This window comes from Pezoporus flaviventris, unplaced genomic scaffold (assembly GCF_033815535.1).
Source record: "Pezoporus flaviventris isolate CSIRO_AGI_PZ_B2104156 unplaced genomic scaffold, CSIRO_AGI_Pfla_v1 ptg000013l, whole genome shotgun sequence".
NCBI classification, from domain to species: Eukaryota; Metazoa; Chordata; class Aves; order Psittaciformes; family Psittacidae; genus Pezoporus; species Pezoporus flaviventris.
The window spans coordinates 273470-344840 of NW_026892561.1; the positions used below are offsets into that span (position 1 = coordinate 273470).

The 71371-nt window shown below is 44.4% G+C and overlaps 4 long non-coding RNA genes across 5 annotated transcripts in view; 3 read left to right on the forward strand and 1 right to left on the reverse strand.

Annotated features, from left to right (window-relative positions):
• The window catches only part of LOC133268151 (uncharacterized), a 4342-nt gene extending 2240 nt beyond the window's left edge, over window positions 1–2102 (forward strand). The window contains exons 2-3 of the long non-coding RNA XR_009742952.1: window positions 1–52; window positions 86–2102. The exon at window positions 1–52 is cut by the window's left edge and continues 343 nt beyond it. This is a non-coding gene — a long non-coding RNA (uncharacterized LOC133268151). The remainder of the gene's footprint in view (window positions 53–85) is intronic.
• Window positions 2103–8340: 6238 nt separating this feature from the next.
• Window positions 8341–16401, reverse strand: LOC133268152 (uncharacterized). Of its 2 annotated transcripts, XR_009742954.1 has the most exons (4): window positions 16260–16401; window positions 14082–14297; window positions 12327–12453; window positions 8341–8505 (listed from the first exon to the last, which is right to left on the reverse strand). It is a non-coding gene; the product is annotated as an uncharacterized LOC133268152 (long non-coding RNA). The 2 variants fall into 2 exon arrangements; XR_009742953.1 differs by lacking the exon at window positions 8341–8505 and having other exon boundaries at window positions 11494–12453.
• A 26872-nt stretch (window positions 16402–43273) lies between these two features.
• On the forward strand, window positions 43274–47730 carry LOC133268153 (uncharacterized). The gene is made up of 3 exons (XR_009742955.1): window positions 43274–44260; window positions 47123–47419; window positions 47548–47730. It is a non-coding gene; the product is annotated as an uncharacterized LOC133268153 (long non-coding RNA).
• Window positions 47731–54780: 7050 nt separating this feature from the next.
• Window positions 54781–57409, forward strand: LOC133268154 (uncharacterized). Its single transcript, XR_009742956.1, has 3 exons — window positions 54781–54884; window positions 56213–56404; window positions 57219–57409. It is a non-coding gene; the product is annotated as an uncharacterized LOC133268154 (long non-coding RNA).
• The last annotated feature ends 13962 nt before the right edge of the window (window positions 57410–71371 follow it).

Here is a 71371-nt window from a genome sequence, read left to right on the forward strand (position 1 = left end):
TTCTCCATAGCTGCTGCCCCTGTCCCATCTGGAGCTAACACAACACACCCAGGTAACACTAGGACAAACTAAAAGCATCACCCAGGTAACACTAGAGCAAGCTAAAAGCATCACCCTGCAGCATCCCAACCCTGCTGGGGAATAACCTAGAGGAAAATCTTTGCTTCTTGAGCTCAACCCTAGAAAGCGCTTCTTGCTATGCATCTCCCTCCACCATCCCTCTCTGTAATGACACATTTTAGCTCACTTTTATATTGGTTCGCTAAGCCACTGTGCTGTCTTCTTCCTTTTATAATTAAGCAACTTGAGAAATCCTTTGAGGTCAATAAATTCTGAGGAGGCTTACATAAAACAGAATATAAAGTGGAGAGCCCTGCCATCAGAAGCCAGTAAAAGTCAGCCTCTTTGCACGACACCTCTGCAAATGGCATTATGTCATTGCCTAATATTAGTAAGAAACAGTAAAATTATGGTTTTTGTTCAGAGCTATAAAAAGTAATGAGTCTCACATAATTTACTGAAGGGAAGGGGAGAGGAGAGAGGGGAGGAAGGTGGCTGTAAAAGTGAACTTCCATTTTTTTGGGCATCCTGAGTGCATTAGGAAATCTAGCTTGTAACACCCAAATAGACTTTAATGTGCTCTGTCCCGTGGACCTGATTTATTTTGTTGTGCTTTGCTTGCCAGGAACACACACACACAAAATCTTTCAGGAGTCAGGTGGTCTTGTTTCGGTAAATACAACAGAATAATCAGAAGCTGGAAAATATTATGGGGTGGGTGAGGATGGTGTTATTTGTCTTGGGTCATGGTATGTGGTGAGAGCGGCTGGGATGCTGCAGATCCCAGCTCAGTGAAGCCCATGGTATTATTCTCCATCTTTACAAACAGGGTGACATATTTCTGCAGCTAAATATTTACTCTCTCATCGCAGGAATGTAAGTGCCCAAGCAACAGATCTGTGGAGTCATTCATTTTGGAAGAGGAAGGAAGCGACCCTCTAAGGGAGGCTTTGTGCTGCCGACCTGAATACATAGGTTGTGTGGGAGTTAAATACGAGCTGTGAGGGCTGGGGATGCAGCAGACCACTTCCCTGCTGTGAGCCAACACGTTCATGAGCAATAATCTATAATAAGGACCGGGCTTTACATGGAGAGCCAAGCACTGTAGGAGATGGCTGCTTGGCTTTTCATCCTGCTTGGTCCTAGCGAAGGTGGAAGCACATGGAAACAGGGTGGGAAACAACCCCTGCAGACTGCACTCTGTCAATGCCAATACTAAATCTCAGACTGGGGCAAGGAGGGGGGAAATATTTTAGCAGTGATATTGTGCAACTAAAGGATAGGAAGGCTTTTTTTTTTTCACACACCATAACTGTTCACTAATGCATGCATGAACTAACTGTCCTTTCTGTCAAGCTCCTTCATTAGTATTCTTTTTCTTTCTGTACTGGAGTTAGGCTGAAAGAGAGATTATACCGAAAGTTGGCTGGCTATCAGTTGGTCCAATTTTATGCGTTTTAAAATGTGTACTTTTTATAGGGCTAAAAATTGGTCCAGAGCCTCTATGTAAGCAGCAGCTACAGGGGCTGGTGGCTGTTAGTTCTCTCTTTGAATCCCCAATTGATTCTCGTCTTGGGATATTCATCCCAAATACGTGCAAGTCCCTTGAACACCACTGAGCTTTTCTGGAGCTCATCAGTGCTGATGAGTGGGGAACAGCCCAAGAGCCATCAGCGACAGCTAACGTCAAGATGCGAAATAATCAATATTAATGCATGGAAGTGCATATCCAAAAAGCCAACAGATACAGTGACAGCCCTAGAAGGTGCTTCAGCATGGTGAGTTATAAGTGGTTCTGGGTTGGGAAAGATGAAGTTATCAATGTGCTAAGCAACGTCTTGCCCATTTCTGTTCCTCCATGCTCTAGTGACACGAAGCTCCTGTTCTCCTTGGGATACTGCAGTCCTACTTGACCTGTATATGTCTGAAGTGTATTTTCTTTATATATGTATTTTCAAGAGATCACTATTATTTTCTAACTTGCATTCCTGGCACCTCATAATTTTTCTTACATTTCTCTGTGTGGCAAATAAAATTGGTCAGTAAAGGGTGACTTGCTTAGGGCCATCAGAGCTGCTCTTGCCTTTTTCTCTTTCCTCTCTTAAATTTTATCTAAGTGAGAACTTCTGTGGTCACCCCAAATAGCAAGGTATGTGGCCATATAGCAGGTGTGTGTGAGACAAGCACCTCTGGTAATAGCAGCCCTGCAGGGAAGGACTTGCGGGTATTGGTCAATGAGAAACTGAACATAAACCAGCAGTGTGCACTCGCAGCCCAAAAAACAGCCGTGTCCTGTGCTGCATCCCCAGCAGTATGAGCAGCAGGTTGAGGGAGATGATCCTGCCCCTCTATTCTTCTCTGGTGAGACCCCAGATAGAGCACTGAGTGCTGTTCTGGTGTCCTCAACATAAGAAGGGCATGGAGCTGTTGGAGCACGTCCAGAGGAGGCCACGAGGATGAGCAGGGGACTGGAGCACCTCCCGTATGAAGACAGGCTGAGGAAGTTGGGGCTGTTCAGCCTGGAGAAGAGAAGGCTGCGTGGAGACCTCAGAGCAGCCTTCCAGTATCTGAAGGGGGCCTATAGGGATGCTGGGGAGGGACTCTTCATCATGGACTGCAGTGACAGGACAACGGGTAATGGGTTCAAGCTTAAAGAGGGGAAGTTCAGGTTAGATATAAGAAAGAAGTTCTTTACTGTGAGGGTGCTGAGGCGCTGGCACAGGTTGCCCAAAGAATCTGTGGCTGCCTCATCCCTGGCAGTTTTTAAGGCCAGGCTGAACAGGGCTTGAAGCAACCTGGTCTAGCAGAAGGTGTCCCTGCCCGTGGCAGGGGTTGGAACAGGATGCTCTTAAGGTCCCTTCTAACCCAAACCATTCTATGATTCTATAATGTCACCAAGGGCCCTGCATGGGCCACAGCATATGTATGGTGCATGGCTTTATAGCCCACACGCCGCCGATCCCAGGCTTTCTGGAGCGAGCGGGTGCCGCACAGTTGCTCTCCACATGTGCCGCAGGTTTGGCACGTCTCCGACGCGTTGGACCTGCTCGTACGTGCTGCTCTGAACGCACCCGCTGCAGACAGCTGGGGAGCCCCCGCCAGCCAGATGGTCGAAAAGCTCCCTGCACCTGAATCCTTAAAAAGCATTTGTTCTCCCCAAAAAAAATCGTTTGCTCTCCAAAAAGGGTTTAGCAGAGACGTGGGCAGCTCTAGCTCTGTAAGGGGGGCTGGTGCGTTGGAACTGCATCGTGTCCCTTTGCCTGTCCCTTACAAATGTTACCGTGTCACCTGGGGTGTGAAGCTGCTGCTTGTGGTGTCTAGACTTGTGATTACTGAAAATTAATTAAACTGAAGGAAATTAGGCTGGAAGGGGAGTAGGCTCCTGGGAGGGGAAAATGGAAGAGAAAATTGGAGACTGGTGTTAACCCCTTCCAGCTACTGACATAGGAAGGGCTCTTAAATGCTCTCAAGGCCACTCGGATACACATAGATAGTGAGCCGGTGTGATTTCAGGAGCTTTGCCCCTTTCACACTCAGACCCCATGCAGGCAGTGTCCGTGGCCCAGGTGTGATGAGCACATTAGAAATGGGCAGCCCATTCTCCTTCCACTCACGTCATGTAAATAGGTCGCTTTATTGCTAGCCAGACCTGAAATAACTTGCAGATCAGCAGTAGGTTTGAAACGAGCTGGTCTGATTGTGGATAAGGTCAGGGAAATGGAGGTGCTCAGATGTAATCTGATAATAAATCAGTGCTTTATGTGATCAGGACAGGAGGCTGGATGGGCAGCAAAGGGAGGTGGTTGTTGTTGGACGGGTCTCCTCTTGTTTTTCCATAGCCTCTTACCTGTTCTTCTGTCTCTTAAAATCTCTCTTATATAGCTTTTCAGCATGGTATCTGAGCGCTTTGTGCCTTCCCCTTGGCATACAGCCACCGTCTGGCTAGCGAGCAAGTACAAACTGTAACACCTGGGTGTCAGCTATGAACATTAGGGTGTGCTACAATGGACCCATCTGTAGTACTTGGCACATGCCGGGGATTTTTATGTGTGGTTGGCTGAAAAGCAGGATCAGAGAGAGAGAGAGGAGGGAGAGCAGGGGAAGAGGGCTCCGCTGGGCACGCAGAGAACATCATTTTGGCAAAGGTGCCAGTAGGTTTCCATGGGCTTGTCTGCTTCTTTGCTCAGCTCATGCATTCAATAAAAATATCCAGGTTGTTTCTAAGAAAAGCAGGAGTAGATTTCCCCAAAGAGCATGCTTAGAAACCTCATTCTTTGTCTCTGGAGAACAAATCTAACACTGTAACTAGGTTTAATAAGAATACCTTTAATAGTAATAGATATAATAAAAACCTGATTTAATAATAACTAGTTTTATTGTTCTTCCACCTGATCCAGGTCCTGTTGACTGACCCCCTGAGCACCACAGGGTTTCTAGCTGGATTTGGAAGGGGGAGCGCTCTGCTTTTCAGGCTGTGGCAGCTTTGACAGTGTTGTGGCCTGGAATAAATTTCAGCCAGGAGCATATGGGCGAGGGCTGCCTTTGGTATTTCCACACTGGTATCTTGAGCCTAAATAGTCGCGATAGTTTCCAGTTTTATTCCATAGATGGAAAAAAAAAGTGTCCCCATCTGAAAATGTCTATATATCTATGAGAAACCCCAGCAAAGCTAGGGAGTGAGTGTAGAGCAGTAAATAGTGCTGTGGCTTATTGCATCAGACTCACCTAAGTGGAAACCCACAGTGCACTGAAAGGAGACGAAACGTTTCCTATCCCCCTCCCCCCCACCTCCTTTATGTGGCACTGATGTGTTTTAAAATGCATGGGCAAAGTTTGTAGTTTATTTCCTCCAAAGGGGCCAAGTCCTGCTGGCATTCTTATGAACAAGCTCATTAGAATAAAATCCATTATGCGCATAACTAATGACACAAATTTACAAATCTGTTGACAATTATGACCGTATCCCTCATCGCATTTGCTTGTAGCTCGTTGAACTGACCAGGTGAAGGAGTTCCCATCCAGAAGTTTTACAGCTCGCGAGCTCCGAGCGCAGCCATGTGAGATTATTTCCCAACAGGATTACAAAGCTGTCATTAGGCAGGGCAGCTCGGGAGGACCGGGGCACGAGACCGTAAACTGTCCTCGGGAGACCTGAAGTCATTTTGAAGGCAGCGCAAGATATTCCTGGCTGCAGAAACCATTTTATTTCACCTTATTTATTTATCTTAGCTGGGGTTGGAAACACACGCGCATGCACACAAACGAGGGCTGTTCCAAGCGGCGCCTGGCGTCCTCTGGAAATGAATAGAAATCAAATGGAGACGCCGGTGTCCTCCGAATGTTAAATATTCCCAAGTTCTTGCCAGGCGAGTGTAATTTATTGAATGTAGGTTTTGTGAAATAGTGCTTCTGTCAGGGGGGAGATTGGCACCAGAGAAATGAAGGTGGCTAATTCTCAGGGGGTCCTCCCTGGCAAAAACCCTCTATTGAGTCCTCATGCTACTTGTGCTCATAACTGCCGAAAAACCAGGAGTGCCATCTGCAAACTGTGATTCATAAACACTCTGTCAGTCTGCCATCTACCCTGACATCATAAAATAACAAGAAGCAGCATTGTAATAAAGAGAGGAGGTTTGCAGTCGACCAATTAAACGCATCTAATTTATTTCTGTTACAGCTGAGGCTTTATTTATTAGTAAACAGCTGCATTTGTTACACTTTTTCTCCCCCCCCCCCCCCCTTTTTTTTTTTCTCTCTTTACTAGGAGCGTGCCAACTGGCACTTTTGATAATCCATTAATCCTAAATAATCATCTGGGTACTTCATGGTTGGTAGGAATAAAAATAGGGGGGGGGGAAGGGTTATTAAAACTTATAATGTAACCTTGCAAGGAAGCTGGAGAGCGCTTCTCCACCATGGGTTTTGCATGAGTTATGGTGAGCTTAAGTTTGCAGGCCAAGTCCTACGCTCAATTTACACCTGCGAGTAACCAGCGTGACAGCCAGCTGAAAGGGCTATAAATCCCGGAGCAGGATCTGGCCCTGTGGATATTTGGTTTTAGGACAGCCTATCTGTGGTACAAGAGGAGCGTTTTGCGTGTTTGGTTTTAACTTGCCTCCTCCTTCCCCAGCGCTTACTTGATTCTCAGCAAAGCTAAAAATCTGCTAATTGGTTGTCAAAGTCTAATTAGCTGATATTAGGGGGAAAAAAAAAAGAGATAAGTTTGCCTTTTATAATTGGAGCTGACCACCCCCCCCCTTCCCTTCTCCTCCCCTTGCACCCCCTGGTGTGTGTTAATTGAGCTCCAGGACTTTTCAGTGTATTTTAATGCTCTCTCCTTTTCAGTGCCCTGGAAAGCTTTGCAGTTAATGAGACAATAATATGTACAATCAAGTAAAAATGTAGTGAAAAAGCCTAGGCAAAGCCGTATGGAATGGGGACGGTTTGAAGGTGTGCAGATGTGTGGAGGGAGGGAGCTGTTCACCAGTTTCCCTAAAGCAGCCTCATATGGTTAATAATGTCCTGTAACTTTTAATTTACCTTCCTGGGCATTTCCTTCCCCTTAAAAAGTGGAATGCTTGTTTGCTTGAGGATGTATTTTAGCTATTAAGGGAAGAAGGCTGCGCTTTGTGCAGGAGTCAAATGAATGCGATGAGGATTCTCGAGAGGCCAAACTAGCCAAAACATTGGTCTCCGCTGTATTTTATTCTCTCTGCATGTGTGTACACACATATAAGTACGAAATTCCACCTGTATCCAGAAACCAACCCCACCTTGAAGTCTATATGAGCTCTCACATTCATCCTCTCCTGTATCATTCTTCCTATGGGACCTCAGTGCCTCTCAGGAGTGAATTACACACCATGGAGAACCTCTGCCCCTTACTCCTTGTTTTGATACCTCATTTTTCAACCCTCTTTATTGGTACACATTAGAGAAAACAATGTTTAAAAGCAGTGATCACAGGTGGGTGCTCTATATATGGGTGCTCTTTTTCAATATGTATAACGTTGAATTTACTTACTCAGTCATGTTTTCCTCTTTCTCCTCCTCCCATCTTCCTCCTCCACACCTGCTTTCAATCAGTCCCCTCTGCCCCGCCTGTCATCCTCTCCTCTCTGCTGCTTTTACCACAAGCCCACTAACGTTATATTTCAAGCCAAACTTTCAAGCCCACGACGTTTAAGCAAGTGAATCAAAAAGCCCGAGTGGCTTTGCCAGGCAAGGAGCCGGCTTGGCCCCAGGGAGCACGCGGGGGATGCTGGCGTCCGCTCGAGATGCTGAGGTGCAGCCAGTCACAGGGTTTCACCCATCCTAGCAATTGGAGTCTGTTTTTTTTCCTCTAAATCTCAAAGTATGATTTGGTTTTGTGTTTGTTTGTGGGTTTTTTTTTGTTTGTTTCTTTTTCTCTAAAATCTAAAAAAAAAAAAAAGATACTATATTAAGGCCAAATGTTGCTGCTAGATGAACAACTTCAGATGTACATGTCTTCTTCTTGTACGTCTCATCTGCTTAGCGGTGTGTACTCTGACCACAATGGGTATCAGGCTGAAAGAAACAAGTAAAGCAGTGAGCCAGGCTACCTAGAAGACCAGATGTGTATTTATTTATTCTCTTGATTGTTGGTATAAAACTGGAGACTTTTTAAGTAAGTTATTTTAAACAATACCTGCTTCACGGTAAGCAGACTGTGCTGGTTGGTGGCTGACATCCCGACTCCACAATGTATTCTAGTCAGTATGGGCTGGAAAGTTTCATCCTTAGGCTCATAATTAGGGACATAAGGAATCTGATTTGCCCCCGCCACAGTGTTAAGCAATGGGTGCTGGTAACTTTCTGCTCAGGAGGGTCATCTCCATATCATGGGTCTTGAGGCAATTTCATGCCACTGCATCTCTCTGGAGCAGATATGATGGGTTTAGCAAAGGTTGGGCTCTGGTTCTTGAAAGGCTCTTGGTGTTTTAAAGCTTGTTAGACTCCTGTTTTCAGATGTCACTAATGGGACAATGCAGCAGGGTGGCAGACAGTAACAGAAAGCTTTTCCAAGAGGGACAACCTAGGTGACCATCACTATCCCCTGCTGAGCATCTAAAAAATGGGACTATAAAAAGTCTTACAAGCCACTATGAGAAACTGCGCTCTTTTTTCCGCATGGGCAAAAATTGCATTTGTCTGTTTTGCTGTTGCTTCTTTGTTTTATTTTATTTGTTTGGATTTCTTGTAAAAAAAAAAATGAGTCAGCATGAGAGCACTGCATCTATTTAATCAGCTTGGGCTTGACTGTGGACTTCTGTAACCCTTGAGCAAAACATAGAGCAGGTTGATGTCCTGCAACACTGGCTGCTGCCTGCAGTGCCTTCCCATGCTCTGCGTTTCTAGGTCCTCTCTCCCCTGCACTCCTCCTTGATCTCAGATCACTTTTGGAAAGCATCTGAAAAGCAGTCCCTGTTCAGTGAGACCTCACACAAACCCAGTCTTCTTCAAAGATGCAACCAAAAAGTAAGACGCACCCAGTTTCTTCTCCAGCACAGCACACATTGTTTGTCTGATGCCAAGTGTTCCAAGCCAGGTGAGTTGTGATAATGTTCATTGTGCTGGGAAAGGGGCTGGTTGTTTTCTCTTTTGATGATTTTTCTCCAACACAACTAAAATTTTTGCTATAACTGATTGTATTTATATTTTTAATGACTGCAATTCCTTAGACTAATTTCCTCAGATAACAGTTATTGAATGCATCAAGTCTCACTGACAGTTTCTGTTTGCAGTGAAGAAATGGTGTTAAAACAGTTAATAGCAAAGGTGAGCCATCAAATGGGGTGGAAAGCTTGCAAATTGGTGCAGATTTTGTTGTGGGAATAAATTTTAAAAACCCCAAGCCCTGACAACCATTATTCTCAGATGTTGCTGGCAACCTTCTCCATTTAATAGGAGCCTGTTGTTTCTGAAAGTCAGTTGGCAACATAATAATGCGGCAAGAAAGAGAAAACAAGCTCCTGTGGAGTACAGGCTAGAAATGCCACTATTGTATATTGTCATCAGCAGGTTGACTGACAACAACAGAAGCTGATTGATATTACTCTCTTGCTTTTGCAACATCCTCAGATAAAATCTGGTGTCTGCTTCTGCCTTTGGCAGGTCAACTTTCGTGCTGCCACCCTGACTCAGATATGTTTTTAAGAACAAGGAGGGTTATAATAGAAAAGGATGGAGTGGGTATGACTAAATCTAATCGCTACTCCTCTTCAGAGAAGAGCAATTGTTCAATTTTAGAGCAGCCTCAATTTTCTGGGGCTACTCCTCTGTAAATGTGAAAACTGCCCTGGCCCTTGGGTGATACGGTGGAGCTCTTCATAAATAAATCTGATGGAGCCAGAAACTCTGTTGCTGAGGTTACAGCATCACTATCAGCTTAAAACACAACGTTTGCGCTTAATGTTTAGTTCATTAACGCGTTCTGTCCATTGGCTCGTTTGGATCTATTAACATAATTGTTCTTTCTAAACAACTGGGTCATTCTCTCTCCCCAAACAGAAAATCAAAGCTGGCTTCGGTATTTTGGACGAATCATGCAGCCAGATAAATACACATGCTCCTCTATAAACTCACCCTGGCTCAGATTAGACAAAAACGTTGTGAATCCACTTAGTGTCAGCCTTGAAGTGAAACTCATTGTGGCGCATATTGGAAAACAAAAGAGATAGATACCTCTGCAGCTTTTCCTGTTGTAAATATCCTGTCTCCATCTGAAACCTAAAGCAAAACCATTTTCCCAAGCTATTTTGATAAATCCATCTCCTGCCTCTCAACTGAAGGGCTGACTTTTATCCTGTTCTCTCCTTCTGTTCTGGGATGTTATAAGGAATATTCCCCTTTTTAATTTCCCTCCTGTTTGTTTCCACTTTTACTCATTTCATTTTTTTTTTTTTTTAGGTGACATTGTTCTACTCGCCAAACCTGTAACTTTAACAGAGGGTGACAGGGTGACCTTGACGACAGATGTTCCTGTGGCAACAGATGGCACTAGCAAACCCGAGAAGCTGCTGTATGCCGTCTCCCTGCCACCTGTGCATGGTCAGATTGAGCACATCAATTATCCCGGCGTGCCCATTTCCAGTTAAAGCCAGTTGGATGTGGTGGCCCAGAAGGTCTCCGACGTCCACAACAATAGCCACGGGGCTGGTAAGGAGTCGGTCAGGTGAGAAGACTTCCCCCTTGTACCCCAGTGTGCTGAAAAGCCCTCAGTCAGCAAAGGGTTAAGTTTGGTTCTCTTTCTCCCTGTACCAGTCACTGTAATATTTAACGACTGATATGGTTGTGAAGACACTGCCGCAAAGGCTATGATGGTGTAATTTTATCATTATGGCAATTACATACTTTATTAAGTGTAGTAGTGAAGTTGTAAGGCGACAGGAGTCTTGCAGGCTTAATATTGGGGTGTACCCAGGTAGGCTTCCATGATCAGTTGACAAGTGAAATCAAATGATTTCAGTACAATAAAGAGTTTACCACTTCTTTTGAGGATTCCAGAAGTGGAAAAAGGGAAAAACAAATATTCCCCATCTGCAGCTGTTGTTGCTTTCTGGGCAGTTCATTCTCCTGAAGAAGGGGAAAAAATCATAATCGTAACATTGTCTGAAATGATCAGGAGAACTTAATCCAGATGGTGGTGTCATTTCTAAGAAAAAGCATATGTTGGCCATTATGATACTTAAATATAATGGTTTTACATTCCTCTAGTGGGCACAAAAGGCTCACAACATAGTTGGCGGGGTTTTTTAATCTTCTGAATGGTGGCAGTGGTGGTGGAGTGGTGGGAGATTTTATCTTCCAAATGGTGTTTTTCCCAGAAGATATGGAAAATTCAATTGAGGAGAGCCTGCTGTAAAAGCCATGCTCCTGCAGAATGTAAATTTGTGCCTTCCTCTAACCAGTAACAGTGGAGAGGTTTAATTTACTGCCCCCTTTGGATTATCGTCATTTTTCATATATTCTTCTGGCTTTTCCCTTTTTTTCTTTTTTCTTTGCTTTAACATGTTTTTCTTTCCGATTCGCTTTAAAAGTTATTTACGCTCCCTTTGCAGCAAAGTGGGCACTATAACTAATTTTATTCTTACCATGATTAACTATGAATAATTTCCAAAGAAATGAGTCAAATTAACAAGGGGAAGAAGGAATCAATAAATCAAGAAAGCAGCCTATTTCTAAGTGGGGTTAAAACCACCATTAAATAAATCACAGACTCTAAATGATGACCTGCTTGGATATGGGGAAGGGGGAAATGTCCATTTAAACTATGCTGAAAGTTAAAAGGAAAGTGTGGGACAGCACCAGTGCTCCCTTTGTGCTGTACAAGGAGAGGGGCACATAAGAGGGAAGGAGATTTGGGGAAGGACCCTGGGACAAGGCAGAGAGGAAGGATGCGATTTTCCTGGTTGCTACAGGCCAGCTGCGGGGAAACAGCTAAGCAGGGGTCAGAAAAGCTCTGGCTTTTGGACATGGAGGCATAAATGTTGTTTAATTGCACCTTCTGCCTCCATCCCTGCTGCGCAGGAGCTCAGGAATGCAGGGGCTGACCTGACCCCTCTAGAAATACCTGAAATGTTTTCACTCTGCCTTGAGAGTTCATTTTTTTTCATTGGCTTTCATAGTCACAATTTTAGGCTCACCATGCTTGTTCACTGGTTTACATTCTATCCTTTTAATCTTGCATTAAGGGTCATATTTTGCCTGATGGCACGCTGAGTGCGGTAATGTTACCTAGGGCTAGATTTTCATCTCTCTTGCTCATTGAGACTTATAAATCTAATTTTTACACAAGGAATTCCATCACTTTTGCAGGAGAGTGCCTCATCCATCTTCATGCCAGAACGTAAAGACATCTTTAAACTGCAGGAAAATTAGGCAGACTTTCCTTCCCAAGTTTTCTATGGGAAAGAAGGGGTCAAAATGCTTGTTCCTTAGGTAAAAGAGGGGGGAAAAAAGGGAGGGAGAAGCAATTCTACTTGTAACCTCCCAGTTTGCAATTCTTTTTATGATCTTTCCTCCTCCCTGAACACATATATGAAATGGCACCAGCTCCCTGCTCCCTGGAAAGGGGTACCTATTACCTTGCCTTATGGGCCAAAGGTTGTCAGCTGGTTTAAATCAGTGTATCTCCATTTGCCGAAATGATGCCGTAGCCATTTAAACTGTGGCTTATAAAGTTAGTTCATAAAGTTGCTGAGAGGGTCTCTTTTCTAATGTATTTTGTAGTCGTGGGAGCTCACCTCTCTTTTTGTGGGACCAAGGAGTATTCCATGGACTCAAGGTGATGTGGTGTTTAGGGTTTGTCCTTCCTCTCTTTTGTCCACCTGGCTGCCGTAGGCAGGATTTGGTGCTGGTCTTTTGGCAAAGCTATGCAGGAGATTAGAGAGCCACAAAGCACAACAGTCACTGCCTGCCCACAACACCGCTAAATGTTGGAAAGAGTATTTCAGGGAATGAAAGTGACATGATGAAGCCTCATGCCTTCATCCTTCCTGCTGAGCTGGCGCTGATCTAGGGGAAGAACATGAGCATCTTCACCCTGCTGTCCTCCGTGGTGGCCTCAGCAGGTGAATCATGCTTATCTAGTGCTTCTGCGCTCCTGTTTAGTCTTGATCTTGTTCTTTAATAATAAATGCTGGTGAACAGTGAAGTGCTTATGGAGCAACCAAGAATGAAGTCTGCTTTTTCCTAAGTGCTGTATAAACACCGCCTGGGCTGGTGGACTTGTGTGGGGAGGACTGGACCCCCATGATGACCCTGGAACTCGTCTCAGTTTCCTACCTTCTTGTGAGGGACAGAGAGATCAGAACATTAAGGATGGGCAGGGAGCAGAGGAGTAGCAGTGGGGCTAATGTGGGGAAAGCTGGAGGTCCAAGGAAGGGATTGCAAAGGGAGGAACTGGAGTGGATGGGCCAGTTGTCCCTGCAGGTGCCATCTCTGCCTCCCTCCTCTTCACATTTCCTTCCAAAGAAAGTATTTGTGGGCTGGTATGGGACTGCCAAACCCAATGACATCAGTGGCCAAGTTGTCTCTGAGGAACGTGCAACCTTAGCCTCTCTCAAATATGAGGGAGATGCCAGTGGAAGGGAAGGTGTAGGAGGATGCTGAAGGAAACGTCAGCCTCCACCATGGGGATGTGAAGTGGGTCCAGCAGCCCTGCTGGGGCTGAGGGAGAGAGATGGGGGACTTGTGTTTCAGACATGAAAGAGTTAAAACACAGGGATTAAAAAAAAAAAAAAGAAGAAATCCTTAAAAAAACCCAACCCTCACGCACACACTCTCACACACTCTCACAAAACCCTGCACCCTAAATTAATTTCTGCTGGTAATCTATATCGGGTTAAATAACGCCTCATTATTCTGCAACACAGCTGAGGCTTCTCAAAATGTTTATCTTGTTTTGTAACTGGTACCTTCTGGCATATTCCAGTGCCAACTCTCCTAGCTCTTGCTATATTTCATTCTCACTATTTTTGGAATGGAGCTGCTGGTTCCAGGTGATTTAATAAATTGCTTTTTTTTTGTGTTCCTTTTAACTTACCCATCTGCTCAACACATGCGTAACTTGCAATCTGTCGGCAGTTTGCAGAAAGACAAACTGTCAGAGCTGCATGCATTTGACAACTTTGTTCCCAATTAGATTAGTGGTAATTTTAACAGATTTCAGGGCAATCGAAAAAAGGGATGACATGTTATTAAAGCATCAATTTTGACAGACCCAAGCACATACAATTTCAGTGTAAATTATTTTAAATGCTTTAATTAAAGCTATGAAAGATTTACCCTTTTAAGCGGTAAGTGATTGCAAGACAAATATAAAGGGAAAGTGGATAACAGAGTTTCCTAAATGGTTTATGCTGCGCATGGCAGTCCACAAGTCACCACCACCATAATCTATGACTGTAATGTTGGAGGCATAGTTAATTATTCATAGCCTCATCTCTGGAGCAGACGTGATTAAGAACATGAGGAGCATTCAGAGATCTAAGCAGTACCTATGAAAACTGGAGTTCAAGCCCCTCTTGGTTCAGATGCTGTTGGAAAACACTTAAGGTTATCTTACATGGGGGATATTTTTATGAATACCCTTTCATTTTTACCCCAGTTCTGCTCTGGTTTAGATGGCTGCAGCCCAGTGGTCAGGGTGATTGCAGATTCAGAGCAATTGGGGATTTTCTATACTTGAAGACACTTTACAGGCTGTGCAAGTCCTGTAAAAAAAAATAAAGAAAAAGAAAAAAAATACATTTATTATTTAAATAGAATACAGCACTCTAAATTCGCCACTCCAGGAGCACTCTAACACATGTGTAGTCCATTTAACCATTTAAAGGATGTTGTGAATTATGGCCCCCTTCCAGCAACCTTCGTTCAGGGCAAGGCTGACCCTGGCTTCGTGGCGAGAGGGCTGGGGCTTGGCTCCTCTTACCCACCTCTTGGGTCCCAGCTGGAGGACCATAGGCCTCCCTGCAGTCACACCTTCATCCTACAATGCAAATGTTGGTCTGAGTTGGGAGCAGAAACCTTCCAGGACATTGCTCCAAGGGCTTTGTTTATTTTCTGCGTGGCTGGCTGTGCAGTGCAGAGCTGTTTCATTTTCAGGTTGTTAAATGTGCATATTGCTTTAGTGTATAAACTACTGGTCCCACAACCTGCGTTGAAAGTTTATTTCCTTTTTAATTCAGGGATTGCAAGGCTTCCTGATGCTATTTAGAGTAAAAAGCAACAAGCACACTGTTCCCACCCTCCCCTGTTGCTTAAAACCAAGCTTGCATGCATCTGTTTTAGTTTTTTTAACTTGTTTCCTTCAAGGACGGGTATGGCTTGGTACTATTTTCTGAAAAGCTTAAAGGTTTTTCTTTGGGAGGTTGCTAACCCAAAGAGTTGTAGTGCCGAAATGCAATGGAAGTGAAAGAAGCTGCTCCAGCAAGCACGGCAGGAAGCTTGTCAGAGCCCATGGTCTCTCTCCCTTTCTAGCTGCTTGACTGCTAGAATATGCAGTGATTTGTAACTGGCACAATGCGTCCATCAAGTAAGATGAAACCCTGATGGAAGTGTCTCACCATCTTCGGGACTGGTTTTGATCTGCATGCAAATAATGTTCTCTGTTTTGCAGGTCTGAGAACCAGACTTTAAAGGGTTTCACAGCTGGGACAGCTCCTAAATCATCTCATATCCCTTCTTCTACTGTTCTTCTTGTCTGGCGTGCACCGGCGAGGCTTCATTTAATCAATCAACCTACTCAAGTGTGCACTGGTTTAAGATCCACCTTATTGCATGTCGGTCAATAAGCACTGGCCTCTTGGGATGTCTGCCTTTGCCATGAAAAATCACCTTCCTTCTTAAAAAGTGAAGGAGACCATGCATCAGAGATGAGGGTTTAAGAGCAAGATTCTCCTTGTGAGCCCTCAGATTGATGATGTTAGAAGGCCAACAAGCACGGTTGTTGCATTTACCCAGCATGATGGGTAACGGGCAAGCAGATGAAAATGAGCAACTGTAAGAGATAATTTCAATGCTGATATCAGGCCACTCATGCTCACATATATCAAAATGCCTGCATGGTGGACAACAGCACAGGGAATCCTTCCCAGAAGTCCTTCACCAGGTAGCCCTGCACAGCCTTTCAAAACACCTTTTGTGTATATATTCTCCTCACCTTGGTATAGCCCTTTTGTATGTGAAAGAGACTGTTGTATGTCAGGAACAATTTAATAGGATGAAAATACCCCACTGGCACAAGGGAGGTGATCAGAAATTTGGAAACTTTTATTTTATTGGTATGAAATCAATTGTGGTTTTCTTGTCAACAGACCAAGAAAGGAGCCAGTGGGACCTGTAACGCAGGTGTGTCACTGACTGTCTACCCTGGTCTTCTGATGGCACCACCAAAGAGTATTGAATGACAAGAATGTAATGTAGAGGATAAGATTTAGCATGAAAAAGGTTGGAGAAAGCAATCTCTTGAATGTTATGGTCTTTTCCTTGCTCATTAGCGCTTCCCCTTCTGAAGGAGCTCTAATTGTTTGGTCCAAAACACGATGACTGCATAGAAGAATACTAGAAGAATACGTAGCAGATACTAGAGGTCTTATCTTCATGACAGATTAGAGTCATGATAGGGGCTCAAAAACTTGAAATCTGGAAAACCTTTCAATTTTTAGTAAACTTACTTAAAGATTGTAGGTCCGTTAGAGTTTCTGAGATCAAATCACTAGTGAAGGTAGTTCCTGTAAATTAAAGAGAGACCTAAAATTGCATACTTAATCAAGTCACATCCAATGCAGAGCAAAAAACCCTGCTTGCATACATATTGAGCTTCGCTGCCTAATCTATTTTATAATGTTTTGCAATTAACAGGCCAGTGTTCATCAGCTGATAAATAATTAACAGCTGTTGTTGTTTCTAGGGCATGACGTAAAGGGCTTACATAGGACAAGAACTAGCTTGATTTGCTTGCCAAAACTCTGACCAAACATACATTTGCAGCTCACAAAAACAAATTTCTCTGAGGACTTGCACTTCTTGGTATCTCTAAGGGAGTCCTCTCTGTGAGCCTGCCAAACTTATTAGAAATGAAATATTCACCTGCTCTTTTTGTCAGCCACATATTGGAAATCTGAGAGAAAGGCTTCACTTCTTACCGGCGTTATTCAGACAAATCAAGAAGTTGAGTGTAACCACAAAGGGTTTTCTTATGATTTACCTACAGCTCAGTAGTGTCTATAGCTTTTCTGATGTTGCACACAGAATTGTTTGATCTTTGCTCCAAAACTTCAGATCTGGGAGGAAAGAGATTTTATCTGGTGAGATGTAGCCGCCCCTAATGATTTTAAACAAATGTGGTGGTCTAATTGTTCTTCATCTGAAATAACTAAAAATTGACTTGCTGTAAACTGGTTACAAATAGGAGATGCAGAAAACATCATTTGGGAACACCCTTTGGCTGCATCTTGCTGGATGTCTCAGCAGCTTGCAACTCTTTTATCTGCTTACTTGCATCAAGTTTCAAGTGGGGGTTTGCACGGGCCATGAATGCCAACACGAGGAATACCTCCAACCAAATTTACACTGGAGGAGAGCTCAGTGGCTTACTCCAGAGCTTTGCTGATTTATATATTTTATAGCACATATGCATCAAGCAATTACAAGCACTCGTGGCTAAGGGAGGGAGATGACTCCTGTTTACAGCATGCACAATTATCTATGATTAAGCAAGTCCATACCATGCTCATGCAGAAGTGAAGTCCGCCACATAGGCAAGCTTTACTTGTGTTGTAAAGGCTTCTACTGCCCCAAAGAAGCATGTTTCTTGACCATGGTTTTTATCCAATAGTTTCATACAGTTTGTCAGATAGTTTCAGGCACATACCATGCTTCAGGAGCATCAGAAAGAAAAAGGTCAAAAACTTGAACATGTCTCCAAATTAAAATTATGAAGCTATGGTAGACAGTTGAGGATAGATGTAACGTATTCGTGTCAGTGAACGTCACTGAAGAGATTTTCTGTAACATTTTGTACTATCTGGAGTTTCGTAAGTGCTGCAGGCTTCATGCCCAGGTATATTGTTTGCTGTAGTACAGCCAAGTGACCAAGGTGTGAAAAACTAAAGCCAGGTCAGTATCTGCCAGGATGGGATGCAGTCTCCCAGCCAACTGGGTATGGTTGGAAGTGCTAATTGCTGCTATGAGAGAGCTGAATGTACTTGTGGATTCTTCTCCTGTTTTCTTTTTTTTCTTTAATAGGAGTTTAATCATGAATGTGTGGTTTAACCAAAACCTCTTCCAAATTCTGTCCTCTGCATACTGACAACTGTCTCACTTGGGTTCGACTTCACTTACCTCTTGTGTGTATCTCAGGTTATCTTGACTCAGCATTGGTATTTCTTCCTGGTATTGGCATGATTGTGAGTGGTAGAAAATAGACATGTTTGTTTTCTGTGCCTTGCCAGCACTGAAAATGCTTACCCTCACTTGTGTATAAATATTGAAAGAGCTGGAAATACGTCTTGGCAGACTTGATGCCCCAAGGTAAAGATGCAGGCTTAAACTTTGCTCACATGTTGCTTCTTGCAGGTGAGTTGGCAGTGCCTGGTGTATGTGGTGTTCTATAAAAACAGGGACCTGGAAAGATGAGAGTGGATCGTCATCATGTCATCATCTCCATTGGTGGGATGGGACCTTGGGCAGTTGGCAGCAGAGCTGTTTCAGCTCTGGGTCTCGTGTGAGTCCTGTTTGTGCATAGGTCACTGTGAAACAGTGTTCAGCTTCCCAGTTAGAGCAGTCTAGCTATGCTGATCAGGCATCAGAGGTTCATGGTGGATGTTAGTTTAGTCATGTGTGGAGAGGGGACTTCTTTAAAGGTGGTTGTTTGAAAGAGCAAAGAAACACTCCTTTGCTGTATGACATTGGGACTTTTTGGTTCAAGAGAAGAATTTGTGACTCTTCCTCCAAACCATGGTGCTAAAATCAGGATCGTTGGTGGCTCCTGTTGACTGATTGTCTCTTATAACACTCTGGAGTGGCCACTGCAGTAATGTGATCATAACCTGTGCTACCAGTGGTTGCAGCATCCTCAAAATTAACAGGAAGTCTGAACATGTGATTAAGGGTTGCTTAGATCAGAAATTGTTGAAGACCTTTAGATAGAGGAGGCCTGTGTATGAACACAAAACACAAGGGTTTATTTATAATTTCCTTTTGGTAACAACCTGGCTGTTATTCTTTCTTTCCCTTTATCTTTCAGACTTCAGTGAAATCAGATTTTGCATCATCCTGCAAGAGCAGAGCTCTTTCTTTTAGAAAGGACAGATTTTAAAGCCAAGGTAACTCACTTCACCCCAGCAGGATGCATATCAGCCTACTGGCAATGGGGACCCACCACTGTCTCCTCATATTTGCAAGCCTCCTGGTACCTATGCAAGCCCTCCATCTCACCCATGGAAGGAAACCTGTGCCTTTAAATGCCCTCCCCATGGTGAGTGCACACTTTTCTGCTTATTCTGAACTGACAGGTTTAGCATGTCGCCTGCCTGGTCACTGGAGAGAGGCACCTCTGGCAAAAGTTCAGAAGTCAGTGTTTTGGAAAGATTGGTTTGACCAGCTCTCAAGTGAGAGCAAATCCCAGACCAAAGGCAGTCAAATCTTCAACGACATTTAACCACTGTGGTGCTGTAGCTTGCTGACATCCTTTTAACCTGGAGAGGAGTGTTCATTGCTTCAACCTTCAAGTTTTATTTATTGTTTCTTTCCTGCTCTGCTGGCAGGGGGATGCTGGGGTGAAGGCAGGTTGTTTCGACTTTATCCTAATTCATTAATTAGCTTGCGTATCGTTCTGGCCCAGGACTACAGGACAGACTAGCAGTTTTGGATTTTGCCTTGGTATCTAGACTTCCGTAATATATAGTGCTGCAGTAAGGACATATATTCCCTTATTGCCTCTTCAAGGCTTGTTATTGAAGGGATCTTAAGATTTATTGCATCTTGCTTTGTAAAACTGCCAGTTCACAACCTTTTTCTCATCCTTCGGTATTTACACTGAAGGGTAAAATGTCTTAAAACCAAAGAAACAAAAAAAGAGCGTACAAACAGTTAACAGTAAGTGGTGCCCAAATTACATATTTCTTAAACTCGTGGCCTACTTTACTAATCAGTTGTCATAAGATGTCAGATGGGGATCCATCACTGAAGAACTGCAGAATGCAGCCAGTGAAGCAACTAATTAGTTGGACAGTGGCATGGAGGTGTGTGTCCCCAAGGAGCTGAAATGATCAGAGCAGGTGAAAAAAGTTTGGACAGATCAGTATCTCTGCAGTAAAAAAAACAACACTTGTCTGAATCACAGGGATGCTGAGGGTGAGGGCACCACAGGTCCTCCATCAGGGGCCATGCATGGCAAGGGACTGCAGTACCACTGTTCCCAGGAAGAAAGGCAAGTCAGCTGAATGCTTGAAGGAACATGACCTGAGATGTGCAGGAATTAGAATAGTTGAGCAGTTTCTGGGTTTCATTTGGGAGAGCTATAGCTGGCTGGCTTGCTCTCTGATGACTTCTTACTCACTCTCAAAGCCTTTGCTCCCCAGCCACTAAAAGAGTCAGTGTTGGTTATTCCCTATAGGGGAATAACCTACCATCACAGGTAGGTGATGGTCATGGAGCTAGCAGAGTGAAGGCTCCATTGTCTCCTAATGTAGCTGGGTCCAAAAGACCCTCAGAACTCTGGAACAAATGTAAAAGCTTCTGTTGAGCTAAAATATGTAAAAGACTGAAGCTTACGAACTTTGATAGGTGGCCCATATACTCTTGTAGCACAATTGTAGCACAATTTAAGTTGTTTTAAGTGTGTTGCATGACTTTTTTCTCTCTTTTCCTTCATTCCACCCCTATACAGGTGCACCCCTGCTGCACTCATGGACTTTTGTTTCCCTATACAAACTCCATAGATGCAGCAGCAAAACAAATCCTCTCCAAAACTCCTCTGAAGAGAAAGCCCCCTCACCCTGCAGGACTAGAGAGGGTCAGCATGGGATGCCAGAAACCCCTTCATATTGGCAAGTCATTTGCTTTCACAGCAAAAATAAGGATCTCATCCTCAGCCTTTTCTCTTTTGGTAGATGCAAAACTCCAATCTAGGTGTTTGACTTGGGATCTTTAGTACAGCAAGTCCTCAGTAGAAAAACCTTCCTTTCAGCACTTTGATTTTCAGATTGTTACTGCACAAGATAATAACTGTTGTATTAAGTATTACTAAGTAATATCAAGCCGTATTGTTGTAGAAATTAAGGATATCTATGTCACAGGAAGTATCAGAAGATGTGTTTCCAGACCTGCAGGTCACTTTTGGACCCTTATTCTTGCAGTTGCTTAGTTCAACGCAGTGCACAAATGGGACTATTCAACATGCATCTTGGGTCAGCACTTACTGGCTCTACCCAAGGAAGGGGCTGCTGTGGGGCTGCTGGTCCTCCTGTGACTGCATGGCCAAGGCTGGCAGATGGACTTGGAAGACGCCTTGGACGGGTAGCATAAACCACATGCCCTGGCAGAAATGCACTCACCAAACCCACATAAATGCTGTCTAAAGGTGTAAAACTGAAAGGGCACCAGTTCAATTCATCCTGTTGAATTCAGGCGAAGTACTTGCTCAAGGGACAGATTCTCAGTTCCAAAAATATTGCTTCGACCTCTGAGCTGCCAAATTCCTTCCTCCATTACCTCCCATCTTTCTTTTCAGTATAGCAGCTACTCTGAGTCATTGTTTATCTAATTTAATTAACATTTGCCAGTGCCTGCAACCTAAAACACTGTCTTAAAACATTTGCTTGAAAAGCCTCCTTGTCCCAGAGCTGTCATTTTTTAGCATGATGGATAATGGATAGAAATAATTATCCTGAACAAGGTTAGACAGCTTAAATGATTCGAGTTTCAAGTAATTAGTAAGCTTAGCTAAACATCTTATTTTTCAAGACACAAATAATAATAAAAACACAGCAATGACCATAATGGATTGTAAAATCTGTACTCTGCTAAAACATAATGTAGTCTCTCACAGGTACCTGTGTCCACAACACCTTCACCCAGGGAGGTTTAAATCAGTGCAGCATCTGATACATAGAATCATAGGATCATAGAATAGTTAGGGTTGGAAAGGACCTTAAGATCATCCAGTTTCAACCCCCCCTGTCATGGGCAGGACACCTCACACCCAAGGCTCTCTCCAACCTGGTCTTGAACACTGCCAGGGATGGAGCATTCACAACTTCCTTGGGCAACCCATTCCAGTGCCTCACCACCCTCACAGGAAAGAATTTCCTCCTTATATCCAATCTAAACTTCCCCTGTTTAAGTTTTAACCCGTCACCACCCCCTCCGCTGAAAGGACTTTAGGTAACTTTGAATGCAAGGTAAGATGCTTCCAGGGCTGTGAGTGCTGGTGTCCCGTTCAGCTCATCCAAGTGGGAAGGCAATGGATTCACAGCTCCATAGGAAGCCAGTGTTGCAGCTGTGACCCCTGTAACAGCCCTGGAAAAGGCCAGGAAAAATCAGAAGGCAGAGACATGGTGCAAATGGAGTGAGCTATTTCAGGTTTACAAAGGTATAACAGAGTCTGGAATTGTTCTCACTGCTTCTGCATTATTTCCCCAGTCCATAATTTTCAGGAAAATGTAAGTTTTGAATTAATCATTGACCTTTAGCTTTGAAGAAAAACAGAACTTTAGCATGAAATTGCTAAAAAATGAGAGTAACAATTTGTAATTGCTTAATTTCACTCCTAGAAACCCAGGTGCAGGCAGGCCTCTGTGGTGCTTTGCACTGCGCAGAAGTGGGCTCTCCTCCAGGGAGCCTCAATCCGAGGCAGACAAAGAGAATACAGAGGAAAAACAGGGTAAGTCACGTGTAATGGGACATGGGAGGTGCCCCCTCCGTGCCCTGTGCATTGCACTGTGACACCTCCCAGATAATAAACCTCCACCACCCACCGAAATGCTCAGATCTATGATGTTCCCTTGGTGCAGAGCAGAGGGTCACATCCTTGTGCCCATTGGCCACAGTGAGAACTCTTGAGAGCTGCCCAGGCATCCTGCACAGACCCAGCCCCAGGAACAGAATCTAGGTTATAGGCTCCTGTAATCTAAATTGTTAAATGCATCGACACGATGGAGATTTCCACTGATGGTAGATCACTTTGGTGAATTCTTGTTCACCAACTTGAATACTGCATGGAATCACAGAATGGTTTGGGTTGGAAGGGACCTTAAAGATCATTTAGTTCCAACCCCTTGTCATGACCAAGCATGACCTTCCACTAGACCAGCCCCATCCAACTGGGGTCTTCAGGCACATTAAATAAAAATCTTTATCAATAAAAAGAGGCCATTTTCACTTCTGAAAGCAATTGACTTTTTTCTTTATAAAGGTAGAGAATTTGCAGACCCACTCAGTAAAATCCAAAAGTTTCACTTTGACCCTTACTTTTTTGCATTTTAAAATCTATTTTTTAAAGATCTCTGCATTGGTGTAGAACGATTTAAAATTCCTCTGGCAAAGTGCAGGTTTATTGCTCCAGAGCTAGCATAAAGCTGAATGGGTGGCTGTATTTCAAGCAAGGAGCTGTAGGACGGTAGAGCTTGCAAATGGCAACAGAGCCCAGAAATTGAACTCTAGCCTTTCTATTCAATGTGCTTTTTATTATTAAGTCACAGAATAAGTAAAATGTTACGGGGACACTTTCAATCTCCACTTGTTTATACAGCATCTGATGAATATGTGATGGAGAAAGAAAATGAAAAATGTGGGGATGCTGAAAACAAGGAAAAGATTGGATGCTGAAGAATCAAGTATGGTAAATTACAGTTAAATCTGTAATTCTAACCTGAAATAGAAGAACATGGCTTTGGTGCATTCACATAGTTGTGGGGTATCTTTGGGATAGATGCCCTCTGCTTGGTGACTCAGAGGATGGGACATCTACTTCACTGTGGCATGACAGAAGGCAGTAGTAGCCAAAAGCAGCCTCAGCTGTAGCAAAACCTGGGTTTTTTAATAGCTGAAGATCCCTTTTGTCTTGATTTTTATTTCCAGACTTGAAATAAAATGCTCCAGAACTGAACTGCAGCAAAGTTTATATCACACTCGTGAAAATGTTGTCACAGGTGGAAAAGACAGGTGAGAATGTGGAGCCACCATTCACACCAGCCATCAAGGTAGGATATGAAAGAGGTTTGGGTGGAGGATACCTGCAGGCTGTCATTAGCATCTCTTAGTGACATGAAGCCTAAATGTCTTGCTGATGCATCTAATTTCGACTAAAGAGTCTTGCTTTGCTTTTAAGGGCGAAGAAGTTTCAGCTACAGCTGGTTAAGGTTCACCTGCAGGACTACGGTTTACTGCATTCCCTGTTCTTTCCACTGTAAGACAGTGCAGGTGACCCACCACCAGCATTTACCCATAGTTTACCATAAGGATCCAGACTTGCTGAGTGTTTTGGGAAAATATTGGTATCTGGAGAGGTTTTAGCATTTCCCAGCATGGAGAAAGCAGGAAGAGACAGGGAAACATGGCCACTTTTCCAGGCAAGGACAAGGGACAACCACCACTGGAACCAAAGAGGCTGTAATTGTAAGAAGCAGCCTGCAAACTTGGAGTCCTTAGTTGTGGTTTTATAACCCGGTATAGAAGATACACTGCAAATATTGCTCCTATTCCAATGCCTTTAAGTCTGGTCCAACTGGAGCAATAGACTGATTTCTGTTTCTCACCAGTGCGAAACCAGTTCCCAAGGCACCACCACTGACCCTGGTGCTCCTGTACTCACCTGCTCCTTAGTCCTGGCCTCATGACTCTTCTTCTTGCCATGGTTATTGCCCTAGTGGGAAGAGGTGTGAATCCCCATACCAAATGTGCTTGGAAAGAGTACAAAGGGCTGACCCTCCTGCTGTAGCTTCTAGCCTTGTTTTAAATGTGGTTTAAATTTCACAAATCCATTTCAACTACTTTTCACCCTTCTCCTAGCCTGAGAAAATAACACAGTGGTAAATATGATTTCCTGATGGTGTTTTTAACATGCGACAGCAGAACCAGCATGAACACTAGGGAGCTTTTGCCTGTGTTTTCTGTGCCTCAAATGAAAGGCAGATACCCATCATTTCTAGTGTTGTAAATAACCACAATGTGTGTTTTCTCTAGATAAGAGATGGGTGGGTCAGATGGAGGATATCACCAAGACAGGCTGTCCCATGAAAAAAAAAAGATAACTCCATAGAGGCAGCTCTTTATCTACTATGAAAGTAAGTTAGATGAAGAGGCATTTGGATGGGGCACAAAAGCTGCTAGTAGCCAGTTGGGCAGTGGCTTGAGGCACAACGATGAAAAAATGACGTGGGGAGTTATTCATGCTGAAGACCATGGTGTAAAGGTACAAGTGCCATGGATGAAATCCTGCTGCTTAAAAGGTGATACCAAAGATATTATTGTCAAAGGACTCTTGCTCCAGCTGTTGTGGTACCTGGGATAGTTGCATCTCTGCAGTCAGATGGTGTCTGGAGAGGAGCAGCAATAGGAAAACCACATCCAAGGGATGAGGAAAGCAAGGTGTACACAAGACCCATGGCTGGCAGAGGTACTCAGCCACAAACCCATGGAGCAAGAGCAGAGCCAGCTCTGCCTTCTTGCCAAAACCAGAAATCAAGGGAAAGGAACCATAACACACGATAGGTATCTGCTCCTCTGCTCCTTGGGTTTTCCTTTCAGTAGCACAGTTGGGGTTTTGATGCAATTTGTTTCTCATGCTTCTGGATGTGCAATACGAGGCAGAGCACTCATTATGGGGGAGCCACAACCGATAGATGAATAGCACGGTTGGGTGCCAATGTTAGTGTTGGCCCTGTGTAACCATCATGTTGGTAACCTGCATTAATTGCTCATGGCAAAACCAGTGGGCTGGTTTTCCTTAGCGACTACTTTGTAATTACAGCATGAGTCCAACAAAAGCAGTAGTAAAGTATAATTATATAGTTACTTTCTTTACAGTTACCAGGTCATTCTTGGAAAGAGATATATATAATTAATGCGTTGCTGCTGTGTGCTGGGTGGTTGGCAGGAGCCAGGCTTTGGAGCACGAAGTATCTGCAGCTTCTTCCATTGCTGGTGTTATAGGAGGCGTAACAGCCTCTGCTCACCCTTCTGGGTTGGGAGGAAGTGTTGCTTTGCCCCCTGCCTTTTGGTCATGGTCCTCTGGCCAGTTCTTTGCACCCTGTCACCTCCTCCCATCTGATGGTTTCTTTGTTTCTCTCCTGCCCCGTGTCTGTGTGGCTGGGGCAACTCCGGTTGTCCTGCAGGGATTTTAGCCAAACACCAAAGCAGAAAGTTCTCTTAATGCATTAGGAAGCACTGGGGAAGACATATGAGTCCAATGAACTGCTGCTAATGCAGCTGTATTTTTTAAAGACGAAATGCAAAACGGGTGCAGTGGATCTTCTTGGGTCATGTGCCGACTCATGCAGAAGCATTGTGCATGATGTGTAAAGCAGATATGTTGATTTTTTAATAGAAAGAAAAGAAAATTTCTGTGCAAAATCGAATTTTCCACATGAAAATGGAATCACGGAATCACAGAACAGTTAGGGTTGGAAAGGACCTTAAGATCATCCAGTTTCAACCCCTCTGTCATGGGCAGGGACACCTCCTACCCAAGGCTCTGTCCAACCTGGCCTTGAACACCGCCAGGGATGGAGCATTCACAACTTCCATGGGCAGCACATTGCAGTGCCTCACCACCCTTACAGTAAAGAACGTCCTCCTTATATACAATCTAAACTTCCCCTATTTAAGTTTTAACCCATTACCCCTTGTCCTCAGGTTTGCTATCAGAAAAACAGATGGGGGCAATTAAAACACATTGCTGAGTTGATTTGGGGTCATACTGATGTCCTGAAGTCCAACAGCTGGATGCCCTGATTTGAGAACACCACGGTGTCCCATTGTATGTCCCATTAAACATAAAGAGTTGTGACTTGATTTTTCTTCTGTTAAAACCCCCAGTATTTCATCATTTGGCTGAAAACAAACTCCAGTTAATGTTCTTTGTCTATTCAATAGGAAATCAGTGAATAAGAATGAGAGTGTGAAAAATGCTCGTTAATTATTTGGGATTTGGTTGATAATAACATAGATCTTTGCCCCCAAATCTGAAATTCAAGCAACCAGCCAACTTATGCAATATATTCCGGTGGAAAATGTTTGGGAATTCACAAGCAGTCTGTGTGGTGAGTTTAGATACAGGGCTTCACTTGAGTACCTGCTTAGGTTCTGTTGATGCTGTAAGACCTAAATCCCACCCTCAAATAGCAGTGCTTTCTCAGATGAGGGTTCAAGTGGGAAAAGTGCCTCTCTGTTGGGTCTGTTTCAAGCCTTTCTCACCACTTGTCTTGCAGTGGGCTGGACGTCAAGGAGGGAGGGAGTTGCTTCCCCAGACATCTCCTGTTCCCTGCAACTGGATCCAGTCTTGTTTGTGAGTTGGGTGCAGCCCTCGTGGTTCAGGAGGTGGTTCCTGTTAACCTAAACAAGGCTAATTTCGCGTTATTAGAGTTTTGGCTCTCAAAACCTTGGTTCCCCGCTTCTGCTCTCTGCTCATGCCCTGGCAAGTGGGTTTATGGCTGCTTAATCTGAGCTTACTCCTTGTGCAAACCTGGAGTATTGCTGAATCCTGCAGGACTGCTCCACTCTTTGACCATCATATGTTGGCAGGACACTTGCCACTGTCTCTCTGCGGTGTTTTAAGTGATTTTCAGAGGACAGTTGACTTTTGCTAAATGTAAAATGTATTTCTATGGGAACTGTGAGGCTAGAGGAATGATTTGAAAAAGTTTAATACCTAATGGCAGCCAAGATAATGACAACAGACAGATGTACAATGGTGCGTGGGATATCCCCATCATCCTAAATAGTTAAGCTGCAGTTGCAGCCAAGTGGAATGGAGGATATATTCAGTATGCACTGCTCAGTCTGCATGCCCTGTGCACCCCTTGCATGGTGCTTAGCAGCCTGTCATGTTCCCTCGGACCATAGCTACTCATGGCCACTGGTGCTGGGAAGCAACCTGGACAAACAGGAGCCTCTGAATTGAATTGGGATGTGATAAAAACACAGGGAGGAGTAAAGCCTGTGCAGCTCACTTGGTGCAAACTGCAGCGTGCCCTTGTCTGGGTGCAGAGGTCGGTGGTGGTGCAGCGTTTCCACAGCAGTGCCTGCATGGAGGCTATTTCCGACTCCCATAAAAATTTTTATGTCTCTGTGATCAGGATTCGGTGATGCAAATTTGCTGTGTCAAGGGAAGATGCTGCTGTAAATGAATTAGTACAAGAAGAACTTCTTATTTAAGAAGTGCTGACTCTGCAGTCTCCCCTGTGCCCTCGCTTTTAAAATTGAAGTCTGGTTTTGCTGCTTGCTATGATCTATATTTAGATACTTGTAAAAGAAGTTTTGCAGTCACATGGCTGCATTCTCATACGGCTTCCCGAAGATGGTTTTTCACATTACAGAGATTTATGTGGCTGCGTTTACATATTGCAGGTGTTTCCATAAAAGCTTGGGGCAGCCACATTAAGCAGGATGGCCCAAAAGAGAACCAAGCTTATGCTGAGCACGCCTGAAAACACTATCCTGGGGCAAAAGAGTGAAGTCACTGCAGAAAAAAGGGAGTCGCAGACAAGTAAGATTAATGGAGGTAGGATTTTCAGGAACACCTCCTCCAAGCAGAGGATCGAGTTGTACAAGGGAACAGCATCTTTTTGGGGATCTATTTCACGCAATGATCCCAGTAAGCTGCTGAACCCCTGGTAGAATAAGTCAAAATGTCAGAGAGTGCTGCAGTGCTGAGCTCATGCTATGTAAATGATAGTGTGATGAATTATGTGCTCTACACGCTACACATAGATCCTGTCCCAACCAGCCCTGGAAGAGGAGATAGTATTCTTGCCGGTGTGTCCTCTGCTCCAGGAACCTTGCCAGGAGGACACACCATAATTCATGCTTTGCTGATGCTTTATAAAAGTTGCAGCCTGTACTTTGACTGCTGACCCCAGCATCCATGTCACCCACTGGCCCCTCCAAGCCCAGCATCTGAGCGCATCCCCCCGTGCCTGTTCTGGGAAAGCTTAATTGTGTCAGCTAGCCCTTCGGGTAGCAAAGGCAGGCAACCCTGCCTTGCCTGGGCTCACCACATCACCAGTCTAAAGCTCAGGGCTCTTCCTGTTTTCAGGCTACACCCAGAGCACCTTAACCCCAGCTTCGCCCTTCTGTCTGGAGAAACCTGCAGCTTGACACAGAAAACGAGGTGGTTTTCCATAGGGCTTCTTGTCTGAAGAACCCCTCCAATCTCTGCTGCTAACAGCTACTGATTATCAGCACTAATTTAACCTGGTTCAAGACTCACCATACAGAGCTGCATCTTCCCAGGAGGTAGTGCCTGGGAAACAAGGGGTTTCCTAGGGGAAGGAGCAGGCTGACAGTATGGGATGTTGGGAGAATTTCACAGTGAACTAAAATACTTCTGAAAGAAACATTGAAGGGGGATGGCAGAAGTTTGGGGCAGAATAGTGAGAAAGAGTTTGGCTGTGTGGAAAGGGAGTTTTCTTCCACTCTCCATCCCTTCTCTTGACGCGCTGTGAGCTTGGCTCGAGGTGGACGCCAGTGCAAACCCCATCCTCTGGCCGGGCAAGGCAAGGTACAGTGCGGGCTGAGGAGGGCACCCGGGTGGGTAAGCAGGGCTGGGAGCAGTGGTTGTGCTCAGCACACCCAGAGGTGCCAGCCCGCCTTTTGGGGAGGCTTCTGCCTTTTCGGAGGCTTGGGGAACTAAAACTCTCCAGGCGAGGCTGGGTGCTGGCCCAAATGTGGGTCAAGAGTGACACCCTGTGGACAAGTTGCTCTTTTTCCTAACTCCTCCAGGATTTCTCTCCTGCTGCTCTTTACGGGTTTTTTTAATCTGGCTTTACTTCCCCCCGAGGCTTTGCTTGCACATCCCTCTCCAAGCCCCCAGCTTTGCGCTGCAAACCCCATGGTGAGCGGGGACCAGCGTTTCTCAACCCCTTGAAAGTAAAAGCCTGAGGAGACAGGTCCCAAATCCCAGCCCACTCCCCGGTTTTGTTCCCTTTTGCCTTTTCCTCCCTTGTTGCACTTGGTTCCTTCATGCAGCTCCGTGCGGCTGCTCACCCCTAGCTCAGCAGCTGGAGCCGGGTGCGCTGCCGGGGCTCATAAATCTACTGACTGCTTACAAAACTTGGCAGCTAGGACCCCAGACTGTTAAACAGGGACAGAAACTGCATGGGCTTCCCTGCAGCAACTCCCAGTCCCTCCCTATCCTCTGCAGCCCCCTAAGGGTGAGGATTCCTGCCCACACATGAGAACTCCTCAAAACCCCCAAGAGTATTACAAGGATTGCTTCTGTTCTGGTCCCTATGATGGGCCCTTCTCCATCTTGCACTGTGGTGTCCTGATGCTCTTGGTGCTGTCCCCAGGATGGGATGATTGACACCAGCTGGGTACAGGTCTATTTTAAGCAACAAATAATTCAGTTTTATATTGGTGAGAAATTCCTCATCACTCATTTAATTACGTGGGTCTAAAAGAAACCATAACATTTTGGCACATCTGAGTTCTGGGAGTGGGAAAGAAGGGGGTGTCCAAATCCTTCCAAGGGTTTATGTCCTTTCTTGCCCTTGGCAGTTTAACCCTGCCAAGTGTGTACAGACCTATATATATATATATATATATATGCATATACGTATATCCAAAAGCAGAGAGTGGATGGAGATTCCTTAATACTCACAAAGGAAGCAAATATCAAGCCAATTGATCTTTCCAATGGCATTTATATGCTGCCATTAACTCTACTTTAGCTGGTATAGCTTAGTGCTTCCAGAAAACGTAACGTTAACTGCACCAACTACCATATGTTTTTGCTGAGAGGAGCTGCAAATTTTGCCTAGACAGCCTGTGCAAATCTGCCTTTTCCACTGCATGCAAAATCTTGAGGAGGAAAAGGTGTCCTACAGCAAAAAAGTCAATTTTTTAATGCCTTTATGCCATTCCCAGCAATCTAGGCCTGAGAATATATCCTTATCAGATGGAAAATAAGAGATCAGGTCTCTTAGAAGATGAATGTGTATTTTTCCAACTGTACTCGTGATGTTCCATGTGTTGTATTCTAGCCCTTAGAACTAGGAGGCTGTACCTGAGCAGGCATCAGAATTGCTCAGAAGGCATCAGAAAAAAAGAAGTAGAAAAACAAATTCCCTCTTTTGCTTTAAAACCCAAGGCCACATCTCGGTGGGAAAGATTTAATCCTAAGTCCCACCTCCTTAGTTCAGGTTAGGCCCCTCTGACTGCAGCATGCCATCTTCTCATGTCCCTTTCAGCCTTGTTACATGGTGGGATGATATAGCTGTCTGCCATGGAGCAGGTTACATACTTCACCCCAGAGGTGGTGCAATTCAGAGGAAATTCATTGCTCCTGATCTTCACCATTGCATTGGACGGTTGCACAGCACCAAGTCCCCCTGGCACACCAGAGGCTCAGGGGGAGCTGTGCAGCAGCCCAGCTACAACAGCCATTGGCAGAGTGAGAAACAAGATCAGGCCATAATGGTCCATTTTGGAGCTTCAATTTGGTTGACTTGAGGTAAATAAAATAATTGTGCTGCCTAGTTTTCAAAGGATCATTTACTTCCTTGGAAAGCAGAGTATGCTTTTGGAAAATGCACAGGCATCCTTCAGGATGAAGGACTCTGTGTGCAGTAATCAAGTTTTTACCTTTTAATTAACAAAGCTTCATGAAGAATTTCAATTCAGAATTACAAAACAAAGAAACTGTACAAGCCCCAGATGAGATCTAAACAGTTTCCAAAAGACATTAAAAAGAAGAAAAATACCCGGCCACATGTATTTTCTTATGTCTCTTAGGTCCATTTATTCCAGACATCTGACATGCAATTCAAATTTCCAATAGTTTTAGGTAACCCTGTCCAATTTAGAAACCACAGCCTTCAGCTAAGCCTACCTACCTCCCAAATCAGTCCAGAAAAACAGAGCACTTGCTGATACTCTGCATTCCCACATTTACAGAGCTTTGTTATGTGTGTGCCATATATACTTGAATTGAGTTTTCTGGCTACGTGCAATCCATTTAGGTACATTTTATAGACCTGTAGTCGGTGGTCACAATCAGATAAATTATAGTTCCTAATGGAGACCCTGTTTGTGCTTTCAAAGAGTAAAACCGCTATAAAATTGATCTCCTCTTTTGAGATGCCTTTGACAGTGGTTGTTGTGTGGCAGTTTGGATGAGACGGAAGCAAAGAGCTCCCTGTGGATGAAGAACTAATGAGCTTTGTTTCTGGCTCTGAGTGCTTGGCTGATTTTTTAGCTTTTCTGTGCCTGAGTGTTTGTATCTCAGAAGTGGAGATTAAACAGGGCCTTCATGATGGGTAAAGCCAAACCGTGGATGAAATCCTGAGTTCAGATATGGGCAAATTATGTCCTATTCTTTCATAATTCCCTGCAGAAACCTCCTTGGGGACGATTTAATGATGTTAGGGAGGACTCAGGTAAGGCATGGGATGCATTAGGTGATGGCTCCCACACCACCCTTCTCACCTTACCCCACAAACCCAGGGTGTAAGGTGAGACCCCAGTGCCCTTGCACAGTGCCACTCCTGCAGAGGTTGGCATTGAACTTCTTCTCTTCCAGGGCCCCAAGGGATGGTGTTACTTCCAAGAGAGCTTGGCTGAAGAAAAATCACAGAGCAGATTCTCTGCCGCTAAACTGTAAAGTAAGAAAAGACTTCAGCAGCAAATCCAAATTCGGCTGGTAAGTGGCCATCACTTTATCCTGTAATCTCTTATTCATCTCATCTATTTTTATCTTTCCTGTTCTCTTTCCAGTGGGAGTGCTCGTACACGGTCACAAACTCTGCTACTGGGGAAAAAAATAGGATTTGTATCAAATTTATTGGTGTTAATTTCTTTAAAATCTACCATGAATCAGAGAGGGCAGCTAGTGGTGGTGAAATGGCTGATCACCTGCAGTGTAAATGCAGCCTCTGACATGGGTGATCAGGGAAGAGGACAAGAGCAGAGCTGGTCGTTGGTAGGGTTTAGGGACTGGGAACATGGAAAGCAAAGGGGAGAGCTGAAAAAGTCATGTGAATCATTTTGCTATCTCTTACCATTATCCTGAGCATCTCCCCCATTCTCCTTCATGCAGAGGTGACCTGAGCAGAACCCTTCCTTAAAAATAAAAACAAATAAAAGAGAGAATAGAATTAATCAAGCCATTCTCAGCTGATGCTTGGTTTGGAGTGGTATTTATGTCCTTCAAAATCAGTTGTGCCAATTGCCACAGCCCCATTGGCTTAGGAGGACTTGTCCTGATTTTAAGGACAGTGTCTGTAGAATGCTCTGCATTTTGAGCAAAAACCAGGCAGCCAGATTATGGATCCCCCAGTGGGAACACAACAACAGACTTTCTTCAGCCTCTTTTTCTATGTATATGAGGGCTGAGAAGCAAAGAGGGAAATGCTGAGTCTGCTAAAAACTGCTCAGATTCTTGTGGGTGCTTTGGAGGAGCTGGTATACAATTATGAGGCCATTCTCTCTGCTGGCAAATTAACAGCTTAGAAAAATTACAACGTGGGGTGGTGGGGGGGGAAGAGAAAAAAAGACATGGAAATTCTGTTAATGAAACAGAACAATGGAAATCAAAGCTAAAGATGGAAGGAACTGAGTGGGCCCCATCCAGTTCATTGCCTGCTAGGCTGGATTGCTGCCTATAGTAATTTATGCCATAGCCTTGGAAGTGAAAACAGATTTCATTTACTACTGAACAGTACTACTCTGTGTAGACAGAGTTCATGGCCTCACAGCATTTCTGAGAAGGTATTGTGGGATTATTGCTCCCAGTTTGCAGATGGGCACATTAATGCTGCTTGGATTCTTAAATTTAGGCTCTGGCGACAGGGAATCTGAATTAGGAGTCAAGTGTCTGGGGGCTGTCCCTTGCCTCCTGCTGTCACATTGCCTGGACACCATAGGAAGTGTTGAAACTGTGGAGGTCCCAGTTAAGATTGGTGTTCATGTGTGCAAGGCTCTGCTTGATCATCTCTTGCCCCAGGGATTTATCCCTCAAGGGTTTGATGGCAGAATTGCGCATAAGATGCTCCTCCAACAGGCAAAAATCAACTTTCAGCTTTAACTACTCCTTAAGGGAGAAAAGTAATTTGAAACTTACTTTTGGTTTGTTTTTCATAGTCTGGCTAGTACCAAGGAGAGCCCAAAGCCACCGCCTGCCCTACCAACTAGCATCAAGACAGCGAGTCCCTGCTTGCTCACATCGCCAACGCTGCCACAGGCACAACCTTCCTCTGAGAGCTTTGGCTGTGAAAAATGCACATGTTCTATTGCAAAATGGCAGAAAGCAGGTAAAATTAACATTTGGAGAAAAGTTCTTATGGAAAAAAGTATACATTTCCCGAGAGCCAAATGAAAGAAAAAAAACCCTAACCAACCCTCAAACCCAGGCTTGCAGAGACTGCTGTAATTTATGATATACCATATGAATCTAACTATAGAACTTCATTTAAAAGTTTTATAAAGACTGTAAATCTACAGCAAACTGTTCTAGGGACAATCTGCTGGCAGAAACCCCCACTCTACAGGCTGACCTATGGGAGAACCAGTTTGTTAAGGGCTTCATCCAAAGCCCACTGAAGACAATGGAAATACTCTCACTGACGTCAGTGGCCTTTAGATCAAAAAGCCCCCAAAGCCCAGCATGGAAAAACTAGTGGTAAGAAGAAGCAAACTGCTCTAATCAATAGATGCTGCTGTAGTAAGGTCTTTAACAATAGCTTAATGGGCCACGATGAGCTCCTTTGGACACTTTTATTTTGTATTGTATGTATCTTATAATCTTTCTCCTGAAACTTTTAATGGAATTTATCTCACTGGAGAGTTTGGGAGAACATCTGCTGCAAATGATGGTTAAAGACATAAGCTGTTGTGGGTGGGGTGAGCCTCAGGAGGTTCACAGTTTGGGTTTGGCTTCTGCTTCAGATTCTTATCTGAACTATACAGATCTCCTGTGGCTGCAAAAATTGGACTGGAAATCACAAGAGTATGAGACTTCTTGTGATATTTCCAGCACTTTTCTTCTGGTTTTGACTGAACACCAGATGTGGAAAAAAATATTTAACAAAACTGGATGCAGTTTTTTTCATGTCTGGTTCTAAAAAGAGATGAAGGTTCAGGAATCTAATTTTATCCTTTCCAAGTTTCACTTCTTGGTAAGATTCAGTTGTAGTTTAGAGAAACAACAAAAAAAAAAAAAAAGGCAATTTAAACCCAAAATGTAGCTATTGCAAACAGTCCCCAAAGAATCGTTCAAGTAGATGAAACTCTAAACATTACATTGACCAGGAACAAAATTAAAACCTTATGCCTTTGGCAAGCAGAGTGCAAAGAATGAACAGGGTGAATGGTGACCATTAGGAAACATCCACTAATATTCTTTCCCGTCAAAGATTATATTTTGCTTTCCATGCAAGCATATTTGCATTTTTAACCCTTTCCTGCCCTCTTCTACCAAACAAACAAGCTTTTAGGCTTTGCCTAGCATCAGTATTTTTAAGGCTACTTGAGCAATTGTGCTTGCCGTGTGGAAGTCTTGAATTTTACACCCAACCACAGTGTTTCCTATTCATCTAATAGAGTTTGCAGCCTGCTTACACAAGCCTACATTATCTTTTGGGTGTAACACCAGTATTGGGATGCTGAGTCACTGAACAATGGCAAGTTCTTCTAATCCATAAATTCTGTATAGTCTTTGAGGATAACTCACAGCTAGAACAGAGAGTCCCTTATTCCTCTAATTGTATCACCTACCCAGGCTTGCTTTTAAACTGGTGGTCTTTCATCAGAGAGGAAACAAAAGGGTCTTTTGAAGCCACATACTGAAGATAGGTTTAGGAGACCTCTTAAGTCACAGGAAGATTTCAAAACACATGTAGGCATCTTTACAGGATGGAAAGTGTCCTGAAGTGAAGTGAATGATGTATCCCAAAGGATTTGGATCACAAATGTTGGGAACAAAGCCAAGCAACAGAAAATCAAACAAATCAAATGAGGAAAAAGTTTAAAAGTGGCTGGGCTGGCGCTGCCCTCACTACCTTGAATTATTTTATCACTTGTGATTGCCTCTGAGATTTTTGGTTTCAGTCTGGGACAGCAAGTTTGTCCCTGTGGGGTATATAAATGCCAGGCTGAATGGAAACCGAGCTGGCATATCTTTGAAACTCCTCATGTGGTGTGTAGTCTCACATACAAATCAAACACAGCTGATGAAAGGCAGAATATTATCTCATCCAGAAGCTGCAGAGCAGTGAACCATAGCTCCAGCACCCAAGGAGACTGCTTAGAACTTACCATGTCTTGTCATTTCACTGAATTCTTGGCAATATTGGGATGTTTTCTTCAAAGATCCAGAGCCAAGCCTCCTGCGAACCTCCACTGTCATTTAACAGACAGCAAATAAACCAATTAATAATGGTGAGAAGCAGCTCCCACGTGTGAACACTGAAGCTGGAAAAGGATGGAGAAGAAAAATCCCAGGGTTTGTTTTTAATCCTATTAATTTTGGAAGAAGGAGGGGCTCTGGTGAGCTTTGAAAGATTTTATAGATGTGACTTTGGGCCCGGGGAATGAGTGGTTTGTGAAGTGAGACACGCCAAGACTCTGTCAGTGCCTCTGCTCCTACCAGACATGGGGCTCCTGGGCCTGGAGGGCGCAGGCAGGTTTTGTGCTAGGGGATGCAGCTTCCGTGGGAGCTGGTCTCTGTGTGTGCATAGGGAAGTGAAATCACCCCAGTTCTTCCCAAAGGTCTAGGAAATGCCCACTGGGATGGACCTTCCAAGAAAAATAGTAGGTTTTGAAATGCAACTCGGGAGAGCACTAAAATGAGCTGCAGAAAAAGGTAAGGAGAGGCGGAAAGAGCCCTCCCACTGCTCTCCCCATGCTTTGCTTGCAGGGCTGTACCTTCAGCCCATGTGGAAACAGTTACCTCCAAATAACACATCCTGCGGGACTATTTCTAGTCCTTTCACAGAAGCCTTATTAAAAAATAGAGACTTTATTAACCTGAGATTCAGGGACTTGAATTCAGGATAGGGGCTGTAAACTCTCAGCCTAGGGTTCAGTTTTACAAGGATGATTTGAGGGTTGGAAGAGGAAATCTTGTGGAGAAAGGCTTAAGGAGCTCAAGTTGGTGAACTTAACAGAAAAGCAGACCATGCATGCAGTGACCTGACTCTGTGCAGTAAATGCCTTTGGAGGAAACAGTACCGTGTACAGAAGGGCTTTATAGTCTAATGGGGGAAAACAATGAGATGCAGTGGCTAGAAATTCAAGACAGACAAAGTAGAGAGCTTGGAAAGGGAGAGAGGCTGACTGCTGGGGCAGACTGTTGAAGAGAGCAAGGGATTTGTCATCGTTTTGCATATTGAAATCAGAACTGGAGGCCAGCCCAGATGACTTTGGTGAACATATAGTAGTAAGCTCAATTAGCGAGTGAATGTGTGAAATTATTTTCTTGGGGATTTATATTGAGCGTTAAACTAGATGATCTGAATTGTCCCTCAGCCTCAAAAATGGAGGAAAGATGCCAGGAAAGGAGCTAGATACCCAAATTCCACCAAATTGCAATTGCTGGGGCCTCAGGGCCCCTTTGGAAATGCTGTAAGGAAATGCTGAAAGGAGAAGTGCTGTATTCTGGGCGCTGGGCTTATGCAGGGACAGACAGAATGATGCATGCCATCACATGCCGCTAGTACAAATCCATTTGTAGCTGGTTTTCCTTCTTGGCCCCTCCCCAGCATGCTTTTCTTTTTTATATTTATTTGTTTGAAACTAAAAATATATCCTCAGAGGTATTAGTCACTCTGCCCACATATTAATAAATTGCATAATGATGCCACCAAGCATCCAAAAACCTTTCAAACTGTTATATATTATTTCTTTCAATAATATTCTAAAAGGCCAGTGAGGCTTAATGGAGCCACATGGTATTGCATTTAATCCAAAAATCTGGAACTGTCTAAAAACTCATCTATAAATTAAGATACTATACAATATAGGTTTTTTTCATTTAACTCGGTTCTCCCCATTTGGGGAGGCTGGAACTCCACAGGGCTGTGGCTTTTGCAAGGGTTTTTTATCTACCAGATCTTAGATTTGTAACGTTGCTCTCACTTTTAATTGCTATGGGCTGTTCTCTGTAATAAATCGGCCCGTCCTTTGCCAGCCAAAGGAAAGTTTTATGGAACCACAGTTTAACTGGGCAAAGTTTAAAAATGATGCAAGTTCCAAGAGGTTTCCTGGGACTTTTCCGTACGGTTGCTCCCACATGGCTCCTTTTGCATTGCTGCTGAGAATCACGCTGCCATGCAATGGGGATGGGGAGTTTAGCTGAGCGTTGAGCACTGGTTTGCAGCTTTCTTAACTCTCCTTGGACTCGGCTGGGCATCTGGTGTTTTCACACAGGATTTTTTATCTCAGGAGCTATTGGGTGAAGAAACAGAAATACAAATACAAACACTTCCCAGGCTGGAAAAACATAAGGGCTCTAGATCTGGGGTTTGAGCGTAAGGCTTGCTTTTATAAGTGTCACCTCTGAACAGGTCCACCTCTGCTGTACGGTGTCTGTAGGTTTTGATATACTCTGGCAAGTCATGCCAGAAGTCACAGACTATAAGATATAAAGGTTCAATTTCACCTTTTCTTTCTCCTTTCTTTTTATCCCAAGTTCTCTTCAAGCATTCAGAAGCTCTGGCTATTACTGCACCAGCATGGAACAAGGCTGTGGAAGAGGAACTGTGTAGGTCAGGACTATAATTCATGTATCTTCTTTTTCAACTCTTATACTTTGTCAACCCAGTGACCCAAAAATGCTCAGCCATTTGCTGGTTTTAGAGCTGGAGGGCTTCAAAAGATGGAGGGAGAATAGTGTTTGTCCTTGGGTATAGTCTGCTCTGCAGTTTGACATCCTGCAGCAGAAGAAAGCCAGGTGTGGAAACAAACTGAGTGCGATGATTTCTTGTGGGGTCAGTGGAGTAGACGTAACAGAGGTGCTGAAATCTGGGGCATACCTTTCGTTTGAGAGAATGTGTGCAAGAATTAAACACGTTCTGGGAAGTAAGAGGCCTGTGCATTACAAGTGAACAGCTTTGGATCATATGAGCCCAGGTTTTGTTTGAGCACGTGAATAAAACCTCTTTCAGGCTTAAATACTTCTGTTCATCATTTCTGTTGGTTTTTTTTTTTCAGTTGGCTTTGAATTTCCCTTGGCTTCATCAGGACTGACCTTGGACGGAAGTATTCTCAAAGCTATAATCTGGTTTTGACAAACCTTTGTTAGAGGCAGGCTTTTTGCTCTCCCCATGTCCACAGAACTGGTCCAGCTTTGGAAAGCTGTGTGATAGATGCTTATTATATTTACTTTATATTTACTTTATATTTTCCTTCACTCCCTTCGCAATGCCCTGCTCGCCAGAAGAGGAATCTGCAGCTTTCTCATCACTCAAAGGAGTATGGACAAAGCTACTTGGCTTCTGTGTCCTAATGCCTCTCCAAACCGGGCTCTGCATCACTGCTGCTGCACAGATATCAATCTGTAGTTGTAATAAGCATCTCTAGGTGCTTTATTTAACACCAGATGTTTTAGACTGAGAGTTTTCCCCCCACCTAGAAATATCTGGGTGATATAACAAGACTCTTGGTCTTCTTACAAACAGCAGGATGGAGGGAAGCTTAGTTCACAGCAGGATGTATCGCACAGGAGGGGGGAAGATTATCCATGACACCATGAAACTTCACAAGAAGCAGCTGTGAAGATTAAAATGGAAATGAGCCTGGGCCCTCGTGGCCACTACAGCCCATCTCTTCTGCCCAGGGGGCACTAAACTGTATTGCACCTTCCTACCCCCTCTGTCCTCTCCTGGGTCCTTTGAGACCCTCAGTGAAAGTCCAAGTTTGCTCCTGTGATGCTGGTTCAGAACTTGTAAAATGCTCTTGTAGGGGGCAAGTGAAAATCTACTCACCTTTGAGCAGGAGGACAAGGTAATTTTCTTTCAGTCCAATAATTCCCCTGTTCTTTATTGGTGGTGTTATAGACCGGATTCTCTAAGGTGCTGGGACTTTGTCTGTATTGCATCCTTCTTCCCATCCGGTTCCAACAATAAAACCCTCACGTTTTTTGATCTCTGGCTTTCATGCTTGCTAACACACTCTGGAATATTTAAGAAGGGTGCAAGGAATGGGTTAGTCACACTTGTTAATATTTATCCCATTGCAGAAGGAGCAGGGCTGACCTCAGAGCTTGGGCTTTGGAGAATAGTTATGAGAACGATTCCACTCAGCTGAAATGAAATCTGCATGCAAAGCTCGTTTGGTGCCTGGAAAGAGCTAGAAGGAAATAAAGGTCTTTAAATTATATATTTCCGCAGAGAACGTTTTGTCCTGTTTACAGAACCTCACCAGAATAGAGGGGGTTTTGTTTTATTCATATGTTTTCCATAAGGATAAATATCCATGCAGTTTAAACATTTTCATTAGATTCAGACAAGAAGGAGGATGTGGGGGCTATGTTTTTCTTTAATTGTCGATCTCTCCCCTTTATTTAACGGTTACTTTGTGAAGAGCTCTTCGGAAAGATAAAGTCAGGTAAATCAGAGAGACAGGGAAAGTGATTCTCTTTATTTATTCTTAGAGCAATTTTGAGTAATGTAGGCTACATTAAAAAAGTATACAAGCAAGATATTTTGGCTGGGAAGCATGTGTAATGTATGAACAGCAGGAAAAAAAAAACAGAAGAAGCTTTCCTTTCTAAATAGAAAATCTTTGAAAGTAACAGGGGGAAACTGATGGGAAGGGCTGAAGTCCATATATTCCCACCTCCTCCGCCTTGTGCTCTCTTAAAGGTGAGCTGCAAAATGCAAAAGAGAAATGTGTTAAATTCAGATGACTCGCTCGGGTGTCAGGAAGTGGCTCGAACAACCACACGAAGTTAACTAACACATCTCCAGTTTTTTTGTTCGTTTCCCCCTTCCCCTGCTTTTCCCGTGAAATCTAGGGGTGGTTTGCTGCTGTGGTTTCTGCCTCCAGGCAGGAGCGCAGCCACTTGTCCACCAGAACAACATCCTGAGACACCCCCCTCCTCCCCAGGGGCTTGCAGGCAGCCAAGACTTTCTGGAAGGATTTTCCAGAAAGTAAGAAAGGAGGAGAATTTCAGAAAATGTATTCCTGTAAACACCCTGAAATCAGGGAAACGAGACAAGCTGTGAGGAGCTGACGGGGGGGGGGATTTAGATTGCATCTTAGGAAGAAGCTCTTCCTTGTGAGGGTGCTGAGGCGCTGGCACAGGGTGCCCAGAGAAGCTGTGGCTGCCCCATCCCTGGCAGTGTTCAAGGCCAGGTTGGACACAGGGGCTTGGAGGAAGCTGCTCTAGTGGAAGGTGTCCCTGCCCGTGGCAGGGGTTGGAGCGGGATGAGCTTTAAGGTCCCTTCTAACCCAAACCAGTCTGGGATTCTACAGCGTTTACAGTGAGCTTCCATTCATCTTTTGTCTGATCAATTAATCTTATTATCATTCCTGTCTTCTACTCTAGGTCTTCTTCAGCAGCATGGGTCCTGGCATCCATTGTGTTACATACCATGGCCGCAGTAACTCAAAATGTGAGTAATGCTGTGTATGCCAACTGTGGTTTTCAGTCATAGGCATGGAGAGAGCAGCTGGATGTGGGGAAACGCTTTTTGAGCTGCAAGTGGCAGAATTCAGTTTGCAATTGGATGTCTGAGATGCGGATAAGTCTCCTTTAAAACACTTTTAAGTTGGATTAAGTCACCAAAAGAAAGTCTGAAAGGCAAGACACCCTGATCCATCAGAAACAGTGCTACTGCCCATTGCAATGTTTTCTGTCCCACAGACCAAGCACCCTACAGAGCCATGCACCCTACAGAGCCATGCACCACAGTGCCCACACTGGGGAAAAGGCACAGGTACGTGTTTGTTTCCCATTAACTTCTACTTTTCCTTCTGGAAATGTTCCACTTTGTGTTTCATTCCTGCTCCTTGGGAGCTAGGGAGAAGCTTTAAATTGAAATGGGAGTTACCTATCTGATTTACAGTAGTTACAGAATAGGGTTGGAAGGGACATTAAAGATCATGAAGTTCCAACCCCTTGCCATGGGCAGGGAAACCCTCCACTAGAGATCTGTGCAATTCCTCGCATCAATATAACACACACAGAGACATGCCATGCATTTGTGCCTAGGATATAAAAATCCTGTATTAATGCAATGCTATGTAAGGGTCTGCATAGAGCTAATTCACGTACTGCAGCATGCTTATCAAAGGACACTCTTTAATTGCAAAGCAGTATCTTTTAATTAGTGGTTAAGTTGTAAGACTCTGTTGCAAGTTCTCTGTTGCTTTATGTTGTTTAGCTAGAGTGTGAATGAATTCTGGAACAATTCCTGATTTTAGTTTTCTATCTCTTAACAAGACAAGTGACCTCCAAATCTGGGGTTCTTTTAAAGAATAAATCCAACTACACATCTGACACTCTCGTACGAAAACAAGGGCTGCTTTCTCTCTTAGGGCCACATTGGTTATGTTTTCCCCTCTAACAAATTGATCACAGTTGTTCAATCCCTATTATGGCCAGAGAAACAAACTGTGGATTTGGAAACATCTCTGTAGCATAGTCCCTGGAAGAGAAAGTAAGTAAATTGAAATAAAAAGACAAAGTGAGCATTAATCCATGTTTCTCCTTTGGGAGAAAGAATTAATGAATTAAGAGGGAGGTTCTGCTCCTGCTTAGTGTTGCATCTGATGAAGTTGCCCAGCTTATCACGGTTTAGTGGAGGAGGTGCAGCGTTTGATTAAACCATAACAAGAGAAATTCAAGAAGAAATCCCCTTGGAAGGAGGGGGTTCTTTGTGCAGAGGATCACTGCTTCTTCCCTTCTTTAGCTCTTGGTTGTTTTCTTCTTTCTGGTACAAGCTGTTGTCAGTGATGGAGGAGGAGAGTTTATACAGCAGTGTGGGGACTTCAGGCCAAGTATATGAAATATTTGTCTTAAGGCATTTATGGAGGTGTTTAGGATGGGTCTGTCTCCCATGTCCTCCTCTGGAAGAACACTGGTGAGCCCAGGGCTGATCAGTGGCAGCTCTTAGCTTCACCCTCAGAGCCACTGGCTGGTGACACCAAAACACCCTGGCCACAGGACACACCATGCCTGGCTCCAGGTAGGTTTGGCCAAGCAAAGCTGTGAGCCCCGGGCTGACATGCCCAGGGGCCTGTGCACAGATGTTTCCAGTACCTTCAGCACCGTGAACCTGCTACTCCACATTTCACATCTCATATAGTCAGAAAAAGAACAAGAACCTGGTTTTTAACCTGCTCCTTTCTTTTTCAAGGTGTAATAACAATTTCTTCTTCATGTCCTGCTTTGGCAGGAGTGGAAAGACAATGATCTTGTCTTACCCAAATCTGTTGGGTGATAATCAGAGGATGCAGGAGGCGAGAAGGATGTGTGAGGTGAAGTGCTGATGCCAAAATGTATTCCTGCACACAGTAGCAGAGCTCATATGGGGAAGGGCTGAGGCAGCTGTTTGAGTTACTTCATTATCCTTCATCCCTCTGCAAATATGCCTTCCCCATGACAATCCTGATTGTCTGACATGGCGATTCTCATGGCAAGATGTTGTGACCAAGACTGTTGCAAGTAGCCTCATTTTTCATCACCACTTACCCTTTTTGTTCTGTCCATGTTGTTTGTGAGTTGGGCAGGCCTGGTTACTCTGGTTTTATTTATTCCTCTGTTAATACAGTGCAGCCATGCCATGGTTTCCCTTTGGCAGGCGGCACTGCATGACAGGACTCGTGTTTACAACACATCAAGCTGCGACAAGCACCTCCAAGCTGCCCATTCCTGTAAGAGCCAGTCACATTCTCCTTGCAGCCTTCCCCTCCCAACACATTTAACCCCCCCCAGAATTACCAGTTATTGGAAGTTTTTAAACTTTGTAAGATTCAGGGGCTTCATTTAGGCAGCAAAGCTGTGTATTGAAATATGAATTAGTAGCGTGTGTATCGGCAGGATAGACCATCTGCTGTGCTCAGCACCCGGGTTTGAAGCTGGTTGGCTGGCAGGACAGCATGTGTTTACAGAAAACCCTAACAGTTGTAAAGGAGCCATTTAGGTTTATCGTGTCAATTCCTGTACAACTCCACGAGGAGAGATTCCTTTCACAAACTTGCATAAAATAGACAGATAGACTAGTTTTGACCTCTCTCAAAACATTTGACGGTTGAGCTTGTTGCAAGGATAAAATATCTGGAACAGCAGAAAAAAAAAATATCTTGTCATTTCCCCCTCCTAAGCATTAGACTCCTTGAATGCAGCATCCATTCATAGCTTAGTCCTTGCTTTATGATTTAACTGCCTTTTATTTTCCTTCTGAGATGCAAACGCAGGAGCTGTACCTGATTTTCATACCGTATTATGCGAGTCGTTGTGAAAAAGCTGTCCAGAGTAATGGCTCCATTTCATCATGATGCATATGCCAAGGTACAGAGATCATTTATTTTTCCTAAAAATTGAATGAGGATGGGATTAAAAATGTTATGTTTTGCCTATATGAGCAATATTCCTCTAATCAACCTTCCCAAATATATTGCCTCTTTGTAGCTTCTCTGTAATACAGGGAAGGCAAGGGTAGCACACCAAAGGGGTTTGTGCTCCTGCATAAGCATTCTTCTTACTTGGGCTATGACTTGCAAAGCACCAATATACCAAGAACAGGGCAGAGTAAAACCAGATTGGCCCTGCGGATACTTCTGGACTGAGTACTTGGTTACTTTTTCATGCATGGAGGAATTATTATATTATCCAGTACCTAAAGGGGTACTACAATAAATCTGGAGAGAGACTTTTTACAAAGGCATGCAGTGGTAAGACAAGGGGGATTGGCTTTAAGATGAAAGATTTACATGAGATATTAGGAAGAAATCATTTACTGTGAGGGTGCTGAGGCGCTGGCACAGGGTGCCCAGAGAAGTTGTGGCTGCCCCATCCCTGGTGGTGTTCAAGGCCAGGTTGGATGGGGCTTGGAGCAAGCTGCTCTAGTGGAAGATGTCCCTGCCCACGGCAGGGGGTTGGAACTGGGTGAGCTTTCGGGTACTCCCCAATCCAAACCATTCTATGATGCTGTGATTAAAAAACCAAGCTCTTCAGTGATGGTGCTGAAAACCTCACTACTTTTTAGCAGGCATCTATACTGTAAATATAGTTCATGTGTGTATGGATGCAGAGAAGAAAAGGGAATATTCTTGTGCATAAAGCTGAGGCTGAGACCAAACCCTCTGGTCCCATGTGTGACTCTGGCTGTTGGACTGAGAAGATAAATTAAGGAACAAGAAGACTTGATGAATCTCTGAGATAACTTATGCCAATGTGCAAAAGAAAAATAATGGTACCTGAATATATAGGTCCTAAGACTTCAATTTTTTTTTTTTAATGTTTCTTCCTTTTGATGGAAAAATCCATAATGAAAAATGAAAGCTGGAAAGATGGCAGGCTGGGGGAGAAAGCTTGCTTTAGCAAGCATACCCCAGCCAGCCACCTTTGTTATCAAGTCCCCATGTATGGATGCTTTAGGACTGGAAGCACACAGATCATAAGCTGCATAAAGACTGGATGCAATTGATATTCTAAATAGGAACATACTATGTTGGTAGTTCATGAAGGGCCCCATGGCTTATATCAGGTAGTCAAGCTTGAGTAAGGACAGAAGACTGGTGAGACGAAGAGAAAATGTTGTGCTCATTAAAATCCTCTATGATATCATGCCTTGGGTGCTTAGATATGAAATATAGATGAGGAATTGCTTTTTAATGTCATAGAGTTTTAAATAACTTTTGCTTACAATCTTGTGAATCTATTTGTACATGTATGTGTGTGTGTCTGCATGTGTGTATCTGTACATACGTAAGTTCAGTCCTTTGACTTGTCCTTGCTGCTGAGAGTCAGGGGTCTGGGGCTCAGTAGTAGAGGAGCAGAACAGGGTGAGTCAGGACTGTCAGACTCCATCTCCGGAAAGGCAGTAGATTAATACACAAACATGAGCATAGGCTCTCTCCTGGGGGTTGCATTTCATATTTAAGGACACTGGAGAGTGGAAGGTGTCTCCAGCCGAACCAGACAGGGTCACTTGCAGATAATTTAAGTGCTCAGTGCCCTATCTGGGGAGCAAGGCATCACCTGCCACGGTTCTTGGTGACCATGGGATGCAGTGGGCAGTCCTGGCCCCTTCTAAAAGCAGCTTATTCATGCAGCTGGGAGAGCAGAGCCATAAAAAGTCACCTGGAAAAGACGTTGGTGACCAGCTGTCCTGGGTTCAGCAGTAGCAGTCATTTTTTCTCCTTCTCAGTAGCTGGTGCAATGCTGTGGTTTTGACTTTCGGCCTGGGAACAGTGCTGATAACACCGATGATTTAAACATGCTAAGTCATGTTTACTCTGACCAAGGACTTCCTGAGCCTCATGCTCTGCCAGGGAGGAGGGGAAGCCGAGAGGAAGCAGAGACAGGACACCTGACCCAAACTGACCAAAGAAGTATTCCATACCACAGCACGTCATGCCCAGAATGTAATTGAGAGTTACCCAGAAGGGCTAGTTCACTGCGGGGTTGGATTAGGTATCGGTCGGTGCTCAGTTGGGCTGGGTATTATCGGTTGGTGGGTGGTATTGCATTCTCTTCCCTTGTTATTTCCCTTATCATTGTTATTATTGGTGGTAGCAGTAGTGGTTTGTGTTATACCTTAGTTACTGGACTGTTCTTATCTCAACCCATGGGAGTTACGTTCTTTCGATTCTCCTCCCCATCCCTCCAGGAGTGGAGGGGAAAAGAGGGGGGGGTGTGAGAGAGAGAGACTGCATAGCTGATTTACGGCTGACCGGGTTTAAACCACACCAGCATTTGGGTCCATCTCTCTGAATCTGGGTGCCCACCTTGGCCATTTGCATTAAGACACTTTCAGGGCAGAGCACAGCAATCTTGTTTTGGAAGAAATGACCTGGCTCTGGAAATCTTTAAGGAAAAATCCATTTGAGGGAGGTAAGTAGCTGATCCAGTTTGCACAAGATGTCATGGATGGGTCATCTGTAATGGAGCCTGAGGCTGAATCCTGGTTTACATCTGCAAATGTTACAGTGCAATATTTCATTTTCATGTTTAACACTTGTGCCTCCAGTTTCTTATTCTGATTTTGTCTTGGTTCAGTTTGTAAGCCAAGGTAACACATGGCTGCTTTACCCATGGACTAGAAACACACTGCCTTTGGGTGTTGTGTTTCTATGTGCCACAGGTCTTTATCATCATTATTGTTGCTACTTTTGGGTTTTATTCTTCTAACCTGCTTATTTCTGTTAGGTGCTGGAACACAGTTTAAAGAAAAGCATGACAACGCCTATGACAGCAGTCTTTCTCAGGCTTCTGAGCATCGCTCGTGAATGCCTGTGGATGGGATTGATGCACTTCCCTGCAAGGAGCTGAGTGCTACAGCCACACCACATCATCTCACTGCCTATTTTCAGGCTCTGTGCTGTGCCCTCCTGGGTCAAAGTGAAAATGGAAGAGGATGGCAAGCCAAGGCACACAGAAGATGTCTCACTGGATTTTGTACGTTTTCAAACATAACCCTTGCATTCTTGTCAATGTATCAATACAGTAAGGTTCTCCCCCTTGCAGCAAGCCTTGTATATTTATATATATATTATATAATGCCTCAGTCAATGCATTTACCAAGTTTTCATGTTTTTTTAATCTCTTTTTTCCACATTTTTTCTCCCAAACAGGCACTGAAAGACCAAAACTGCAGCACACCAAGTGCAATCCCTGTACACACAACGTACCAATGGCTTGACAAGTGATGTCTTTGGTAACTGTGGTCATTCCCATTTCCAGACTGGTCAGAATGGCTTTGGAGTACTGGGCAGCCCATGACCTGTCTGACTTTGACGAATGAAAAAGCAGCTCAGCTGAGGTATGTTCTTACACAGAGAGAGGGCAAAAGGGTGACAACAGCAATGAACCAGTGTTGGGATGGAAGGTATTGCTGCTCCTCTGCCTTGTATACTGATGATGCTCTGCTATACCCAGTCCAGCTCCAAGCTGCATGTCTCACTGTCTGTTCAGGAGGGAAGAAAGGAACTGGCTCAGGTCTGGGAAGGCTGAGTTGAGGCTGTTGTGATTGGGGTAAATGCAAACATAGAGCTCACAGTAAGGAAATGAGGTTGATGCCCCAATGGAAAACTTCACCCTCAAAGCACTTCATCTCGGGGATCATTTTATTCCCAAAAAGTGGGACATAAAGACAGAGTTAATTCTGACCAGAACCCATAGCAATAACCTGTTTATGGGAAAACTCTAGTCCTAGTCTAGAAGAGCTGTAATCTTACCCTGCCATCTAAAATTTGCTGCTTTATTAAGATTACGTTCTCGGTTGAAGAAAAGAAGTGAGTTAGTTTGGTATGTTTATTGCCCTTTGTCAGGATTGCAGTATTTTTTTTCTGCTTTGAAAATAGATGTTCCTGCTTATACAGCTGTATATTTACCCTCTCTTTTAGCTTTTTCATCACCGTTCCCTTTAATCATTTAATGAGGAGCATTCAGGTTCCTGATGATTTAGAATTATGACTCGCAGAGACACTGGCAATATCTTTGCTGGAGTAACGTTGATCCTCTAACTTTAAGACTTTAAATTCAAACCACATGTTTTTGCCACTAACTCCGAAAACAACCCCTGGAGTTGTGTGACTGTCACTGGAATATAAACCATAGCTACTCTGCAAACAAAAGCCCCAGTATTTAAATTGCGATTACGGTCACAAAAGTGACTATTTTAATCATTGCTCTGGTTTACTCGGGAGATCGGCTCCCTCTGCACATTCCAAATATCTCTGCAGATTTTTTATAGACTGAAAGGAGATTTTACTGCTTTCCACCCCTCTTAGCCCTACGGAGGCCAGCCAACGCGGGGCAAGTGAGCCAGATTTGTTCCAGACTCACACATCAGCGGGAGTGTGAGCTGAATCCCTGCAGCAGGACCTGTCGAGCGGATGATGTGCCTGCCAGGACAAGCAGCCGCACTTTCATGTCCCAGAGCTCATAGGGTGCAAGGCAGTTGAGGGGGATGATATAGAAGGTACCAAACCCACAGTGGTTTTCCTATAAACTGGTTTGTTTTGGAAAGAAAAAGAAGTCCCTGAGAGGCCTATTGGGGTGGAAGGGCTTTTCTGAGTGCAGCTGCCTGGATGCCACCCTGCTCCAGGGGTAGGAGCTCTGAGCAAAGGAAAAGAACATGTTTTAAAACAATAGCCTTAGATGCAGAACTAGGGAGTTGAAAATAGAGGATACAGAAGTCTCAAAGGCTTTTTCTTTTCCTGCTGGCTTTAAGGAGATAATTCAATTCCTTTAACATCTCCCTTACGTGGATGCTTTCTTACAGCCTTCTGGGTGCTGAGCTTCAGCCTCTTTGGTAAGAGCTTCAGCCTCTCCTATAAACCCAATCACTGCTTCCCACTGGCTCTCAAGCCCCTTGTTTTGTGCGCTTCCTACATCAAAAATCAAATCCCACTTAGAGGGTGTCTGCTTTAACTCACTATCTGCCTTTGTGAAATGTAATATATGTATTTTGTTTCTGTGAAAATCTCCTATTACAGTATTGGGAATGTTCCTCTGATATATGCATATTCAACGTAAATGTTGGTAGGAGAAGACCTAATTCATTTGAGATGGTTTTATTAGGCGTCTCTTAACAAATCCCAGAGTATGTAAATGAAATATAACTATACGTACATATTCATCAGTCTGTTCTTGGAATTAAATATGAGCACTGTGACATTTGGTTTTAAGGAATGACTAATTAACATGTGTGCAGGATGTTCTCATCTTCCTGCTTTGGAGTCCCAGAGTCAGGGAAAAGCAGACAAAACATATTTCCACTCTTCCTATCATAGTTTGCAAAGCAGAAAGCTGCTCATGACAGCCAAGAACTTCTCAGGCTTTTTTGTACCTGGTGGGTGCTGACACAGGGCCCATTCCTGAGTGCTGAGTGTTGTTAAATGTCATCTCATCTGTGCTGGGGCCAGCATCATGTTTTAAAGTATCAGCTTTGTACCTGACCTTGCTTTTAATAATTGCACCAACAAGTCACAGAGCACAGTAAAGAGCAGTAGAACTTCTGGAATGCAGCCACTGTTGCTCGTGATTTACCTCCAGGATGGGGTCCTGTAAAACTGGGCTGAGTCCTAAGATGCTCCCCATCATCCTGGAGATGCTCTCTAGGAAAACCTGGGCTGGATGCTGCGGGGATGTTTGGGGTTTGGCTTCAGAACACCAGGCTTAGCAACGCTGCTGGTGAGAGCCCAGAGAAAAAGCTACTTTTGTTTTTGGCACGGCTGGCTTGAGTTGCTTTTGTGTGAGAGCAATATGTGTGCAGCAGAAAAATACAACTAGCAAAAGAACACCCCAAAAACACCATCATGTCTTTCTGAGGGTGCTGGAGAAGGGCAGACACATCTCTGTGCCCTGTCTGAGCACCCCGGAGAAGCTGACCAGAACAAATCTCAGCAGGAACACACAAACCTCTATTATACCTTTTAAAAAGCTCCCCATTGAATGCAACTGGGCAGATGGGAAAGGCCCTTTTATTTCCTTTTCCTTTCTCCGCCTGAGTTCATTCTCTCCCTTTGGGGGAGCCAGGTTCAAAGACATGCCAAATGCATCAAAACCTTCCCAATAAAGTCCCTTTCACCTCCCGGAGGAGCGGGGCTGGGCTGGGAGCGTGCTGGGAGCTCTGGATCCGACGGTGACTTTCAGGACTGTGTGTGGCAAATCGTGTGCACAGCTCCCGAAACAATGCCCTGAATCGGACGTCTAATTCCCTGGAAATTAAATCCCTCAGCTGGTCAGGGAAAACAGGAGCCAAAGAGATTAAACAGTGCATCAGGGAGAATCTCTAGGGGCTGACGGAGGCAGTTCTTGTGTGTTTGTTTGGGGGATTTTTTAGCAGAGGGGTAACAAAGTAGTGGTTTAGCGTTGCTTCCGTCCCCATTTTAATTTGAGCCATGCTTTCCCCCTCTTCCCCTCCCAACAATCCCTTATCCTTGCTGTCACGGGGGCAAAACTGCTTGTTCCAGCTCTGTGCTAACCACCCAACAGGTGAGCTCAGTCCCGACAAGCACAGCTCCATCTCGGGCTGCAAAACTGGTTTCTGTGGTTGTGAGTGAGCGAAGGGGGATGCTGCAGATGCAAAACCATGGTCCCGGGCATCCCTCATCCTGCTTAGGTCCCCGCTAGTGCCTGCAGCTCCCAGCATCTCCCTGGAGATGCATCGGCTGCTGCAGCATTTGCTCAGTCCTGGGTTATTTATCCCAGTGCAAACTTAGCTGGAGCTGGACCCGTTGGGGTGTCAGGGAGGCCAGAAACAGAGCTGAGACATTCCCATTGATGTTTTGCTGCTGGTATATTAAATATGAGAAGGCCCAGCCATGGATGCTCCGGTGCGGAGCAGCGAGTGGCTGGATGCTGGATAAAAGCACAGTCTCTGCTCCTTAGGAATCAATCTTTCCCCACAGGGCTGCTTTTAAACTGGTACAAGTCAAAACTTAGCGGGCCTAGCAGTGGCAATTTTTTTTCCCTTTAAAAAAAAAAAAAAAAGCAGTTTCCTATGTATTTTTACTGACAAAAGCCTGAAGCTTCCTTTATATGCTTTATTTTCTTTCTCCTCGGAAACGATCGTTAGACAAAAGCAGTTTTGCTGCTGGTTAATCAAGAGAGTGATGTGGCCCTGCATTTTAATCCTAAACCAATTAGCAGGATTTGACATCATGCCATTAGACTGCTTGAAACAAAAATCAAGGATAGCGTAATGCAGCTAGAAAAGAACAATAACCATCAGCGCTGCCCTGTCAAAGGGGAAGGAAGAAATTTGGCTGCGTGTGTAATTTCCAAGCAATCCCCCTTCCCTCAAACCTGAGCATTCAAATGAGGGAGCTAAATAATAATGAGAGGGGGAAATGTGTAATCTCTAATCACACTACCCTAAACTGCACCAGTTTTAAAAGTAGAAATTGCTATTCTTGCTCCCGAGCAGACACAAATTGGTTGCATTTTTAAATCTGAGTTCTGCTTTATGATTTCTTTAGTGGGTGTTTCGTGCTTTGCTTCGCAGGCAGGTTGCACTGACGCCGGGAACAGCAGCATCTCTGATGCAGATGCAGAGCGAAGGACCCCGGAGTGAACACGCCAGCATCCCTAAGAAACAACTTCCCGGGCATGTAAATGTTTGCTTTGTCCAAACCACCCTAAGATAATTAATGAACAAAGCATCTTTTAGCAACTGTACTTTTTTGCTGGCAGAAACGCTCCTTATGTCTAAGCCCGCAGCGGCAGTGCGTCCCGAGCCGGTGGCAAGCGCTAGAGCCAGGCTGGCAAGCGTTAGCCCAGCCACGGCTGCTGCCTGCAGGCAGAAATAAGCTTGGCGAGGATGTGCGGTGAGAACTAAAATGCAGGCAGGCCCCGGGGTGCAGTATTTAAGGGATGAATGTCTAAAGCACATCGGGGACTCCCCGCCTCGCTGTGCTCTCAAGGCTGGCAGCGGAGAGCCAGAGCAGGAGTGAAACCCAGCATCTCGTAAAGCAGCATATGGATAGAGTGCAAATGGATGGGGTTTTATGTCCTGTGCAATATTTTCATTGATATTTATTTTGATTTAATTTGGCTAATGTGCAGGGAGAATGAAAACGGGCCGTGCTCCTCAACATCTGATGAGAAGCTGAATGCTTTTTAAAATTAGTATTCCCACTTAGGCAATGATCTTTAAGGTCTGCCCAGCAACTGTGCTGGAAAATCATGAGTCACTCCATGTAAATCATGGGATGACCCTCGAAGCAGCTGAATGTTTTTAAAATGTTGAATTATTTCTGTTAGTATTGCAGTTTCTAGTCTTTCTGCTTCAGCCTTTTGTCCATAACTTGATTTTCCTTTTAATGAAAGTGGAGTTTCTCACACTCTTAAACCACTTCAGAGAGGGAGTATTATAATAATAGTAATAATAATAATAATAATAAATTATCATGAGATTCATGATAAAATGGTAAAAGGTAGCAATGATGCTTATCTCTGCTTTGAGAGAAGAGAGGTTGAAGTGAAATCAGGGAGGACAGGAGCAATGTCACTACCCGTGACAGGTAGTACGAGGTTGGAGACTGGGCTGCAAATATCTACCGAAGACTTCCACGGTGAAGGTGGGCAAGTGACATAATAAATCTTCTTCTCTCATAGCTTCTATCTGCAATATGGGATAAAGAGTCTGTTTCCTCCATAGAGACTGGTACAAATAAATGCCTTATAACAGGTGAGGAGTGGCAGCAACGGCAGAGGAACAAAACTGTCTGGAAAGGAACAAGAAAAGATGTTAACAGCAAACAAACCTTCTGCCTTCCACTGAAGCAGCACTTCCACAGCTTTGTGGCTGTCAGTTTTGAGAGGAATAGATTTGAGAGAGGGGGTTAGGGTGGATAAGGTGAGCAGGGACTGAGGGGTACCCAGAGCATTCCACACCAAACCCCCTTTTCCCCACTGGGGCATCCACCCAGGGCTGCTTCCCACTGCAAAACTGGGATTTTAATGTCCCAGTTCCCTCGCTGCTAATAAAGGAACAAAAAGTACATTTGCCTCCTCAAGGGTGTTGTGAGACAAAGTTGGTAAGTGTTGAAAAGAGCCCCAAACCGGAGGAGAAAGCTGGCTTTGTTGCCTTCAGACACAGACCACCGCAGACCTTGCGCAAATTCTGCTGTAACATCTCTTGAACGAAAACGTGTTCTCCCCAAAAACCCATCAAACACATCCTGACTTGAAAAGGCTGCCAGGGTAGTGAAAGGAGCTGCAGATTATAGATCCGTGAGGCTCTTGAGGCAACAAAATGTTTGTCCTGTGGATTTGGGCTGGATCCAGTGAATCCCAAAAGTACTCGGAGAGACTGTTTAACCCATCCTGTAAGGGAAAAAGAAACCTAAACAAAGCAAAAAAGTGAACTAAGAAACAACAGCAAGAAAATCAGTGTATATTAAAAAAAAAAGAATAATATTGAGACAGTGGCCAGGAAAAAGAAAATTCAGAAGGCCAAAGGCTAAACCTCAGACTGAATCTTGAACTGAATTGGAAAATAAAGGAGTGAAAATTGAATTCAAATGGTCAGACCTTGTAAACAGGACTTGGGGTTTAAAAAATGAAAATGCCCTCCAAGGACAGGAGCAGCAGCACCAAAGTTCTGAATCTTCAGAGCTGGAGAGGGCACTGTAAGGTACCATGCAAAAAGATAATGTGTTGTATAAAAGATATCTGATCCTGTACTGCTTCTACCTTGTATCTCACCGAGATTTACAAAAGTAAATCCATATTTGCATTTTTAAACTTGTGTTGATAACACAATGCGCATTTTGTGATCACAGCCTCTGTAGGAAAATGATCTTTTTTAATGGGAAAATCTTTAGAAAATCTGTTCTCATCTGGGGAAAAACTGAGAACACCAACAAAATATTTTTCTAAACCAAGACTAGGACAAAATAATCACGAAAGGAAGCAGAGTAGAAAGTGTACCCACAGTCTGATATAACTGAAGAATTAATTACTTAAAACAATAAAAGAAAAGGCAGCTATAACAGAATGGTGGTTTTCTGCTATATTCCAGGCAAACAAATATATCAATCAACGTCTGAGATGATAATAGGATGAAGAGAAAACACTGCAACTGCTTGGTGGTTTCCAGGTACGTATTACATTTATAAAGACAGTTTTATCCCTAGTAAAATAAAAAGTACTTGCCTCTTTGAGATCCTTGGTTTTGCTTGTTTAATTCCTAGCCTCAGGAAACAAAACCTTTTCTTTTATTGTCATTATTTGTCCATTTTTAGTTTTCAGCCACAAAGTCAGTCTCTTTAGGCTTGCATTAATTTGATGTGCATCCATCTTAATTCAAGTCGATGTATTTCAATCTTGGCAGCATATCGATAACGAAAGGGAATGGAATGCCACCCGGTGAACTCCATCACACCAGCAAAACCAAGGACAAGGCAGAAAAACTGTGATGGTCTCCTGGAATCGGTTCCTGAACGGCAAATCGGTCTTTGTATGTATATGACTTTATTTTATTCTTTATTGCCAAGCAGTTATCATCATAATGGTATTTGTAATTTTGAGGGTGCACTATCATTCTAATGGATAATGAGCACTCAACAGTCACAAGAAACATTAATTGAAAAAGAGGTTCTCCTGTCCTAACAGTGAGAGTGTTCCCTAACATTATGAAAATTAGTTAAACCAAGAGAATATTTCCTTTATAGTTTTCAGCTTTTCATAAAGCCTTTGACGTCCTAAGCCAAAGCAACTGCCCATCAGGAACTGAGAGATGCACTTTGGTCCCCCATGCCAGCTTTTTACTTACGTCTGTCATTTCATTTCCCTAGTAATATGGGGAAAAAGTCTTAGCCAACGTCTTCATTTTCATTCATTAGTGAAATCATGGCAATAATACCACTTTGCACTTAGCTCTCTCCTAGGCACTTTGGAGGTGTTTGTCACTTTGGTGTATGTATATATAGCGAGTTCCTCCATCCAAAAATGACCAGTCAGTAAAGTTTTTGAATATCAAAAAAGGTCAAAGCAATACAGGACTCTATTATTATCACTTAAAACTCCACAAGGCATTAAGATTATGAGTGTAAGGAAAGATGTAAATTGTAGCTGTCTGCTTTGCTATCACTGGGGCTGTCTGTGAGTTCTCTTCTCCATCTCTGCCCTGGGATTAGAAGTCACTCTTCTCACTTGGTCTTGCCATTTTTTCCTCAAAGAAGAGGTCATTCTGTGCCACGGCAGAAGATGCTCTTCACATCCACTATTATGCTGTCCTTTGCAGCTTTAATCTGCATAGGTAAGCTGCATCCTTAAATAGCTTAAAAGGCAATAAATAAGCACACAAGCACACAAAAATATTACCACAGCTTCTATGTTCGGGGGGGGGGGGGGGGGGTGTGTCCTAAAGAGCTCTCTTTATTAATATGAGATGGCAAATATTTTTTCCTGTTTATTAAATCATATGAAAGGTTAATTATGGTTAGCGACTGTGGGTAGAAAACAATTCTTGGAAGATGCTTTTGTAACAACAGGTTGGCAGTATGCAGAAGCCATCTGCTTCCTGCAAATGTTAAGGTACAATCTCAAACTTGTGAGGTTAAAAATTACAGATTGCCGAGTAGTTTGGTAGAAGGAAAATCCATGTTGTGTTGATGTAAAGTTGCTCAGTCTCCTTGACACACAGCCTGGAAGGAATGCCAAGTTCCCTAAAGGACGGTATTTGGCTGGAGAGGACCCTCGCTCAGGGTATTCTGTACTCACACTGGCTGTCGACAAAGCTAATGAAGCCATTTTTGTGCTATGATGCTTTTTTTTTTAACACAGAAATGAGTTTCAAATACTGACCCACGAAAAGCAGTGAATTGCAGATATAATATTCTGCTTTCAAGCAGGGAATTCAACTCCTTCCATGAAGGAGAATAAAACATTGCTGTGGCTATCAAGGTGACACGATCCTGAAACTTGTTGCTTCAATCCACGATGTGTAGACTTAATCACAACTGCAAACTCTTCATAGTGAGCACTGTCTGTTTGAAAAGGAAGAACTATCTCCCCCACTTGATATAGTTAGCTGAACTAAAAGATATGAAGTGATTTGTCCAAGAGCACAAAAGGAGGTTGTGGCTACTGGAATTAAACCCACATTTTTCAGATCACAGCAAAGTGCCTTAACCACAAAACCATTCTTCCTCTCTGTGGGTCAGCTACAGTAGCTTCAGCATTTGGGCTGGGGTTTCAAACATGTTTATCGTCTCCCAAGGGTTAAGTTTAATTCCCTTGAATTTTCCAGTTCCATGGAAAACATCACCCAGTTTATCCTTCACTTCTATCAATAATGTTGCCCTCCTTCACCTCTCCCCACCAATGAAACACAGGTTGAACAACCTATAAGAGGAGGGATGGGGAACAGCCATCACCAGGTTTGTCCCCTTCATTTTTAGCCAAATAGGGAGAAACTCTTGTTTTTTCTCAGAGACTCTGCTCTGGAGAGATGTCATGCAACCTTCAGCCCCTTTCCTGCTCTCTTAATTTACTCACAACCCCTCCCCATGCTCATCCCCAGGAGCCAGCTGCCGAAAGACGGCTGTGTAAAAGGGCTCATTTCCAAACGTTGCCAGCAATGGAGACACAGAGTTGTTTACTGTGCAATAAAATGACCCAGGGCCTCATTTCTAGTGCCTCTACCCTGAGCAGTTTTGTCAAGGCTATGCATGTACAGGGGTCTCTTCTCCAGCATCACCTTATTATTTTAACAGATACTTTCCAGTGAGATGTCTTCTTTTTTAAAGCACCCCATAAAGTGGTTTTATCTTCTCCCTTTGTGCTGCAGCTGGTGATCCACTCCATTATTGACACCTCCTGCCAACAACAGTGGCCTGCCCATAAAAGCCCTGCAGACAGGGAAGACAGGGTCTGACCCCTTGGGCAATGCTGCAGAATACCTTGCCATTAAGTCCCATTTATTGTGTCTTTGCTTGTCGGTGCTGGCAGCATTACTGCCCTTACCAGGATCATTCGGAGCAGGACCTGCACTCATCTGCATCATCCCCTTCTGATGCCATTAGTGATGTGGTCTTATTGCATGCATGGAGCTCCTGGTGGGCTGCAGCTGATGGGATCTTCTATTTCTGGGCTGAAACCATTGATGGGAAAGAAGGAGCCAGCTCTATTCATCTGCCTGTCATTCTGTCAGCAGGCCTGGACCTTTCTCTTCTTCCTACTCTGATCTTTTCAAGGAAATCAAAAATCTTTGCTAGTAATACTAGTAACACTTTTATCAGGCTAGAGTTGGCTATGTGAGGGACAGAGGCACATAAAAATTAGGGATGAGACTTTTGAGTCCCACCAAAGGGATTTGGATGCCCAGCATCCATTAAGATGAGTAACAATTCCTATCCCACCCTAAATGGCCAGAGCCCAAATTGCTCCGTGAGATGGAAACCATCTTGGTTAATGCATGGACACTTAAGCCCTCAGCATCTGACTTCACTTATATTTCATTTCCAGCAAACTTAGTTGATCATGTGCAATGAAACACTTGTCCACCCCCCCCCCCCACACACACACCAGTTACCCGCTCCCCGACAGCTCATTGGGCCATCACTTGCCAGCTCTGCTATCAGGGGAAGGTGATGAAGGTAGCTAATTTGTTTGCAAGTTGGTGAATGATGTAAAAGGTTCCTCGTCCATCATAATAAAGGCTCTTGGAAAAAACGAGACAAATGGTCCTTCCTCCTTTTGCCTGCACTAGACGGGGACATTTGAAACTGAGGGAAAGTTCAGCGTAGCCATATGTACGGAGGGATGCACACAAATCACAGCTGCTGCTAATTGGATCCAGAAATCTAATTGGTCCCTCATGGTTGGCTGGTGTTACATATAGGGTCATTGCAGCAGTAATGTGGAGTCTGCGGGGGCTTGGTCTGCTCCATTTGGCAGCCTGGTGGCAGGGGACTGTTCTGACACCATGGCCCGGGCCATGTTGGGGCACTGGTCTCCAGAGCTGGGGGTGCAGAGCTGCCCTGAGCAGGGCTGCTTTAGCTTTCCCTGACCTGCCAACGGGGATAAGCCACTCTGAGCATGAACATGGGTTGCTTGCTAAGAAGAACAGGCATCCAGGGTCCTGTCAATCTGGAAGGTGAGATGAGGACATAAAATAATATAAAGTAAGATCAAATAATATCAAATAACATAAAATAATATCAAATAACATAAAATAATATAGCTTCAAGTGATTGCTCCAATTAATGCCTCATCTTGAAAGCATCCTTACACCAAATCATTGAGAAACACTTCTTAAATTGTCAGAAATGGGATGTTTCCCACATCCTGTTCCTGCCCAAAGTGCCTTGTTACCTGCTTGTCTCTAATAGGGTGTATTGGTCTTTTTTAACCCTTTTTAGGACCACTGTTGTATCATCCATCTCCACACATGAGCCAAACCAGCCAGTCTGGACTTGCATGCTCCCAGGATACATGGAAACAGAGAGCCTGGGTAAGTGGGGAGGAAAGCTCCCAAATTTGTTCTAAGGTCCATTTTTGTCCTCGAGAAGGCTCTAAGTCTTCTTATATTATGCAAATCTCCCCGGGGTCACCAACACTCAGCCAATCCTAATTTTAATAAAGTTGATTAATCTTTGTGCTGCGGACAAGGACAGTTATTCCCTGACTTTTGCTATGGCGTTTATTGAAGCTGTACCCATAAATGAATTACTGCAGGGATCATTAAATTTGGACTTAAATTGAACATAGTAAGCTCATTTAAAAAAATAAAATGCTTAGCAAGTTATATATAAACTAGAGGAAAAATTAATCTCCTCAAACTGCCTCCTATTTCCTTTTCAAGCAGGAACCTAAAGGGCAGATTTGCAAAGGGGAGTTTTAATTTGCAGGGCAAATTTTCACGAGGGCACTTTGAAGCTGCCTCTGTGCAAATCCTAATGGAACTGTGGGCTCAAAAGTTGGTGCTTTGTCCTCATTCAGCTCAAAGGGTCCCCACATTCAGGGTTGGCAGTAGAAATATTGCTCCCACAGAGGGAAGGTGAAAGCTGCTGCCCTGTCCCTGTGCAGTGATGAAGGGCTGAGTGCTGTATGAGCAGGTGAGGATTGAATTTGGAGGTAAACTGGAAGGGCTGGCTGGCAGTGTGTGGCACCACCTTTGGGGTAGCATTGGCTGGAGCCATGCCCCGCAGCGTGGAGGCTGGAGAAGAGCAGACCCAGAGAAGAGGCAGGGAATTTTTTAATGGGATTGTGCTAAGAAGTCGCATTAAAAAAGGAAACTCACCCTTGGTGATGGCTTTAGGGTTTGCATATTCGTTCATGGAGGAAGGAGCATGATAGAAGGAGCATGGAGATGTTGAACATGTGTCTTGCCTTCTGCCTCACAAGCATTTGAATACAGTTCAATATTTGTTGGTTTGACTGCCAATGTGTAAAACTCTTTATGTTACCCCTGGATGCTGAGAATAGTCATAGGAACAGCCATGGGACCTTGTTGCACCAGGGTGGGAAGGAAGTTTCCAAGCCGCTGCCCCATGCGCTGTTACTTAAGAACCCCATCCCTGACAGCAGAGCTAGGAAGACCATAAGCCACTCAGTTTGGGGTTGCAGAGGAGCAGTTACAACCCTGAGTCCCTCAGGGTGGGGTAGCACCATGTAAAACCCCAACCCTGAAGCTGGTCCACAGAGACATTCAATATCCATTTACTAAATAAAAGGGGACTGCACCTCTGCCTATGGGTACACATGGTGAGGCACTGGCACAGGGTGCCCAGAGAAGCTGTGGCTGCCCCATCACTGGCAGTGTTCAAGGCCAGGTTGGACACAGGGGCTCGGAGCAAGCTGCTCTACTGGAAGGTGTCCCTGCCTGTGGCAAAGGGTAGAACTGGATGAGCTTTAAGCTCCCTTCAACCCAAACCATTTTATGATTCTATAATTCTATGTTTCCAGTAAAGGGGACAGACTATAAGCAAAAATAAGGTGATAGAGGGATTAATAGAGGCAATATTCAGATCCGTCTTGACATCCAGCTCAGGCATTCAAGTCACATTTATTCACCACACCTTACACATCTCAGTCACACCATCCCAGGGGAAGGGGTGAGCTCAGAGGGTAAAGGGATTGCAACTGCATGTGCTACATCAGCCAGCTCTCCATTTTCCATGCCTCCCTGTATATTAATTAAAAATCTTAATTAATTTTTCACTTTGTGCCAAAATTTCTTTCAGCACGACTATCAGTGCTGGATATATCTCATGGGAAACAGGCATTTTGCTAGAGAAAGGGAAGATACTGTTTTTAAATTACTGTTACACAGCAAACTCTAATGGGCTGCAGTTTACTGCCCTTTCATGCAGACTTGCTTGGTCATGGCAGGATTAAGTTGCTGCTGTAACAGCAGATTTCATAGCATCTGTTAACACTAACACAAAATGCAAACTGTGCTGTGCTTCAGGTCTTTAATAACACACAGTAAATGCAGAGCCACTGTGTGCAATGCCCCCTGAAAAAAAAAAGAAGGAAAATAACGTAAAACTTCAGCATCTCTGTGGTGGGGGCTCAGGGGATGAGGGGTTCGGGCTTTCCTCTGTAACCCCGAAGTGCTTTTTCTCTCGGTGTAAATCTCTATTGCATCGCCATCTCGTGGCTTTCTGCAAAAGCTGCTGGCGCTGCAGAATCCCTGCCTCGCACTAGTGGTGCTTAATTGCACGGTGGCACCTATTAAAAGGTAATATCCTCTGGACACGAGCTACACGGGTAATTGCAATTAATACCGCATAGCCGGGCCATGGCAGTGAAGCTGGGGAGGGGAGATGGGGGCAGTTCAATTACGACCTGTTCGCTTGCAAGGCTCAGTGCTGCCTTCCACACTGCGGTCCACGTGTGGGTCCATGCCTACCTTGCTCACCCCCCTGTCTTACACGGACTTGGGAATGCTGGACATCATCACCTGATGGCTTTTGCTTTTGCAAATGCAAAGTTGGGTATGGGCTGAATCCTGATCCATGGGAAGGACCAGGAGCAAACTCTTCTCCAAGTGATGAAAGACAGCAAGGGTGTTATTTAGACTAGGATATGCAGCTTGCTGGTGTCTATGTATTGCTTTTTTTGTACATGTAATTCCTTTTTTTCCACGTCATTTTACTTCTTTGATTAGTTTGAGCTGCACTGAAACTGTGAAGGGCAAAAAGACCCCCCAGACTTATGGTATTTATTACATTCTTATTATGGCACTAGTTTGGAAATGATCACTTCAACTTACGCTACTGTTTCTGTTTACATAAAGGTGTAGCTTTTGTGAAGCCTACAATGATGTTTATTCCTATGGACATGCCTTGCACCTACAGTTTATAAAAGTCTGTCAAAAACTGCTCTCAAATTCATTTTAACATCTCCCAGCAGTGTTCAATCCCAGGGGAAAAAAAAACCTCCAGGCTTTAAACCAGCTCAGTGAGGCAGGGCTGTGCAAGGAGGCCCCTGTGGTTGCAAAGCGGGATGGTTGTGGCATTGCAAGTGCAGGGCTGTGATTGCAAGGGCAGATTGTGGTGAGGTTGCAAGCATGGGGCTGTGATTGTAAGGAGGGACGGTTGTGAGGTTGCAAGCACAGGACTGCGGTTGCAAGGAAGAACTGTTGCAGGATTGTGAGCATGGGGCTGTGATTACATGGTTGTGAGGTTGTGAGCATGGGGTTGAGACTGGAAGGAGGGATGGTTGCAAGGCTGTGAGCACAGTGGTCCCCATCTGCACTGAGTGCTCTCTGCATGCAGAGGGTGAAGTACTCCATCCCACTATAGATGATAACCTGCAGAAATGATCATCAGGCTGAAAATCTCAGCTCCAATCCAGCCCACTCTGTTGTTCTGGTCTAAATTCCCCCACCGTGCTCCCATCCTGCTGGAAACAGAGTAAGTCTTTGCAGGAGGCTTCATGTGTGCCCCTGGTTTTCCTTAGCAAGGCAAGGAGAGCGGGAACGTTGAAACTCAGCCGGCAGTTAGGAAATTGCCTCCCTCTAATACAAGCCAGATCTGTGGAAACCCTCCAGGTCTCAAAAGCCCTCATCGGCCCAATCAGGACTTTGATGACAAAAAGCAGAATAAAAGCGAGCAGGAAGAAAGCGAGTTTAAACAAGCCCAAACAAGAAACAGCAGATTTTGAGAAAGCAAAGTGAGCAGCTACGGGCAGCCCCAGCTACTTGAGATGCCCTGGAAAAAGCCAAGAATCCATGGAAAACACCATGTTATGTTGAATGGAATAGAGATTCCCAGCTGTCTCCATAGCCATGTGCATACAACCATGAGCACATGACAAATGAGGACACCGCATGAGCAATTTTGCAGTGAAGAGTCGTAGTGGAGCCTGTGTTTGGCTCAGCTTTGGGGCTTTCTGATGACATCCATCCTATTTTCCTGGAAAAGTCCCCCAGGGCACATCAGCTTTGCTGCCCCATCCGCATCCCTCCTGGGTCTTGTCCATACACCCTGTTTGCAGCCAGTTGGAGCATTACACACGGTCCTATCCCCCCTTGTTGCCCCTCACCATGCTAAACCTCAAACAGGCCTTTCTCATGCTCCTAGCATGGTGCCATGGGCTTCATGCTGCTTCCCTCCAGCCCAAAGAACATCAGGAATAAAGCACTGCAGAGATCATTTGGGCGGGTTGCTGAGTGGGACATGGCTGTCGTATTTGGGATGCAGGGAGGACAGCCTACAGCAGGTCCTGGAGAGAAAGAAGCAGTGTTTGGCACATAACACCTCTGGAAGTAGCTAATCTATATTATTATTAGGCATTTTAAAGCATTTGCAGGAGGCAGTTCTCAGCTTACATTTCACCCCACCATGGAGCAAGTTTAGAAACAAATGAGAAACTTGTTAATTTGGATCTTGCTGAAATGAATGGCTTCCTTTATACCAGTTTCCTCTCAGAAATGTTGAGATTTAATTAATCCCTTGTTGCAAGTAATATGCAGTATTACCCTAATCTCTAATGCAGGATATCAAAGCTAATGCTCAGCATAAAGAATGAGGCTTGTCAGATGTACAGCTGGAAACATGACCATGGCCCCACCAGTCTGGTGTAAGCAGCTCTGTCGTCTGCTAGCTGGCCTCAGCACGCTAGCTGCTGGGGTGGATGAAATACTTGCTGCTGGTTGTATTTGGGTCTGTATTTTTGTGCTGAAGCCTTGCTACAAGCCAAAAGAGTTGTCCAGCGGTGTGAGTTCCAGCTTTCCCATTCTCTGTTTCAGTCCTGGCTGTGTAGCCAGGCCAGATCTTGGTACCACATTACCCATTGAAGGGGAACAAAGCCATATGGGGAGGACAAGTCTTTCCAGGCACTGATGGGAAATGAGTTCATGTGGTTGTCCTTTATTTTAACCTTTCCTGGTTAAATTAAAAACCTGGGGGTTTTTTTTAGAGGAATCAACTGAGGTGCAGAAGCCCTATGTCTCTTGGGTCACTTTGGTAGTGCTGGGTGTTCCTGACATAGCCCATACCCAGCACCCCTCAAGCTCCTGCTGCCAGCTTTCCCCTTAGCTCTCACATACATGGGCACCTGCTGCCAAGCTCTACCCTGGCCCCATCTGCTCTGCTTTTCATCCTCGTCCTGAAAACCACTCTTCTTCCTCACCCTTTGCCCTAGGCTATACATAAAGAGCTAATCCCAAAACTAGTGGTGTCGAAGAGAGAGCTGCCATTGACTTCAAGAGACTGCAAGGACCTTAGCTGCTCACTTCAGAGTGGATTTTTACTAGATGATTAAATAACCAGAGGAGAACAGCACAGGCTCATCACTGGGGCACTTAAAATTTTGTAAGTAAGCCTGCATGTGATTTCTTTCCCCCAGGAGAATGCAAAATGTGAGGGGCTGGGACAGGTTGATGCTCAGCAGTGTCCTTTGGTGGGGCTTATCTTCATTTACGTTTTTGTAGGTGAGATGTGAAACACTGGTTTGGTTTTGAATAAAAACTGAAGCAGTTTCAGAACAAAATAGAGATACATGCATGGGTCATGATGCATAGAATCCAATTGGAGAAGATCAAGGGTAAAGGGTCTGGTTTTGGTTTTACATTTACTAATTACTTTGAACAAATGAGAAATACAGCTGAGAAATAATCTTGGTTTAGGTTTCTATCTGGTAGGTGCCATAACTTCAGCATAATTTTAAGCCCGTACTTTTCACAGGAGACTGAAGTTGAAGTCAACCAGTGAGTGCAAGAACGCAGATTTGCTTTTGTGCCATCCAAGTCCATTCAGAAAGCTACTAAAGCAACACACCTCAGGCCTGTGAACACCTACACGCAGTAATACTGGACATGATGAGTCCTACAGAATCCCTCTTGTGTAGCTTTATGATTAAAAATATTGCAGAAGTTAAATCCTCTGTTCTTCATTTATCTTCCAGTTTTATTGGTAGGTGACCTTTCTCTGCAAGCCTCAGCTCAGGCTGGGAGGTTTGTCCTGGTGCATTACGAACAGATGTGCACTTCCACGCAGTAACACCACAGATGGGTCCTATTCTAGGGCTTTTCTCTATGCTTTCCCCAAGGTTATATGGACAATACACTAGAGAGGTGTAAAGAGGCCACATATCCCTTGAGTTCTCCTAGGGCTAGTCCTGATGACTGATTGTAGCTCGGAGGGGCTGTTTTCCAAGTGCTGTCTCTAGAGTTGGTGGAGGGAGGTGGGGTCCCTTAGTGGGTGCTTGGATCTTGACCTTCCCTATCCTGATAGATATTTAGCCATCGCATGTACCATAACAACATCATCCTTGTTAGGTGAGCCATGACCCAGTGAACATCAGACCAGAAGGGTATTTCCTCCTGTTATCCATGTCTGGCTGCCCAGGCAGCACTGCATTATGCCTGGGAGCAGTGATAGTACAGGCAAGCCAGGGCTCAGGCCAAGGACCTGAAACTGGTGCACTGAGGTTGTGCATCCTGGCACTCAGTGGCTTCCTCTCTCCAACTCTTCATAATGTAAGATGAACTGGTGTTACCTACACCAGTACTAGGTCTTTGTCTTCTGAAGACCTGGTAAAGACCTTGAAACCAATTTTGAAGGTATATAGGGAAGAACTGAAAACAGAAAGGCTGACCTTGACTTCTCAGAAAGAAGCTGAGTATTTCTCAGGGCTTTATGTGGCCAGGGCATGTTGTGACTACATCACCACACATGCCACATTTGCAACCCCTGGTGTCATTGAAGACAATGGCATGTCAAGAAATATGGATAAGGCAGACATTCTTCCTTTCACAGAACATGATTCTGTATTTCAAATCAGTACTTTTATGCAAAGGAAAAAAGAATGAAAGACAACTGAATGAATAAAGGAAGGAGTTAAAGAAGTAATAGACAAGTGAAAAGGAGGAAAGAAAAAAGTATTATAGGGACCCAATTCAAAGAGATGTTTCCTTTTTATAACCTGTGAAGTTATATCAAGGTGAGAGTTCCCTTTGCCTCTAAATCCTGTTCTGAGGTGATAATAAGATGTCTCAGTGGGAAACGGAGAGGGTTGTGGGGATGTGGAGAAGCATGGAGAAGTCAGAATTACATGCTGGATTTACTGTCATTTGAGTGCTACACGAAGGGTAGAGTCTTGTTATACTATATCCAAGGAGAGCAACAGTACTTAAAGACTAAAAATCACTACTTCTCAATGACAGATGAATTAGTACAGATTTGCAGGCTGGTTCCTTAGGAAGCCAGTGGTGATTCTGGGGTGAATTTTCAAGCTTTCTGTGAAACTGAGGTTTCACATCATTCGTGAGCAAGTTCCACCCACTGAATCATAGTGTCATGGACCTGCGGAAACGAGTGGGAGCAGAACAGGAGACTTCAGAACTGTTGCTTTTTAGATGCCGGTTATTGCAGAGTATTCTGTGCATCATTCTGAATTTGGGCTTGTTTTCATACGAAAGCAATTGGCTGGCAAGATTACTGTAAGTGTTCCTAGTAGAGCTGTGTTGGGGAAAAGGGAAAAAAAAAAGATTCCTTTTTTTTTTTTCATGGAAAATTTTAACTTTAAAACTCAAAACTTGAAAAATTTAGCTGAAAACTGCAGGAGCCATCCCCAATCTGGCTTCTTATTTTCCAACAGAAATAAAATAGCATAGATGGAAATGGAAAGTTTCTGTTTTCATTTAGAAGGGAAGTTTCTTACCAGTTCAAATAGCTGGTAGCCTCTAGCCTGGCCTATCTGCTAGCCTCTGGCTTCCCTGTTGCTTGTGGATGGATCAGTGTTTTCCAGTAGGAAGTGGAAGTCTTGCAGAGCTGAGAAACAGTCCATGCTTGGCTGTGGCTGCTTTTGAGCATGGACAATGTCACTGGAGTATTTGCAGTGGGTTTGCCATGGATCTCATGCCTGGGCACTGATGGAGAGGAGATTGAAAAATAACTCTGTTACCAGGCTGTGATCAGTAATAATCTGTTTTTCAATGTGAAGGTGTTTTTTAGGTCAAGAAATATGGAAATCTTTAACCCTCTGTTGCTTAAAGGAGTGGTGATGTGGCTGGGGGTAGCTGAATTCAGCTAGGGTGGTTCTGGTCTCCCCATCCATCTCTTGGAGCTGGGAACTCCTTGCCTTATGGAGCCATTTGCATTTCCAGGAGGGTTTGAGGCTGCGGATAGGGACAAGGCAGAGCCTGCACCAGAAAACCTCACCCTGCCTTCGGAACTGATGCGTTCAATGTGGGAGCCTGATGCAACAAAGTACAGCACACCCATCTGCCCATCTGTACTCTCACCCAGAAACACGAGCCATGTGCAGAGTGGTGATGCTAAAGGGGCCTCATGCAGTGGCATCCCACCTCCTGGTGGTTCCATGACCACCCGTGCGTGGTGTCACCATGGGCAAGGCACCTCCAGTGACCTTCAGGGAAAGAATTACATTTGCAGGGGATAAACTGTTCCCCACATATCCCATCTCTGGCCAAAGCCTACCCTGTTAAATTAAACCCATTTTGTTAAGGGTTTTTAATGCTGCTTGCCCATATGCAGAATTATGTCTTTAAAGATTAAAAAATCCAATATAAACAAAATAAATCCAGGGAGCTGAATGCATGAATCATTATTTTAGTACATATTGTCCATTCTAATCTGCAGTCCAATTGTGAAGTCATTCAAAATGCTGCTTCTCAGTAATTAGCAGGAATCTAACTCAGAGCCAATTTCTGATTAAATGTGCTTAAAATCAATAAAACATCATGAGTGATTAGAGTCACGTGTGATTAGCCCTGTCGAACAAAGCAGAATAAGTTATGGCCTCACTTTAACTTGTCAAAAAACAGAACTGGGGGTGGGAATGAGGAGGAACAGCTGATATTTCTATAAAGGGTTTTTCCAGTTCTCTGCCTTTCTCTTCGCTCCTTTAGAAAAGTGAAAGGATCGATTTGTTGTCTGAAAATTACAGGCTGAAGGGGAAAGTTTGGGGCGGCTTTGGCTCCTCTTGTGGGTTTGTTTAAGGATATGCTGGGAATGGCATTTTTTAATCCTGTGTCTCAACTGTGGGAGAGTTACCTTCTTCTCCTGGCATCACCTTTTCTCCATCTTGGTCCTGACTAGTTGCAGAAGGGAATACCTTCTTTCTTCTTTCTGTCTGAGAAAGGTAGCAACGCAATGCCATATCCACTATCAGTAATAGAAAGAGCAGCAGCAGCTCAAGACCAGGTGTTGATTGAAAAGCATTAGAGGGTCAATCACACTGCTGTGTGTTGGGGGGACTCACGACACTCCTGCTCCAGGGTCCCCTGGACGCACACCACCACGCCTCCACCTATTTGTGGTCCAGCACAAGGTGCTGCTGATGGAAAGTGGCTTTTTGGGCAAGTGTTTGTTGGCAGCATCCCCCCCGCAACCCATCAGCTCGGGCTGCGGGGCGGAGGTGTGCCAGCACCCGGCTGGGAGGGAGACGGCTGCGATCTCACGTTGGGTGCGTGGGGGCTGCGTGGGGTGGGAGAGCTTCTCTGGAGCTCGGCGCTTGGCAGGGCTCCCCTGCAAAGCTTCCCTTGACGTCAGGAGATGGAGAACAACACTCATTTATAGCTACAGCTTCTTCACTTCACTTACAGCTGTGTGACCGCATCCCTGCTGGTTGGTCCCTCAAAGGAAAATCCAGCTGTATTGCTGGGTGCTGCCTCCGGATCCAGCCCTAACAGCGATGCTCCCGGGGCTGCTTTCTTCCTATCTCAGTAAGCAGAACAAAAGAACCCCACAAACACAATGTGCACATGGTGGTGGGTGAAGAGGGGAGGCTTGGGAAGCAGTGTCCCAAATGTATTTCCGCTGGCAGCCTGTGTTTAATTGTATTGTTTTGTGGCTTATTTGGGAGGGCATTGTTTATTTCAAGAGTACATCCACATGCTCATTTCCTGCTCTCGGCAAGGCTCTGGCCCTTCCATTGAGTGAAGCTCAGGAATTTTTGGCAAAATCTGATTCCTTTTCCTTGTGTATATAATCCTGACATGTTCCCTCCTGCAGAGAGAAGTTGTACATGGAGCTGATCAGGACAACTCATTTCCATAAGACCCCTCATTTGCCTGTCCCCTGGCATAAGAGCTCATTCCATGCTACACCTAGGAGATGAAAGGAGCCACCAAGCAAGGCTGTATTTAACCTGGGCAATGGACCTGGAGGCACAGAGAACATTCTCCTAAGAGGAGCCTTACTGTGGACAACCCCACCATCTCCAAACACCACACTGAGCTCTGGGTTGGTGTTTCTTCTAAATGAAAAGGTCTTGCAAGCCTCCAGATGAAATGCAAATGCAAAGAAAGTTCATTAAATGGTGTTCTTGAGTCAAAATTAACAGTCCAGACTCAGCCCTTGAGGCACAGCCCTTGTAGGTTGTGCCTTATAACATTGGTGGGTCAGTGCTGCCAACACAGGAATGTCACTTCCCATCCAAAGGTAGTGCACAGCAATGGGGGCAATGCACCTTGTTCACCCTATATAAATGTCTTCTCTCTAATGGGTTTTCTTACTGCTGTTCTTGCAAGCTGCTGTTCTTTAATGGCAAAAAAATAGTGCAGAAACAGAGGAACAGATCCTCAGCAGATGTCCATGGCGGTAGCTGGGTTGCCCCCAAATTACACCAGCTGAGCCCCAGGGTCTGCTGTGCTCTGAGAGATAAATCACCCTGCACTGACCTCCTGGATCCAACTGCAACATGGGACCATCTGCGCTCAACCTCAGTGCCATGGCACATGTGGGGAGATCTGCTACTTGAGGTGGTCGGAATCAGGCCCATCCAACACAAGGTGTTGAATAAAACCCAGAGCTGACTGTGGGAATTACATAAACCAGCTAATTATTCCTCTCCCTGGGCCCCTTGTGCATAGTTTGGTGTCTGAGTTGGGGTTTTCTTGCTTTTCTCCAAAGCAGCTGGAGATGGGATGTTGAACATGGTGTGTTATTGCTCCTAATGGTATTAAAGAAAAACATCTCAAGCGCTGGCTGGCATGTTTTGATTATATGTGTGGGTAAAATGAGTGCCAGATTTGGAGTGGGGAAGACTTTTTCCTCCAGATCAGATTAGCAGGAGCTGTTGGGGGAGCGAAGCGGGGTAGCGAGGCGTTGCGGGGCGGTGGGAGCATTGGATATAACCTCTCTCTTAGAATTAATTTGGTGTTTTCACTGAGCAAATACTTGTCACAGAAGACCAGAGCCCTTGGTGGTTCCCTTTCGCTCTTCCTTTGGTGTTACTATTTGTGGCTTTATTTATTTGTACTAAAAGCCTTAAGCTCGTTATGGCATTTTTGCGAAGTGTTTTTGTGGCTTGTGTTGAGTGTGTGCAGAGCAGTTGCTCCCTGGACCCTTTTGGATTAATGTTTGTCATATGATTGCCTGTGATTTCATGACCTCTGTGGCTGGAGTGAGCCCTGTGGGGTTTTTTTATGTATGTGCAATTTAGCTTTTAATTAAGACCTTGTTATCCAGGGAGTTGCAGCTCAGTTGGCTCACATGCCCCAAGGTTCTCCTGGCTTGATACTGGAGTAAGGTAGCCCATATTTGGAAATAATCAGCTCATTTCTCTTGTTTCAGTTTTCCAAGCTGCTTGAATTAATCTCCAGTCTTCTTTTCCTATGTTTACTGAAGAACAGCAGTTTTTTTTTAACACTCCCTTTTATCACACAGTGTGATCAGCCGAGCTCAGACAATGCGGATTCATGCTGGGGCCTGTTGCTCATTTAGCAGTCTACAAACTTCTAACGAAGTGCAGATGCATTGAGGAAGATCCTCCCTCTATGAAGAAACCCTGGACTGGGATGCATCAAGGAGCAGTGTTGTGCAATTCGCAGCAGCCAGTTGCAGGCATCACAGTTGCACTGGCTGTTAGGGGGACTACTCATTCCTAAGAGGTTTTATATACCGTGGTCACCCTCGTAGCTTACGTTATGAGCACAATTAATTCAGCTGGGTTTTACTTTTCTTTATCTTCTTATTTTCTCCTTGTTTTCTGTGTTAATGTGGTTCATCGGGTCCATGTGTTTCACCCCTAGCATACATATTATACACAGGCATAAGGTCTGCCTTTGTGCAAAAAAGGAAGTGGTTTCTGCCTTGGGTTTTGGGTGCCCAGGCTGTACCACATGCCGAGGACTGATTTTTTAGAGCTGGCTTCCTTTTCATGCATGATCTCTGAGCTGTCTCTAGGATACCCAAAGAATGTGGGAGCTTTGACAGACACCTGGCTGCAGATTAATACCAGATGACCAGATACATACCAGGTTTTCATCCTGCCCCTTTGGATAGACCTGGTTTTCCCCTTCCTCCTGATGCTCCCCAAACACAGATTTACTTGACAGCAAGTTCCCAAGATGCCACCATGCTCATCTGTCTTACTAAACTAATGTGAAGATTACAACTAACAGGTTTTAACACGTGTTTCTGAGATGTTTAGCATAAGGGGAGCTCAAGCTGAATTTTATGGCAATGGTTTGGGATGTAATTCTGGATAATCATATGCCATCTCTATGAGGAAATAATAGAG